The sequence below is a fragment of the Mangifera indica genome, chromosome 14, assembly GCF_011075055.1.
Source record: "Mangifera indica cultivar Alphonso chromosome 14, CATAS_Mindica_2.1, whole genome shotgun sequence".
In the NCBI taxonomy this organism is placed as follows: domain Eukaryota; kingdom Viridiplantae; phylum Streptophyta; class Magnoliopsida; order Sapindales; family Anacardiaceae; genus Mangifera; species Mangifera indica.
In genome coordinates this window covers 10,695,949-10,768,037 of record NC_058150.1, presented here as the reverse complement: position 1 = coordinate 10,768,037, position 72,089 = coordinate 10,695,949, and positions in this window count along the sequence as shown.

Genomic DNA, 72,089 nt, shown 5'->3' with positions numbered 1-72,089 from the left:
AATAAATACTTTAAATGCAGTAAAACTCTCTATTATTACAACCCAAATGTCTGAAAATAAGTGAACGTTTGTGTAGTGCATAATTTAGAAATCAATGTATGAATAACATAAAAACTCTAAAATAACAGTGTAGCCTTTCGCCATCATGTAATAGCTCAGCTAGACCACTGGCTTCCCCATATGCCTCGTTACTTGTCTCTACTTATAAAACAACAAAAAGGAATGCATGAGTGAAAATATTCAATAAATTGGTGACACCTTGATACTTTGCACAACGCATAAAACTAAAATCTTGGTGTTCCATCGTTAAATATCTATGTGGCTAAAGTAGATGTTTTTGGCTCACTATTTTATCCATTCATCCATTCTTGGCATTCTTGTGCCTTGTATATATAGGCAATCTCACACAAACTGCTAAGGCCTAAGCTAATCTCGGCATCTCTGATGACCTAATAAAAATAAATGACACCTTGATTGCCTACCCAACATCGTGCCTTGCACATGCACTATATGGTCTATTGAGATAACTAACTATGATACCTTACATAACACATAAAGCTAATAAACTTGGCATTTCATTCATGAATCTTATTGTGGTCATATCTTGGTCCTTTATGCCCTGACATAGGCCATTCACAAAGGTTGATTAGGCCTAAGCTAAAATTGGCATATTAAATGTCCCAGTGAAAGCATAAGACCCCTTGTATGTCACTATCGTGCCTTGTGCACATGCCATATAGCTTATTGGCCTAACTAACTAGGACACCCTGAGCACACAGGAAAATATCTGATAACAACTTCTTCTCTTATCACATAAGCTGATCAAAACTATTGATTTACCATTCAAAGATGACCCTCACCTCGGGTACATATATGGTGCATCTCACTGATAATATGAAGAATAACTAAAAGTTATATCCTTACCATGCATCCCTGAACTGAATAAGGTGGATAACCACTCACCAATATCAATGCAAACTTAAATTGAACCTTTAAAATTGAAAGCAACACACTGTTCCAAGAAAATAAGAAATTAAGCAAGTAAACAAAACTTGACTTAAGAATAATGAAAACCCAATTTAAAGCTGTAAGGAACAAGAAAAAAACATTAGCAACAACAAATGACTACTAAAGAACCAACTCCAGAACTTTGAACGATTCCACCAAACAGAATTTAAACACACACACACACACACACACACACACACATATATATATATATATATATATATATATATATATGTGTGTGTGTGTGTGTGTGTGTGTGTGTGTGTGTGTGTGTGTGTGTGTGTGTGTGTGTATGAGAATGTGGAAACAAGAATTCAACTCACAATCATAAGATTTAAATCAAGTTAGGAACTTTGGGGGCTGTGCCAATTGTATTCATGCATAATTTTTTTTTTTTTTTAAATAGATGCGGACACAAGGAAGATAAACACTAAGGGTTGCTTCGATGACTTCAAACCCTTTCAACACCAAACACACCAATTTGGCACTTAAAGAAAATTTAAGAATCAAAGAAAGCAATTGATCACACAAGGATAGAAATACCAAACCTTAAAGTTTGGCTCTGATACCAAACTGATACGAACATCACATATATCAAAAAGTAGAACCCAGTATCCAATGTTGATTCGTTACCTAAGATTGTTCAAAATAATGGTAAAAGTAATTGATGAAACTAAAACCTTTTGTTTATAAAGAAACAAGAACCTTAGTTATTAAAATATGTATGTCACACAATTTTAAAAATCAAGAATAAGCTTTGCAATTGATATGACAAGATAAGATTAGAAAACAATACAAGATCTTGTAAAGTTTTCAAAGAACAAAGTAAAAAAAAAAAAAATTTCTCTCCTTTGATTAAATTGTAAACTTGGATAACAAGACTAATACCGACCTTTCTAGGGCTACCGAATACACTTATTTATAGAGAAACAAAAAAACTTTCCAACAAGTATAAGACAACTAAAGCTTGGTGGAAAGGAAACAAAATAACTTCCTAAAAACACTCCTAATCTAATTTGGCAAATATAGATTATTTAGCTACCAATTAACTACTATTTAGGCAACACAAAAAGAAATATTCTCTTAACCCTATAAGGTAGGCAGAATTTAAGGAAAGATAACTAAAACAAATCCCAACTAAATAACCACTATTATAATTTCAGCCAACCAAGGAAGAAGTTTGAATGAGTCAATTCTTGAATCTTTAGAAATCTTTTCTTGAAATCTTCTAGGATCTTCTTGAATATTCTTTGGTCCCAAAAATCTTTCTTGAAATCTTCTAGGATCTTCTCGAATATTCTTCATTAACTCCAAAAATCTTTCTTGAAATCTTTTAGGATCTTCTTGAATATTCTTCATTAACTACAAAAAAAAAATAAACAAACAAACTAAGTAGCTTTAAAATAGGAAATTAAGCTAACTAGCTTGTAATCTTCAAAATGCATCTCCAAAGGACTAGAACGGTTTGAATCCACATGCTTGCTCATGATGTGAAGAACAAATGAACTCAAAGCTTGTTTGAACCTCTTCGCCCTTGCTCTTATCATTGGACCTTCGTAAAGCAATGGATCATTTGACTTGCTTGACACCTTGATTGCATCATTCCCCCCTTCCTTGAGATGACTCATCCTCAAATCAATACCTTTATGAAAATCAAAAGGAGACAAATAAGCAACATTAAAAGTAGTATTAACACCATACTCACCAGGCAAATCAATCTTGTAGGCATTGTCATTAATGTGTTCCAACATTTGGAAAGGCCCATCTCCACGAGGCAATAACTTAGGATGCCTTTGAGTTGGAAAATGTTCTTTGTGCAAACCTAATCACGAGGTTCAAATACAACATGCATACACCCTTTGTTAACTTGCCTTGTATATGTCTCATTCTTGTGTTCAAGATTGGCTCACACTTTTTCATGCATTGCCTTCACAAATTCTGCCTTCTTTTTGCCATCTAGATTCACTTGTTCACTCATAGGTAAAGGAATTAAATCTAGAAGACTCAATGGAATAAAACCATAAACAATTTTAAAAGGGCAGAAATTAGTAGAAGAATGTACACTACGATTATAAGCAAACTTAATATGTGGCAAGCAATATTCCCAAGACTTCAAATTACGCCTAACTATAGTTCTAAGTAATTGAGACAAAGTTCTATTAACTACTTCAGTTTGCCTATTAGTTTGTGGATGACAGGTGGTAGAAAACAAAAGTTTAGTACCCAATTTACCCTATAAGGTTTTCCAAAAGTAGCTTAAAAACTTAGCATCTCTATCACTCACAATTGTTTTAGGCATACCATGTAAACGCACAATTTCGTTAAAGAACAAGTTGGCAATATGTTGCGCATCATTAGTTTTATTACATGCTATAAAGTGAGCCATCTTAGAAAACCTATCCACAACAACATATATTAAATCATGCCCATGCCTAGTCCTAGGTAAACCAAGCACAAAATCCTTGGAAATATCAATCCAAGGTAAACTAAGTATGGGTAGACGATATACAAACCATGTGGTTTTAACTTAGACTTAGCTTGTCTACACACAATACACTTATCACAAATTCTTGCAACATCCTTTTTCATGTTAGCCCTATAAAAGTGATGATGTAAAACATCCAAAGTCTTAGTTACACCAAAGTGACCCATTAAGCCACCCTCATGTGCTTCACGTACAAGCAACTCACGCATGGAACAATTAGGCACACATAACCTATTTTCCTTAAATAAGTACCCATCATACTTAAAAAACTTTTCAAAAGCAACTTTCTTGCATGCATGATAAACACTACTAAAATCACTATCATTCTCATACAACTCTTTAAGGTATTCAAATCCTAGCAAGTAGAACATACCTCCGTGAAAGTGCGTCGACCACTATATTTTCTTTACTTTGCTTATATTTGATGACATAAGGAAATGACTCAATGAATTCACTCCACTTGGCATGTCGCTTGTTAAGCTTGTTTTTTCCTTTCAAATGCTTCAAAGATTCATGATCAGTGTGTATCACGAACTTTTTAAGCTATAAATAATGTTACCAAGTTTCCAAAGCTCGAACTAAAGTGTACATCTCCTTGTCATAAGTTGGATACTTCAAGCTTGCACCATTCAACTTCTCACTAAAATAAGCAATTGGTCATCCATCTTGCATTAAAATGGCTCCAATTCCCAAACCTGAAGCATCACATTCAATCTCAAAAGTTTTAGAGAAATTAGGGAGAGCATGTAAAGGAGCATAAATCAACTTATCCTTGAGCATATTAAATGCTCATTCTTGTACATCTCCCCATTTAAAGCCAATACTCTTCTTGATCACCTCTGTCAATGACACGACAATGGTACTAAAGTCCTTTACAAATTGCCTATAAAAGTTGGCAAGGCCATGAAAACTTTGACCATCACCAACACTCTTAGGCGTAGGCTACTTTTTGGTTGCCTTGACCTTTTCTTCATCTACCTCAATTCCTTTTGCACTAACAACAAAGCCTAAGAAAACAAGCTTATTTGTGCAAAAATTACACTTTTTGAGGTTAGCAAACAAACACTCTTTACGCAATACTTCCAAAACCATGCACACATGTTCTTCAAAAGTTTTGCTATAAATGAGTATATCATCAAAGTAGACAACCACAAACTTTCCAATAAAAGATGCAAAACGTGGTTCATTAATCTCATAAATGTGCTAGGTGCATTAGTTAAACCAAATGACATGACTAACCACTCATAGAAACCATATTTTGTCTTAAATGCAGTTTTCCACTCATCTCCCTCTTTCATGCGAATTTGATGATAACCACTTTTCAAATCAATTTTAGAGAATATAATAGCCCTATGCAACTTATCAAGCATATGATCTAACCTAAGAATAGGATTATGATACTTTACCGTTATCTTGTTGATGACACGACAATCAACATACATTTGCCAAGTGTTATCCTTTTTGGGTACAAGTAGAATGGGTACGACACATGGGCTCATGCTTTCTCTAATGTAACCTTCGCCCAAAAGTTCTTCAACTTGCTTTTGTAACTCTTTGGCTTCCTCAGGATTACACCTATATGCGGGTCTGTTTGAAATTTAGAGCCGGGTATGAGATCAATTTGATGTTCAATCCCTCTAATTGGTGGTAAACCACTAGGGATTTCTTTGGGAAACACATCTTGAAAATCTTGCAAAAGAGAAACAAAAGAACAAGGCAAAAAATGATCAAGGTCATTGGTGCTAAGATAAGATTCTTTATAAATAAGCACAAGAATAGATTTCTTTAAAAGCAAAGCTTTCCTCACATCTTTTCCTTTTGCATAAAAACTTGTTTTTCTCTCTTGCTTTTCCACTCTTGTTACACTCAACTCTCTTTTGCATGAACTTCACTCTTTTCTTCATTGCGCATCCTCTCGTTAAACTCTCTTTTTTCTTGATGTATTTTTGGCCACTTCTCCAACTCTAGCTTCCAAGTCTCTATCAAATCTCCATTTGGCTCAAGCCACCATTGAGAATGAAGAATTAGCTTTATACAAGCCCAAAGATTCATTGCCTTTTCCACCTTGGCCCACATTTGCTTATGGGTGCAATGCTATTACTTGGATCCAAAACTCTCATGATCTAATAGTCTTAAAGATCCAAGAAGTCCTCCTTTGAAGCCCAAGTGAAGTTACAACCATCCATCACTCCATTTTGAAGCCCAAAAAGGTGCTCAAAGCCCAATTGAGAAAGGTGGACGAAATTAGATGAAAGGAAAGCTTTAGTGGAGACAAGAGCCTACTTTTTATGGAATAATAGTGACATTTTGTCTTATTGCATTTATTTAGAGTATGGCATGACTTTTTTTGTGTGGTTTAGAGTGAATTAAGGGCTAGAGTGAATTATTTTATTGAAAACCTATGTACACATATTTTTTTGATTATGGCAGAGAGTTGTCGTATAATTATCATTTCTGCCACTGCATTCTACTTGTAACTTGGTTGCCTTACTATACACCAATTGTGTACGTCCATAGCTTGAAAGAAAGTTCATTGTGTTGTGATTATGATGAAATGAATTTGGTTGGTTAAATTGCAAGAACAAAAAAACTGCTCAAACCTCATAAACAGTGAAAATAGTTTTTGATTTTTGGTTTCTTATTGCATGTTTGGATGAATATGCACTATTTGGTATCAGAGCCTAGGGTGTTTGTGTGATTTGTTGACTGATTTCTACCTCCCAGAGCTATTGTTCACCATGAAATTTACTGTTCACTGCAAAGTTACTGTTTACAGAACCTTAATTTGCCTTGAACACAAACTTTCCTTAACCTAAACACTTACCAATACTCACCCCAACCCTTAAACACTTATATCCATTAGCCTTTACCCACTGGCCATTACCAAAAATGTCCCATAAAAGAACTTCATCCTCATCCTTGGGAATTTGCCCACATGTCACTAAAAGAAGAGGTCAAAAGAGAACTTAAGGCCATTAGAGACCAAATGAATCAAATGATGAGAGACTTAACCCTCACTCAAAGCCAAATACCCCCTCCTCCACCTCACCCAACCCAACCACATCACCCAAGAAGACATATTAGACCTTCCCCTCATTCTCCTAGACATACTTGGGAGGAATTGATAATTCACGATGACTCAAGTGAGGAAGAGCAAGAAAGGCCACCTAGGAAAAAAAAGGATGATGATAAGGGCTTAAAGATTGAATTTCTAGAATTTGAAAAGAGCATAAGTCTAGATGATTTTGTTGATTGGTTATATGCTATAGAGAGAGTTTTTTAATATAAGGGCTATTCGGATGAGAAGAAATGTAAGCTTACCATCTTAAAATTCAAGGATTATGCATCCTTGTGGTGGGAAAATCTTAAGAAGCAAGGAGAAAGGGATGGTAAAGAGAGAGTGAGATCTTGGGAGAAACTAAAGAAGCTTATGAAGAGAAGATTCCTCTCAAACAACCATAAACAAGATCTTTACCTCAAGCTACACACCTTTAAGCAAGGAAGTGATAGAGTAGAGCATTACATAAGGGAGTTTGAGAAGCTATTAATGAGGAGTAAGCTACCAAAAGTGAAAGAGCAAATCATTGCAAGATTTATTGGTGGCTTAAACCAAGACATTACTCATACGGTGGAGTTACAACCATATTGCACTTTTGAAGATGTTTGTAAGTTGGCTATTAAGGTGGAGAAGCAAAAAAAGGCCATGAAGTCTACAGTTGCTAAGCCATTTACCAAAGGGACTTCATTCTCCAAAAGTCCTCCTTTTGACAAGGGAACCATCTTTCAAAAAGGTTCCCCATCCAACTATAAGGTTACCGAAACCACTTCCAAGGAGAAAGGGAAAAAAAATGTGGTAGAACCTTGCAAGAACAAACCAAAGATGGGAAAGCTTGATCTCTCCAATAAAAAGTGCTTCAAATGCCAAGGCTATGGACACTTCCAAATCGAATGCCCAAATAGAAGAGCTTTGTCATTGATGGAGATTCAAGCTATTGAAAAATCTCTTTAAGAAGATGAAGAAAATGAAGATTATGGCCATGAAGATAGAGCTATCGAAGAAGAAGAAGAATAGGTCATAGAAAGGGTTGATAAAGGAGAGATATTAGTGATTAGAAGAGCATTGTATTCGAAGTCTTTTCCATATGAGCAACAAAGGCTCTAAATTTTCCAATCAAGATACACTGTTAGAGGCAATGTGTGTTCTTTGATTATAGATAGTGGAAGTTGTGCAAATGTGGCTTCATGTATATTAGTAGAGAAACTTGGATTATCAACCATACCTCATCCTCAACCATATAAGCTCTAATGGTTAAGCAATGGGACTAGCCTTCAAGTAACTAAAGAAGTACTTGTTTCCTTCTCCATTGGTAAACATTACCAAGATGAGATTGTATGTGATGTAGTTCCCATGAATGCATGCCATTTATTGCTAGGGAGAACTTGGCAATTTGATAGAGAAGTGACTCATAATGGTAAAAAGAACACTTATTCCTTCAAATTCAAAGGGAAGACCATTACTTTGTTACCTCTTAGTTCCCAAAGGGAAAAAAGCTAGAAGGGAGAGTATGTATATGAATGGGCAGCAAGTAGAAAATGCTCTTTTGAGTTTGCAACCTATCTTTGCATTACTTATACTTGAAGGGGAGATCAAACACGAGAAGAAAGAAGCCCATCCCTTAGTTCAACCTCTTTTGGCCGAATTCGAAGATATGTTCCCACTAAGCTTTCATCTGACCTCCCTCCTATAAGAGACATTGAACATCAAATTGATTTGGTTCTAGGTGCACCATTACCCAATAAACCAACCTATAGATGCAATCCCATGGTGACTAAAAAGTTGCAAAGGCAAGTGAAAGAATTGATTGAAAAGGGCTTTGTAAGGCCTAGCATGAGTCCATGTTCCGTTCTAGCCTTACTTGTTCCTAAGAAGGATGACTCATATAGGATATGTGTGGATAGTAAAGCCATTAACAATATAACCATCAAGAATAGGTATCTCATCCCTAGACTTGATGACATGCTTGATGAGTTATATGGTGTTTTTGTCTTCTCCAAAATTGATCTAAGGAGTGGCTACCATCAGATAAGGATAAAAGAAGGAGATGAATGGAAGACAACTTTCAAGACCAAAGGAGGCTTATATGAATGGTTGGTTATGCCCTTTGGCCTTTCAAATGCTCCAAGCACCTTCATGAGACTTATGAATGAGGTACTCAAACCTTTCATTGGTTCTTTTGTTGTTATGTATTTTGATGACATATTAGTGTATAGCAAAACTTGTGATGATCATGTCTTGCATTTGAGGAATGTCTTTGATATGTTGAAAAAGAATAAGTTGTATGCAAAGGAAGAGAAGTGTGAATTCTTTGTAGACCAAGTTGTGTTCCTTGGATATGTAATTTCCAAATATGGCATCCAAGTAGATCAATCCAAGGTATAAGCCATTAAAACTTGGCCCCAACCGAAGACTTTTACTGAAGCAAGGAGTTTCCATGGCCTTGCTTCTTTCTATAGGCATTTTGTGCCTAATTTTAGCACTCTCATGGCTTTCATCACTGAATGCATGAAGAGGAATGGGTTTGAATAGTCCACAACAACCTCTAAAGCATTTGAGGAGATTAAAAAGAGGTTATATGAAGCCCCCTTCTTAGCCTTACCTGACTTTGATAAAGTTTTTGAAGTAGAGTGGATTTGGCATTAGGATAGTCCTCACTTAAGGTAAAAGACCCATAACTTATTTTAGTGAGAAGCTTAATGATACAAAGAGAAGATATTCTACCTATGATAAAGAATTTTATGCTATTGTTAGGGCCTTAGATCATTGGAGCCATTACTTAAGGCCTAAACAATTTGTTCTCTATTCATATCATCAAGCTTTGAAGTTTCTCAGTAGCTAACAAAAGATAAGTGTAAGGAGCTTCTAATGTAGTTGTTGATGCACTCTCAAGGAGACATTATCTTATTATCCATAGTTGATGCATGGGTTATTGGGTTTCAGCTCATGAAAGATTATTATCATGAAGATGAAGAGCTTGGAGAGATCTTGAAGAAGTGCTCAATGGGTTCCTATGAAGACTACACTGTCCAAGATGGTTTCCTCTTCAAAGGAACCAAATTATGCATCCCTAAGGGTTCTTTTAGAGAGCTTCTCATTAGGGAGACACATGGTGGTGGGTTGGTAGGTCATTTTGGCATAAATAAAACCTTGGAAATGCTTAAGGAACATCTCTATTGGCCTAAGATGGTTGGTGATGTCCAAGCCATTATAGCAAGGTGTGGCACTTGTCAAAGGTCCAAATCTCATTTCAAAGCTGGTCTTTACATGCCTTTGTCAGTTCTAGAGCAACCTTGGGAAGATCTTAGCATGGATTTTATGGTAGCTCTTCCTAGAACTCAAAGAGGGAAGGATGCAATAATGGTGTGGTTGATAGGTTTTCCAAAATGGCTCACTTCCTACCATGCACCAAGATTGAAGATGCAAGCAAAGTGGCTGACTTATTCTTCAAAAAAGTGGTGAGACTTTATGAAATCCCTAGAACCATAATTTTGGATAGGGATACCAAATTCTTAAGCCATTTTTGGAGGACTTTGTAGAGTAAATTGGGCACTAAACTCATGTTTAGCACCTCTTATCACCCGTAAATGGATGGCCAAACTAAAGCAACCAATAGAACCTTGGGAGCCATTTTGAGAACCATAGTTAGCAAACACTTGAGAGATTGGGATTTGAAGCTTGGCCAAGCTAAATTTGCATATAATAGGAGTCTAAACACTACAACCGGCCACTCTACATTTGAGGTAGTGTATGGTCTCAATCATTTAACTCCTTTGGATCTAATTTCTTTGCCTTTTAATGTGCAAGTTCATAAGGAAGCCAAGGAGAAAGCTACTACCATGAAGAAACTCCATAAATCCATCAAATTTCAGTCATGAAGACCAATGATGCTCACAAGAAGAAGGTCAACAAGCATAGAAAGCCATCCATTTTCAAACCTGGTGACTTGGTTTAGGTGCATTTGAGAAAAGAGAGATTTCCACGTAAGAGGAGGAGTAAGCTAGCTCTAAGGGCTGATGGACCATTTAAAGTGCTTGAGAGGGTGAATGACAATGCATACAAGGTGAATCTTCCAAATGAAATGGGAGGAGTCTCGACCACTTTCAACATTGGAAATCTTTCACCATACATAGAGGATAGCCACCTTAAGGAATTGAGGGCAAGTTTTTCCCAACCCAAGCAGGATGATGTATTTTCGACCACTTCTCCAACTCTAGCTTCCAAGTCTCTATCAAATCTCCATTTGGCTTAAGCCACTATTGAGAATGAAGAATTAGCTCCATACAAGCCTAAAGATTCATTGTCTTTTCCACCTTGTCCCACCTTTGCTTATAGGTGCAATGCTATTACTTGGATCCAAAACTCTCAGGATCTAATAGGTCTTAAAGATCCAAGAAGTCCTCTTTGAAGCCCAAGTGAAGTTACAACCATCCATCACTCCATTTTGAAGCCCAAAAAGGTGCTCAAATCCCAATTAGGAGAGTTGAACGAAATTAGATGAAAGGAAAGCTTTGGTGGAGACAAAAGCCCACTTTTTATGGAATAATAGTGACATTTTGTCTTATTGCATTTATTTAGAGTATGGCATGGCTTATTTTGTGTGGTTTATAGTGAATTAAGGGCAAGAGTGAATTATTTTATTAAAAACCTATGTACACATATATTTTGCCGCCACTTACTCCTTATATAAAGTGGCCATGCTTTGTAAAAAGGGGTTTTTTTTCTTTTGAATGAAAATTTGAAGAAGCTTTGTTGGCTCTTTTTCTCATTTCCTTTATCCAATCATTCTTGGTGGAAGATTAGTGGTGGAAGAGCCCAAGGTTGGTGGAACGTTTCCTTTATGCTTTGGTTACATTTTATGTTTCCTTAGAGATCCAAATTAGAGTGTGTATATGTGTTAATTTTGATTATGGTAGAGAGTTGCAGTATAATTACCATTTCTACCATTGCATTCTACTTGTAACTTGATTGTCTTACTCTACACCAATTGTGTATGTCTATAGCTTGAAAGAAAGTTTATTGTGTTGTGATTATGATGAAATAAATTCGGTTGGATTTGGAATTGATGTGATTGGTTAAACTGCAAGAACAAAAAAACTGCTCTACCCCATGAACAGTGAAAACAATTTTTGATTTTTGGTTTCTTGTTGCATGTTTGGATGAATATGCACCATTTCCACTCTTGACTCATACCTCTTATTACTTTTCTCATAACTCTCCTTTTTCTTGTGTGCCTTTTCTTTTTCATGCACACTCTCTCTTTCTCTTTTTATTGCTTTTTCCCTTTCAAACTCTTCAATTCTTTGTCTAAGGACTTTTTGGTCCTCATACACTTCCTTGGGGGTTAAAGGTTTAAGGGTTATAGGGATATCATTAATTACAAAAGTGTATCTATTAGAAAACCCATTATAAAGAACCCTTCTATCATATTGCCAAGGTTACCCTAAAAGAATGTGACCTGCTTGCATAGACACTACATCACACAACACTTCATTTTCATACTTGCCTACAGAAAATGCCACCCTTACTTATTTATTTACCTTAACTTCTCCACAATCATTCAACCATTGTAACATGTATGGTCTAGGATGTTTTAAAGTAGATAAATGTAATTTTTCAACTAACATGGTACTAGCTACATTAGTGCAACTGCCCTCATCAGTAATTAAACAACATACCTTATCTTGCACTTTACATCTAGTGTAGAAGATGTTCTCACGTTGTACCTCATCCTTTATCTTGGCTTGTAAATTCATGACTAGCCTTGCAACTAGCAATTCTTTATGCATAAGACTTTGCAAAGTTTCATCTTCACTTGCATCCTCAAACTCGAGCATCTCCAAGTCATCATCATCCTCACTTTCACTAACCATTTCGCCACCTCTTATGGTCATAGTACGCTTGTTTGGACAATTTGAGGGGATATGTCCATAACCCAAACACTTAAAGCATTGTACTTCATGTGCTTTCTTGGTTTGATTTTCATTATTTTCCTTACCTTTGGCATTCCCCCCTTTCTTTGCACCTTTATTGTTTTCAAACTTTGGCTTGTTAAAGGTCTTTTCTCCACCCTTCCAATTTGACTTCCATGATGTGTTAGGAATAGTCGAATTACTCTTTGTACCTCTAGACTTCAATTGCCCTTCAATCTTGATGGCCATATCAACATATGTTCCATGTTGACATAGTGATGTAATTCCACTAAGTCGGCTATGTTCCTATTCAATCCATGCAAAAACCTTGCCATTGTTGCCTCACAGTCCTCTTAAATATTTGCTCTAATCATGGTAACCTCTATTGCTTGATAATATTCTTCAACACTCTTAGAGCCTTGTACAAGAAGTTTTTTGTACAATTCTCTATAGTAGTGTGTTGGAACAAAATGATTGCGCATGATGGTCTTCATCTTATCCCAAGTTTTGATTGGTTATTCACGGTTCCTCTTTCTACTAGTCATAATTGGTCCCACTAAACAAGTGCATAATCAGTGAACTCTATGGTGACTAACTTCACTTTCTTTTCTTTGGAGTAGTTATGACATTCAAAGATGAATTCCACCTTTTTCTCCCACTCCAAGTATGCCTTGGCGTCACTCTTGCCTTGGAAGCTTGGAATTTTCATCTTTATGCTTCCCAAGTTGCCATCTACCTTGGTACACCTATTCCTTCCCAAATTGGATGTTTGATCATCATCATCTTGTTCATGTCTCCCACGGGTTCTAAAAGTGTTTGTACTTTGCTCCCTATGATGGCTTGACTCCAACTTGTCAATTTGGTCCACCACATCTCCAATTTTGGATGCCACACAAGGATAGATATACCAAACCTTGAAGTTTGGCTCTGATACCAAACTGATACGAACCCTACCTATATCAAAAAGTAGAACCCAATATCCAATTTTGATTCATTGCCCAAGATCGTTCAAAGTAATGGTAAAAGTAATTGATGGAACTAAAACCCTTTATTTATAAAGAAACAAGAACCTTAGTTATTAAAAGATATATGTCACACAATTTTAAAGATCAAGAATAAGCTTTGGAATTGATATGACAAGATAGGATTAGAAAACAATACAAGATCTTGTAAAGTTTTCAAAGAACAAAGTAAAGAAAAAAAATTCCTCTTCTTTGATTAAATTGTAAACTCGGATAACAAGACTAATACCGATCTTTCTAAGGCTGTTGAATACACTTATTTATAAAGAAATAAAAACTCTTTCCAACAAGTATAAGGCAACTAAAGCTTGGTGGAAAGGAAACAAAATAACTTCTTAAAAACACTCCTAATCAAATTTGGCAAATATAAATTATTTAGTTACCAATTAACTACTAATTAGGCAACACAAAAAGAAATATTCTCCTAACCCTAAAGCTAGGCAGAATTTAAGGAAAGACAAATAAAACAAATCCTAATTAAATAAGGACTATTATAATTTCAGGCAACTAAGGAAGGAGTTTGAATGAGTTAATTCTTGAATCTTTAGAAATCTTTTCTTGAAATCTTCTAGGATCTTCTTGAATATTCTTCATTAACTCTAAAAAAAATGAATAAACAAACTAAGTAGATTTAAAATAGGAAATTAAGCTAACTAGCTTGTAATCTTCAAAATGCATCTCCAAAGGACTAGAGCAGTTTGAATCCACATGCTTGCTCATGATATAAAGAACAAATGAACTCAAAGCTTGTTTGAACCTTTTCGCCCTTGCTCTTGTCATTAAACCTTCATAAAGCAAAGGATCATTTGACTTGCTTGGCACCTTGATTGCATCATATAACTTACTTTAGTGAGAAACTCAATGATACAAAGAGAAGATATTCTACCTATGATAAGGAGTTTTATGCTATTGTTAGGGCCTTAGACCATTGGAGCCACTACTTGAGGCCTAAGTAATTTGTTCTACATTCAGACCATCAAGCATTGAAATTCCTTAGTAGTTAACACAAAATTAGCTCAAGACATGCTAAATGGGTGGATTTTCTTTAATCTTTCTCATTTATTTCTTCTTATAAGCAAGGCTCTTCTAATATGGTTGCTAATGCTCTTTCAAGGAGGCATTACTTATGAAAGAGTATTACCATGAAGATGATAAGTTTGGAGAGATCATGAAGAAGTGTTCCAAAGGCGTATATGAAGACTACACTGCCCAAGATGGTTTCCTCTTCAAAAGACCCAAATTATGCATCCTTAAGGGTTCTTTTAGGGAACTTATTAGGGAAACACATGGTGGTGGATTGGCAGGTCACTTTAGCATAAATAAGACTATAGACATGCCTAAGGAACATTTCTATTAGCCTAAGATGGTGAGTGACATCCAAGCCATTATTACAAGGTATGGCACTTGTCACAGGTCTAAGTCTTATTTCAAGGCTGGTCCTTACATGCCTTTACCAGTTTCGGAGTAGCCTTGGGAGGATGATAGAGGCATCGTAGGCACATCAAGCCATCAAAGAGATCCACTACATATTCGGGTTGGACTAATTACAAGGAGTAGAGCTAAGAAGATGCAACAAGCCTTAGTTGGACTTATGGAGGGCTTGGAGACTAAGATCAGCTCACTCAAGGACGATTGGATGCTTGAAGGAGCCAACAGAGAAGTCAACTTGATTTAGGCCCAAGCTTATGCGCGAACAGATTTTGAATGACCATAACTTTTGATCCAGGAGGAGTTACGGGGCCTTAAATATATCAACACGAAGCTCATTTCGAGCTCTATAACAATAACTAGCTTTGCCAATTGCACCCAATTTGGAAGCCTAAATAACATCATTTCAGTCCGTATTTCATAGTTTTTTGTTTACCCAAATTTAGGATTTTCAGTTTTATGATTTTGATCTTGTTTGTGATCAGGCTAGACTTTATTGAGCCCAAGTGACATATTTTCTTTTAATTTAATTAGTGCTTTGGGTAGTTACTTAGGTAATGGGTAGTTTAGAGTTAAGTTGGCATTGTACTATAAAAACAAAATATTTCATGATAAATGGAAATTTTGTTTTGGCCGACTTTCACAAATAGATTGCTTACTGCTGAGTTTATAATCTTTGAACTTATCAAGCTTGTCTTGTGGCGTTCACCATTCATAATACCAAGGTTCATTCAATTCCATATCGATTCAAGTCAAGGTTTAATTACATGATGAAACCGATTCAATCTTGGGAAAATATCTTCTTGAGTGTTGGGTCTTGCATCAAATCATCAAGGTTCGCATTAGAGGATCTTAGCATGGATTTTGTGGTGGCTCTTCCATAAACTCAAAGAGGGAAGGATGCTATCATAGTGGTAATAGATAGATTCTCCAAAATGGCACAGTTCATCCCTTGCTCCAAGACTAAAGATGCTATCAAGATGGTTGATTTGTTCTTCAAGGAAGTGGTGGCGCTATATCGGATCCCTAGAACTATAGTTTTAGATAGGGAAACTAAATTTCTAAGCCATTTTTCGAGAACCCTATAGACTAAGTTAGGAACAAAGCTCATGTTTAGCACCTCATACCACCCTCAAACTGATGGCCAAACTGAAGTCACCAATAGAACTTTGGAAGCATGATGCATATTTGACAACCTCTTCACTTTCGGCCTCCAGACCTACCCCAAGCCTACTTACCATACAAGAATCTAAGGAGCATGAATTTCCAACAATGCACCAGCCTAAGGATGTCAACCTTCTTCATTTTTGTCCCAAAACCACTTTTGGGTATAATCTCATTACATGCACCCAAGGTCTAAGTGAATAGTTTGCTCTAGTTGATCCAAAAGTGTAACTTTTGAAGCCCGCTATTGGCCAAAACGTCCAAGACTCCTTTTTGAAGTCCAAAGAACTCAAAGTATGCCTTTAGTTAGTTTTGAACTAAAAGAGAAGATGGTTGCCTTAGTTAGGAAACAAGTTTCCTACATTTAAGGAAAATGTGTACTATTTTGTCTTATATTCATTAATTTGGGTATGGGTTTAGTTTATGATGGATGGCTTGACATACATTAGGGACTTTAGTTGATTTTATATTAATTTTGTTGATCAAAGTGTAGCATTGCCATCCATGCCTTCTATATAAAGGAGTGATTTGTAATTTTTGGTTGACATTTGAATGAAACTTGAATTAAAACATTGAAGCTTTTTCCTCATTTTCCTTTATCCAATCATCTTGGTAGAAGATTAGTGGTGGAAGACCCTAAGGTTGGTGGATCTCTTTCCTTTATGCCTGTTTTCATTAGTGTGTTCCTTAGAATCCAAATTGCATGCATGTGAAGGGTTTTCAATCCTATGGCAGAGAGTTGCAACATAATTACCATTTCTACCACTGCATTCTACTTGTAATTTGATTGCCTTATTCTACACTGATTGTGTACGTCCATAGCTTGAAAGAAAGTTCATTGTGTTGTGATTATGATGAAATGAATTAGGTTGGGTTTAGAGTTGATTTGGTTGGTTAAACTGCAAGAACAAAAAAACTGCACATACCACATGAACAATGAAAACAGTTTTTAATTATTTGGTTTCTTGTTGCATGTTTGGATGAATATGTACCAGAGCACTTTTGAGAACCATGGTCAGCAAGCACTTGAGATTGGGATTTGAAGCTTGCCCAAGCTGAGTTTGCATCCAGTAGAAGTTCAAGCACAACAACCGGTCATTCACCATATGAGGTAGTGTATAGTCTAAATCCCTTAACTCCTTTAGATCTAACTTATTTGCCTCTTGATGTGCAAGTCCATAAAGATGTTAAGGAAAAAGCTATTCCCATGAAAAAGTTCCATGAAGCAATCAAATTTCAGATCATGAAGGCCAATGAAACTCATAAGAAGAGGATTAACAAGCATAAAAAGCCAACCATCTTCAAACCTGGTGACTTAGTTTGGGTGCATTTAAGAAATGAGAGATTTCCAAGCAAGAGAAAAAGTAAACTTGCTCCAAGGGCTGATGGACCCTTTGAAGTGCTTGAGAGGGTGAATGACAATACATATAAGATGATTCTTCCGAATGAGATGGGAAGAGTCTTGACCACTTTCAATGTTGGAGATCTTTCACCATACATAGTGGATGACCATCTTGAGGATTTGAGGGCAAATCCTTCTCAACTCGGGGGGGATGATGCATACATGGCTCCATCTTCATTTTTAGGTTCCAAGCCATCCTCAAGTCTCCATGCAACCTTTAAAGCCAAGAAAGATGAAGTTCTAGTAATTCCTAAGCCAAAGGAAGCCTTGCACCTTCAATTTTGGTCCAACTTCACTTTTGGGCATAGCCTCATTAGTTGAGCTTAAGAATCCCTTAAATAGTTTACTCTTTTGGCCTAAAATAGCTTCACGTGGTGCATTTCCAAGCCCAAACCACCTAAGCTTCTTTTGAAGCCCATTTTAACTCAAACTTGTACATTTAGTTGCCTTAGAACTAAATAGAAGCTTGGTTACAAAGCTAGGAGACATGACTCCTAGATTTAAGGAAATGACAACCCGTTTTTTGTCTTTAGCGACTAAGAGACATGACTTAGCTTAATTCAAGTGGTTTTGGTATGAAAAATTAATAGATTTTTTTTTTGTATTGGAAGTTCATTTTATCGTCAGCCCTATCATTATATAAAGGGTGGCCATACTTTTGTAAAAGGCTAGTTACTTGATTTCATGAAAATTTGAATCTAAAAGCTTGTTGACTTTTTTTCTTTTTCCATTTTCCTTTATCCAATTCATTCTTGGTGGAAGACCCTAAGGTTGGTGGAATTTCCTTTATGCCTTGGTTAATGTTTATGTTTTCCTTAAAAATCCAAATTGACTGCATGTGTATGTATTAACGTTGCATGATAGAGAGTTATGAGATATTTATCGTTTTGCCACTGAATTTGGTGCATTTCCATCAAGACAATGCAACAACACACAAACTCAATTTTGGAAGTTACTATTTATTTGGCACAACAACAATTTGTCTTCAGTTTTTATCCAATCAAATGACCTCCAAATCATGCAAATTATATATTATTGGAAAATACATCCAAAGAGCTTTCTAACGGTATATAATGTCAACCACAACTCAATCAACAAGACATTCAAAACTAGCTTTAAAGTTTACTGGCAAAAACTAGAAATTACAAAATCACACACTGTGAATAGTACCCGAGGCATACAACACACATTCAAATCTTCACACTTTGGATTTCAAGGATAACAAGAAAATTAACCAAGGCATAAAGGAAAGTTCCACTAACCTTAGGGTCTTCCACCACCAATCTTCCACCAAGAATGATTAGATAAAGGAAATGAGAAAAAAAAAACCAACAAGCTTTCTTCAAATTTTTATTCAAGAGCAAAACCAAACTTTTACAAATGAAGAATCCACCCCTTTAGATAGAAGGCATGAATGGCAATGATACAATATTTCCCACAAAATTCAACTAAAATGGCATGAATTAAGCTAAGCCATTCATTCTAAACCAAACCCATACATAGTAATTAACTAAAGACAAATGTTAGTTGTTTTTTCCTTAACTTTAGGAATGATGTTTCCTAACTAAAACTAAAACCCAATTTTGGGCTCTTTGGGCTTCTCAAAATGATGCTTAGACGTTTGGCCCATTGATGAACTTCAAAAATTGCACTTTTGGATCAATTGGAGCAAACTATTCACTTGGACCTTGGGTGCATGTAATGAGATTATACCCAAAAGTGGTTTTGGGCCAAAAATGAAGAAGGTTGACATCCTTAGGCTGGTGCATTGCTGGAAATTCATGCTCCTTAGCTTCTTGTGTGGTAAGTAGGCTTGGGGTAGGTTTGGAGGCCGAAAGTGAAGAGGTGGTCGAATATGCATCATAATTTGTCACACATTTTGATTGCTTTATCTGATGAGTTATGAATGTTGCCATAACTTGATAGAAAATTCTTTGAGTCCTCTTTGCATTGATATAATTTTGGTGTGATTCGAAGTTCATTTAAATTGTTAAATTTGAAGAAGAAAAAACTGCCTTACCATATGAATAGTGATTCCAAAATTTTGTGTTGTGTGATGTTGCATTAGTTTGATAAAAATGCACCAAGAAATATCTTTCATATGTAGGCTCTCTGACGCTTATCAAGTTACTATTATTTAGTGTTTAAATTTATTGGGCTTCTATCTTCTTGTTACCTTCAAAAGTGCTTAAAGATATTAATACTACTCTAAAAGTCTTCTTTTGGGCTAGTATTGATTTGAATAAAAGAAAGGCTTGGGTGGGTTAGGAGGAATTTTGCTCTCCAAGAATGGATGGTCGTCTTGGCCTCATGTGTAGTAAAGAGTGGAATAAGGTTGCCATGTCAAAACATATATGGGATATTTGCCAAAAATAAAGCTCATCACTTTGGGTAGATTGGATAAATACTTATTGGCTCAAAGGCAAAAGTTTGTGGGAGATGAAAGTCATTGGAATAGCTCTTGGAATTAGAGGAAAATTCTCAAAATGAAAGATTTCATGAAGAGTAAAATTAAATTCACTATAGGAAATGTGGAGAATATACTGCTTTGGAAGGAGAATTGACATCCCCTCAGGCCTTTGTTGGGAACCGTATTACTTATGATGCTAGTCTTTCTTTTTTGTTTTTGGTAAGTAAATATAAACAAAAAGAGCTGAAGCAAAAAACAACTTGAACAGAGGAACTTCAAGTTAGCAAATCTATACATAAGGGAAAGATAAACACAAGAGAACAAGCTCTCCCCATAGGATATCTCCCTAGGTGGATAGAATAAATAGAAATGAAAACTTTCAAAAAATCAAACCCTCTTGAAAATCTATTTAAAAACAAGTTAAGATAAGCTTCAAGAAAGCCAACTAAATACAAAGAATGCCAAAAGGATAACAAAAATCTAGTAAAAATAATCCCAATTGAATCATATAATAAAACACGCAACATAAGGAGGCCAATCACATAAGAGTCACAAGAAAAACCCCCACCACCACCACACAAAATTTTGTCGTATTCTAAAGCCACATTAATGCCATAAAACTATAGCTTTCTAAGGCAACAATAAATGAGTGCACTTTGAAAATTCAAGTTAGTGCCTTTACTCATGTCGTGAACCAAGAGAAACATGACAAGCAGTACCACGAAGGCATAAGAATAGAGATAGTAACGGCACCCTTCGGACTACACACAACTATACTCAGAAATGAACCACAACTCCTATATGAGATTAAAGCAAACACATTGTTCGACATCCTTATGAGGCAATAACACAAATACTTAATCTGAGTTAAAATGCAGCACATCTTTATTGCAAGATATAAGAGACAGCCAAGAGAACTCTACCACTAAAGCAAGAGAAGAGAATCCCTTAAAGACTCCACAAAATTGTTCAAGGCAAGGTTAGCACAAAAAATACAACCTGCAAAAAACGAGCCAAATAAAAACAATAAAGGTTAGCTTTCATGTCTCCCCTCCGTATTTTCATTTAGGCACACTTTTGAAAAGTAGACTTATCCGTTTCTTCAATGTGATGGTCTCTCATTGAAGAACTCTAAGTCTCACAATGATCTTAATCTTCATAATCAAGGTCGTAATATCTTTAGTTCTTTGGGAGAAATTCTATTATTTCTCTCTTTCCAAATAAAGTACACAATCACTACAAGGCTAAACTTAGCCATTCTATGTTTGAGCTTATCTGCCTTTCGTCTATGGCTAGCCTAAGTAATGAAATCTTTCCAACGCATAGCCATATTACTCTAGCTTACAACCTCACTTTAAATCCTCCTAGTTACAAGGCAAGAGAAGAAAAGATAATTCAAAGATTCTAAATGCCTACTACAAAAACCACAGTCTTGATCATTGGGCATGCTAAATCTCATAAGCTTATCATTAGTATACATCCTCTCCTTCATGACCATCAAAGGATAGTAGAATGCTTTGGAATATGGTGCTTAAACCTAACCAAGCTACTTCATAAAACCAAGAGACACCTAGTGATGCAGTTTTAGTTCAAGTTCAAAAAGTAGGTGAGTTATATTGGGATAATCAAGCAACCTCAATTCCAAACACAACTCTAAACTACCAAACTCAATAGAAAAAGAATAAGTTTCAGCCAAGTAGATTTCAAGAGAGATTTCGACCAAGAAAGAAAATGATAAGAAATGAGAGTAAGAACAAGCAAACAACAATTTAACCAATAAACCAAGGCCTAAAGGGAAACCCACCAGCCTTGAATCACCACCAACCCCTTGGTCAAGAGTTGGATAAAGAGGAATTGCAAAACACTTGCAAGGAAGACTTTCTTTAATATTCAAGCTGAGTAAAAAACGTACATCAACCAAGGAGCCTTTAAATAGGCTTCAAACTACATTTAAATGAAACCTAAATGAAGCTACATTATATTTCAAGCTCATTTTAAAGACATTTGGCTCTTATCTTCATGTTAATCCCAAAGAAGAATGTAAGGCAAAGGAAGGCCAAATTGTCATAGCTTGCCTTGCTAAAAGAAGCAACTCCTAGAGCCATGTGATATGTCCCAAAGAAGAATGTAAGGCAAGAGAAGGCTAAATTTTCATGAATTGCCTTGCCAAAAGAAGTAATTCCTAGAGCCATATGATATGTCAACTCTTGTCTCTTTCTTTGAGCTTCTTTGACTTGCTTAGCTTCACCCAAGGTAACTAACAAACTGAATTAAACATAGTTTAGCACAAACAACAAGTAAAGTGCATAATTAGACAATAAAATACCTATAGCTTTTTTTTTTGGTAAGTAATAAATTTATACCAAGAGAAAAGGATTTACAATGGCTTATCTAAGACAACATCCTTAGAAAGCCAAACACAAGCATACCTAGGACAAATCCCTAGGTTATGCCGAATCACACACCCAAATCCAACTTTGATACAAAGCACATGACATCAACTTAACCCTAAAACAAACATATTACAATACAAACACCACCAAAAACTATTCAAAAATTACATGAGGTATATCCCAATTGTTTGCAAGAAGTACATTTTCACTAGTCTTGTTAACCTTTTTCAAGCAAGAAACTCTAACTCAAACACAATCTTGGATAAGCATTTGAACTCTCTCCCTTGGTAATCCGCCTCTTCCAAAGCAAATGTCATTCCTAGCCTTCCAAATGTGGTATACGGCTGCCCCAAAGCAAATCTTACTCAAAATATTCTTGAAGCTATTCTCCTTCCATTTGTTAGCTAATTCCGCAATCAATGAATCCCATGAACTATACATGAGTTGTTGATGGCACAGATTAAGCATTCCATTCCAGATTTGGGAGCTAAAAACACAACTAAAAAATAGATAATCCATGCTTTCTGGATCCTCATTGCATAATGGGCATACATTGTCTTGCTAACTTATCCCTTGTCATTAGTTTACCTCTAATGCCCATCCATACAATGAAAGAGTGTCTTAGGAAATGCCTTTTAAACCATACAAGCTTGTGCCAACTAACCTTGTCTTTTCTACTCCTTATTACCTCCCATGCCGATTTGATAGAGAAAGTGCCATTAGTATTAGGGGACCATCTTAAAGAATCCTCCCCTCCCTTTGGGCAGCAAGGGAGAGCTTCCTTTATCTCCACAAGGTGGCAAGAATTTGCCGTTGGCCATTTCCACCCATGCTCATCAATAACTTCATTTAATAAAGCATTCTTAGGGATTCCCGAATCATAGATAACTCGGGCACCATACTTATCCAATAATGGTCCATAGGGGTGCCAATTATCAAGCCAAAGAAAAGTGTTTTCCCCATTGCCAATGATTTTCTTGAACTTAGTTTTCATTTGTTCCCTAAGGCCTAGAATCTTCCTCCAAACCCATGAACTCTCACTATTCGGTTTGATCTCCCTAAAACATTTACCTCTAAGCTTGTTTGCCTTAATCCATTCCACCCAGAGTGAATTCCCCTTATCAAGGAGGATCTTCCACATATTCTTGATGATGGCAGCCTTATTCCAAGCTTTGCACCTCATAATGCCAAGACCACCCTCCACTTTAGGAACACATACCTCATCCCAAGCTACTTTGGCCTTTTTTCCATCCATAGCAGCACCACTCCAAAGAAAATTCCTCAAAATTCCATCTATTTCCTTATGGACACTTGAAGGAAGAATAAATATAGAAGACCAATACACTTGAATGCTAAATAGGATAGCCTTGATAAGTAAAAGTCTTCCCGCATAAGATAAGAATTTGTTACGCCACGAATTAATTCTCCCAACAATCTTATGAATGAGCAGCTTGCAATCACTTCTTTTGAGCTTTGAAGAAGTTATTGGAACTCCTAGATACTTGAAAGGCAATTCTCCCACCTCCAAATTGGTGCATATCCATCAAGGTAATGCAACAAGTCACAAACTCAAAATTTGGAAATCATTGTTCATAACCCAGCAACACTTTGGCTTCCAATTTAACCAATCAAATGACTTCCAAAACATACAAATTATAGTTCATTGGAAAGGGCATTCAAAGAGCTTTCTAATGGTATATGATAGCAATCACAACTAAATCAACAAGGCATTCAAAACTTGTTTCAAAGTTTGATGGCAGAATCTGAAAATGGCAAAATTACATACTGTGAACAATATCCGGGCATATAACTGGTGCATATCCATTAAGGCAATGCAACAAGTCACAAACTGAAAATCTGGAATTTATTGTTCATATGGCACAGCAGCATTTTGTCTTCCAATTTGACCAATCAAATGACTTCCAAAACATACAAATTATGGTTCATTGGAAAGGGCATTCAAAGAGCTTTCTAATGATATATGATAGCAATCACAACTCAATCAACAAGGCATTCAAAACTAGTTTCAAAGTTGGATGGCAAAATCTGAAAATGGCAAAATTACATACTGTGAACAGTACCCGGGCATATAACACACATTCACACTTTGGATTTCAAGGGGTAACAAGAAAGTTAACCAAGGCATAAAGGAAATTTCCACCAACCTTGGGGTCTTCCACCACCAATTCTTCCTCCAAGATGAATTGGATAAAGGAAAGAGCAACTAAAGAAAAGCTACAAAGCTTTACTTGAATTTTTCATTAGCAAAGAAGTCTAGCTTACAAATGAAAATCCACTTTCATATATACAAGAGCAAGTGGCGGCAAAATGGAGCATTAATTTTGACATGGAAGTTTTTCCCTTCATTTAAGCTTAACCATTCATTCAATACTAAGGCCATACTATATTAATTCAAGAAAACAACAAAAAGGGACAACTTTTCCCTAATAGGTGGAACTATATCCACCAACTAAAGTTACTTGCTTCCCATTTAGTTGCAATCCAACTAAATGGGCTTCATGGCATCTTGGGCTTCAAGTGGGCTTGGAGTTGGCTTCTTGGACTCATTTAAGTTTCCATTTCATTAAGGCCTTGGATGCAAGTAATAAAATTGCACCCAAAAGTAAAGTTGGGCCAATGTGGAAAAAGCAATGAATCTTTGGGCTTGCATGGAGCTAATTCTTCATTCTCAATGGTGGCTTGAGGCAAATGGAGACTTGATAGAGAATTGGAAGCTAGGGTTGGAGAGGTAGCCGAAAATACATCAATAACACACATTCACACTTTGGATTTCAAGGGGTAACAAGAAAGTTAACCAAGGCATAAAGGAAATTTCCACCAACCTTGGGGTCTTCCACCACCAATTCTTCCTCCAAGATGAATTGGATAAAGGAAAGAGCAACTAAAGAAAAGCTACAAAGCTTTACTTGAATTTTTCATTAGCAAAAAAGTCTAACCTTTTTACAAGTGAAAATCTACTTCATATACAAGTGCATATGGCGGCAAAAATTGGGCAATTAATTTGACATGGAAGCTTTGCCCTTCATTTAAGCTCAACCATTCATTTAAACTAAGGCCATGCTACATTAATGAATAAACTAACAAAAGGGAACAACTTTTCCTTAAAAGGTGGAACTATGTCCACCAACTAAAGTTACTTTCTTCCCATTTAGTTGTAATCCAACTAAATGGGCTTCATGGCATCTTGGGCTCCATTTAAGTGATGGAGGGCTGCCTCATCTACTTGGGCTTCAAGTGGGCTTGTAGTTGGCTTCTTGGACTCATTTAAGTTGCTATTTCATTAAGGTCTTGGATGCAAGTAATGAGATTGCACCCAAAAGTAAAGTTGGGCCAATGTGGAAAAAACAATGAATCTTTGGGCTTGCATGGAGCTAATTCTTCATTCTCAATGGTGGCTTGAGCCAAATGGAAACTTGATAAAGACTTGGAAGCTAGGGTTGAAGAGGTAGCCGAAAATACATCATCCCCCCCGGGTTGGGAAGGACTTGCCCTCAAGTCCTCAAGGTGGCTATCCTTCATGTATAGTGAAAGATCTCCAATATTGAAGGTGGCCGAGACTCCTCCCATTTCATCCGGGAGATTCACCTTGTATGCATTGTCATTTACCCTCTCAAGCACTTCAAATGGTCCATCAGCCATTGGAGCTAGCTTACTCCTCCTTTTGCTTGGAAATCTCTCTTTTCTCAAATGCACCCAAACCAAGTCACCCGGCTTGAAAATGGATGGCTTCTTATGCTTGTTGATCTTCCTCTTGTGAGCTTCATTGGCCTTCATGATTTGAGATTTGATGGTTTCATGGAGCTTCTTCATGGCAGCAGCTTTCTCCTTGGCATCCTTGTGAACTTGCACATCAAGAGGTAAGGAAGTTAGATCCAAAGGAGTTAAGGGATTAAGGCCATAGACTACCTCAAATGGAGAGTGTCCGGTTGTTGCGCTTGGACTCCTATTGTAGGAAAATTCAGCTTGAGCAATCTTCAAGTCCCAATCCCTTAAGTGTTTGTTAACCAAAGTCCTCAAGATTGTTCCTAAAGTCCTATTAGTTACTTCGGTTTGACCATCAGTTTGAGGGTGATGAGAAGTGCTAAACATGAGCTTGGTTCCCATTTTGCTCCATAATGTCCTCCAAAAGTGGCTCGAGAACTTGGTGTCTCGATCCGAAACTATGGTTCTTGGAATTCCATGTAGCTTCACCACTTCCTTGAAGAACAATTCAGCCACCTTGTAGCATCTTCAGTCTTAGAACAAGGGATGAAGTGGGCTATTTTAGAGAATCTATCTACTACCACCATTATAGCATCCTTTCCCCTTTGAGTTCTTGGAAGAGCCACAATAAAATCCATGCTAAGATCCTCCCATGGCTGCTCCGGAATAGGTAAAGGCATGTAAGTACCAGGTTTGAAATGAGACTTGGACCTTTGACATGTGCCACACCTTGCAATAATGGCTTGGACGTCACTCACCATCTTAGGCCAATAGAAATGCTCTTTAAGTATGTCTAAGGTCTTATTTATGCCAAAATGACCTGCTAATCCACCACCATGTGTCTCCCTAATGAGAAGTTCCCTAAAAGAGCTCTTAGGGATGCATAATTTAGCTCCTTTGAAAAGAAAACCATCATGGACAGAATAGTCTTCATATGCCCCTCTAGAACACTTCTTCATGATCTCCCAAAGCTTATCATCTTCATTGTAATATTGTCTCATAAGCTGGAAACCTAGAACTCTTGCATCAAGAATGGATAACAAGTAATGCCTTCTTGAAAGAGCATCGGCAACTACATTGGAAGAGCCTTGTTTATATGCTGAGACAACGGAGAAAGACTGGAGGAATTCCACCCATTTAGCATGCCTTGAACTTATCTTATGTTGGCTACTAAGAAACTTCAAGGCTTGGTAATTGGAATGAAGCACAAATTGTTTAGGCCTTAGGTAATGACTCCAATGATCAAGGGCTCTAACAATTACATAGAATTCTTTGTCATAGGTGGAGTATCTTCTCTTGGACTCATTAAGCTTCTCACTAAAGTAAGCAATGGGCCTTTTAGCTTGAGTTAGGACTGCCCCAATGCCAACTCCACTTGCATCACATTCCACTTCAAATACCTTATCAAAATCAGGTAGAGCAAGTATGGGGGCTTCACATAACTTCTTTTTAACCTCTTCAAATGTTTTGGAGGCTGCCGTAGACCATTCAAACCTATTTTTCTTCATACATTCAGTGATGGGAGCCATGAGAGTGCTAAAATTAGGCACAAAACATCTATAAAAAGAAGCAAGTCCGTGGAAGCTCCTAACTTCAGTGAGAGTCTTTGGTTGGGGCCAAGTTTTAATGGCATCTACCTTGGATTGATCTACTTGAATACCATCCTTAGAAACTACATATCCAAGGAACACAACTTGGTCTACAAAGAATTCACACTTCTCTTCCTTTTAATGTAACTTATTTTTCCTCAACACATCAAAAACACTTCTCAAATGCAAGACATGATCATCAAGAGTTTTGCTATATACTAATATGTCATCAAAATAAACAACAACAAATGCACCAATGTAAGGTTTGAGTACCTCATTCATAAGCCTCATGAAAGTGCTTGGAGCATTTGAAAGGCCAAAGGGCATAACCAACCATTCATATAAGCCTTCTTTAGTCTTGAAGGTTGTCTTCCATTCATCTCCTTCTTTCATCCTTATTTGATGGTAGCCATTCCTTAGATCAATTTTGGAGAAGACACAAGCACCATGTAACTCATCAAGCATGTCATCAAGTCTAGGGATGGGATACCTATACTTGATGGTTATATTGTTAATGGCTCTACTATCCACACACATCCTATATGAGCCATCTTTCTTAGGAACAAGTAGGGCTGGAATGGAACATGGACTCATGCTAGGCTTCACAAAGCCTTTTTCAATCAATTCTTCCACTTGCCTTTGCAACTCTTTAGTCTCCATAGGATTGCATCTATAGGCTGGCTTATTAGGCAATGGTGCACCCAGAACCAAGTCAATTTGATGTTCAATGCCTCTTATAGGAGAGAGGCCGGATGGAAGCTTTAGTGGGAACACATCTTCAAATTCAGCCAAGAGAGATTGAACTAAGGGGTGGGCTTCTTTCTTCTCATGTTTGAGCTCCCCTTCAAGTATAAGTAATGCAAAGATAGGTTGCAAACTCAAAAGAGCCCTTTCTACTTGTTGCCCATTCATATACATACTCTCCCTTTTAGCTTCTTTCCCTTTGATAGCCTTGTTAGCTTCTTGGGGACTAAGAGGTAGCAAAGTAATGGCCTTCCCCTTGAATTTGAAGGAATAAGTGTTCTTTTTACCATTATGAGTTACTTCTCTATCAAATTGCCAAGGTCTCCCTAGCAACAAATGGCATGCATCCATGGGAACTACATCACACACAATCTCATCTTGGTAATGCTTACTAATGGAGAAGGAAACAAGTACTTATTTGGCTACTTGGAGGCTGGTCCCATTACTCAACCATTGGAGCTTATATGGTTGAGGATGAGGTATGGTAGACAATCCAAGTTTCTCCACTAATGTAGATGAAGCCACATTTGCACAACTTCCACTATCTATAATCAAATAACACACCTTGCCTCTAATGGTGCATCTTGATTGGAAAATTTGGAGCCTTTGTTCCTCATGTGGGAAGGACTTGGAATGCAATGCTCTTCTAATCACTAACATCTCTCCTTCATCAGCCCTTTGCATGACCTCCTCTTCTTCTTCTTCGGCAGCTCTATCTTCATGGCCATAATCTACATTTTCTTCATCTTCTTGAAGAGACTCTTCAATAGCTTGAATCTCCATCAATGACAAAGTTCTTCTATTTGGGCATTCGGCTTGGAAGTGTCCATAGCCTTGACATTTGAACCACTTTTTATTGGAGAGATCAAGTCTTCCCATAATTGGTTTGTTCTTGCTAGGTTCTACCACCTTTTCTTTCCCTTTCTCCTTGGAAGTGATTTCGGCAGCCTTATAGTTAGATGGGGAACCTTTTTGAAAGGTGGTTCCCTTGTGGAAAGAAGGGCTTTTGTAGAATGAAGTCCCCTTGGTAAATGGCTTGGCAACTGTAGACTTCATGGCCCTCTTTTGCTTCTCCACCTTAATAGCCAACTTACAAACATCTTCAAAGGTGCAATATGGTTGCAATTCTACCATATGAGCAATGTCTTGGTTTAAACCACCAATGAATCTTGCAATGGTTTGCTCTTTCACTTCCGGCAACTCACTTCTCATTAATAGCTTCTCAAATTCCCTTATGTAATGCTCTACTCCATCACTTCCTTGCTTAAGGGTGTGTAGCTTGAGGTAAAGATCTTGTTTATGGTTGTCCGAAAGAAATCTTCTCTTCATAAGCTTCTTTAGTTTCTCCCAAGATCTCACTCTCTCTTTACCATCCCTTTCCCTTTGCTTCTTAAGATTTTCCCACCACAAGGATGCATAATCCTTGAATTTCAAGATGGCAAGTTTACATTTCTTCTCATCCGAATAGCCCTTATATTCAAAAACTCTCTCTATGGCATGTAACTAATCAACAAAATCATCTGGACTCATGCTCCCTTCGAATTCTGAAATTTCAATTCTTAAACCCCTATCATCATCCTTTTCTCTCCTAGGTGGCCTCTCTTGTTCTTCCTCATTTGAATAATCATGAAGCATCAATTCCTCTCTATGATGTCTAGGAGGAGGAGGGGAAGGTCTAATATGTCTTCTTGGCTGATGTAGTTGGGTTGGGTGAGGTGGAGGAGGGGGTATTTGGCTTTGTGTTGAAGTTTGGGGTTGTGATAAGGGTGCCCTACTTTGAGTGAGTGTCAAGTCTCTCATCATTTGCATCATTTGATTCATTTGGTCCTTAATGGCCTTAAGTTCTCCTTTAACTTCTTTTAATGTCATGTGGGCAAATTCCCAAGGATGAGGAGGTAAGGAGGATGAGGATGAAGTTCTTTTATGGGACATTTGTGGTAATGGCTAGTAGGTAAAAGTTAATGGTTATAAGTATTTAAGGGTTGGGGTGAGTATTGGTAAGTGTTTAGGTTAAGGAAGGTTTATGTTTAAGGCAAATTAAGGTTCTGTGAACAGTAAATTTGTAGTGAACAGTAAATTCCGGTAGATAGAAATCAGTCAACAAATCACACAAACAACCTAGGCTTTGATACCAAATGGTGCATATCCATCAAGGCAATGCAACAAGTCACAAACTCAAAATCTGGAAATTATTGTTCATAACCCAGCAGCACTTTGGCTTCCAATTTAACCAATCAAATGACTTCCAAAACATACAAATTATAGTTCATTGGAAAGGGCATTCAAAGAGCTTTCTAATGGTATATGATAGCAATCACAACTCAATCAACAAGGCATTCAAAACTTGTTTCAAAGTTTGATGGCAGAATCTAAAAATGGCAAAATTACATACTGTGAACAATATCCGGGCATATAACACACATTCACACTTTGGATTTCAAGGGGTAACAAGAAAGTTAACCAAGGCATAAAGGAAATTTCCACCAACCTTGGGGTCTTCCACCACCAATTCTTCCTCCAAGATGAATTGGATAAAGGAAAGAGCAACTAAAGAAAAGCTACAAAGCTTTACTTGACTTTTTCATTAGCAAAAAAGTCTAACCTTTTTACAAGTGAAAATCTACTTCATATACAAGTGCATATGGCGGCAAAAATTGGGCAATTAATTTGACATGGAAGCTTTGCCCTTCATTTAAGCTCAACCATTCATTTAAACTAAGGCCATACTACATTAATGAATAAACTAACAAAAGGGAACAACTTTTCCTTAAAAGGTGGAACTATGTCCACCAACTAAAGTTACTTTCTTCCCATTTAGTTGTAATCCAACTAAATGGGCTTCATGGCATCTTGGGCTCCATTTAAGTGATGGAGGGCTGCCTCATCTACTTGGGCTTCAAGTGGGCTTGTAGTTGGCTTCTTGGACTCATTTAAGTTACTATTTCATTAAGGTCTTGGATGCAAGTAATGAGATTGCACCCAAAAGTAAAGTTGGGCCAATGTGGAAAAAACAATGAATCTTTGGGCTTGCATGGAGCTAATTCTTCATTCTCAATGGTGGCTTGAGCCAAATGGAGACTTGATAAAGACTTGGAAGCTAGGGTTAGAGAGGTAACCGAAAATACATCACAAATGGATAGAATCCGCAAGTTTGAGCTTCTCCTCTTGGGTTATCCCGGAAAGGTATATGTTGCTTTTGGTGTAATTCATTTGGAGTCCGGACCATTCATGAAAAAGGATTAAAGATCTTTTCATAAGAGTGATGGAATCCATATCTGCCCTACAAAACAACATAAGGTCATCGGCAAAGCACAAATGAGTTAAGTTGTTCTTCTTACACTTCCAATGATGACCAAAAGAAGGAATGTTCTTGAGTTCTCCAAGCATACGGGAAAGGATCTCCATTGCCATGGCAAATAGGTAAGGGGATAACGGGTCCCCTTGTCTAAGACCATGAGAGCTCTTGAAGAAACCCACCAATTCACCATTTATTCCCAAGGAGAAAGAAGGAGTTGTGATGCAACTTCTTATCTAGCCAATGAATTTTCCGTGAAAACCAATTGCTTCAAGAATAGCAAGGATGAAATCCCAATGAACCGTGTCATATGCCTTCAAGAGATTAATCTTCATAGCACACTTCTTGTCTTTGCTCATTTTATGGTAATTGTGCATTAGGTCTTGACACAACATTATGTTCTCTCCAATGCACCGTCCTCCCACAAATGCTCTTTGGGCTTTATCAATGAAATTCGAGAGAATGCCTTTGAGATGATTTGCAAGGATTTTAGAAATGCATTTGTAGATGGTATTACAGCAAGCTATTGGCCTATAATCTTTACACCTTGAAGAGTTAGCAACCTTAGGGACAAGAGCTAAAATAGTACAATTTACCTCTTTGAGTAGATGGCCCGAAGAGAAGAAGTGCTGGACAGCCTTAACCACATCATTCCCCACAATCTCCCAAGCAACTTTAAAGAAGAAAACACCATAACCATCCGGCCCCGGAGCTTTATTGTTGTCGATGGCAAAAATAATGGATTTGATTTCCTCTTCCTCCACTTCCTTGATCATGTTCTCTTTCTCTTGAAACTCTAGTTGGAATTTTAGCAGCCTTTGAATTTCCTCAACATTAGAATTGCATGAAACCATGGAATTGAGGACATTCTTGAAATAGCTTACAAACTCCTTCTTAACTTCCTCCATATTACTCACAAAAGTCCCATCATCTAGACACACACCATTAATAGAGTTCCTACTCCTTCGGGCTTTGATGCATTTGAAGAAAAATTTGGTATATTGATCTCCTTCTTGAAGCCATTGAACTTTAGCTTTTTGGCGAGCTAAAGATTCTTCAGCGTCACTAAGGCTTGTGTAGTTCTCCAACCTAACCTTTTCTTCCTTAGCTAATTCTTTATTTAGTGGGTTACTTTGGAGTCTATTTTGAACATCCTCCAACCTTTCTTTTGCTTCTTCCACCTTTTCTGAAATTCTCCAAAACCCCTCCCTATTTAGCCTCCTTAAAACTCCTTTTAATCTCTTAAGCTTGCTGATGAGATTATACATAGGGCTGCCTTCAATGTCCTCTTTCCAAGCCTCACTCACAATATTAAGGAAGCTATTATGAGTTGCCCACATGTTATAGAATTTAAAAGGGACCTTCCTTCTCTTTTCACAACCTCCACAAGTCACAATACAAGGGGAATGGTCTGAGATGGAAGGGTTGAGAAAAATGGCTAAAGAATCCTCAAAAGCATCTTTCCAATGTTCATTTACTAGGGCTCTATCCAACTTGCATGCTATCCTCCTATGTCCTTCACTACAATTACTCCAAGTGAGCTGATTTCCCATATACCGAAGATCATCTATGTTTGCTTCCCCACAACACTTGTTTAAGTCATCACAATAAGTATCTCCCCATGACACCCTTCCAATTTTCTCATTCGGACCCCTAATAGCATTAAAGTCACCCATAATTAGCCATGGTTTGTTCCCCATCTGAATGGATAGCCTATTTATTTCCTTCCATAGCCTTCTCCTTTCCAATGGCTGATTATACCCATAGACTATAGTTAAAGCTATGAGAGAGTTCTCCTTTACTAACCAAGCCTCCCCATGAATGAATTGAGGGTTTTTTTCAATAACATTTAATCTTATGGTTTCCTTATTCCATCCTACCCAAATTCTCCCATTAGGGTGACTATCATTATTATTCGCATACTCCCACTCCTTCCAAATATTACCCTTCACTCCACTTAAGCTATCATTCCCCACTTTAGTTTCCAACACAACCATTAATTCAATATTATTATACTTGATGAAGTGTCTTACCTCCCTTTGCTTTATAGGAGCATTGAGGCCCCTAATATTCCAGCTTGCAATCTTGGTCATTTGGATAAAGGTGGAGGGGAATTTGCTTTCTTGAGCTTTGCCAATTTTTTCCCCAAGTTCATAGTCTTCATGTCCACTTCCTTCTTCCTAAGATCCATCTCATCCACCTTTAGCTTTCCGCCAAATGGGACTATTGTTGGTGAGCCCTCATTTTCCAAGTCCTTTACACCATTTGTGACAGTTCCATCACCCTTCGAATCAATTCCATTTGCTGCTGTAGCTTGACTATTCTTGGATGTGCTAGCTACATTCAGATGTTCTTTTCCTGTCGAAATAATAACTTCATTGGTTTTCTCCGGGTTTACCTCTTCAACCATCATTTGACTCCTATTGGTTTGCTCATGGAACTCATAGTTGGCTAATGCTGAGTATCTATTGTTCTTATTTGTGTTTTCCACCGATTTATGAATCTCCACACCTTTACCTTTGGCCTTCTTGTCATTGCCTTTTGCCACATTCAGTATGTTATCTTTCCCAAGTAGTTTCTTAGATACTATCATTCTATCCCCATCCTTTAGACTTTTCCGAGAAGATGAGCTACCTTCAAATTTCGAAGCAAAAGAACAATTGGCAGTGGAGTGTCTAAAGCATTGGCACCCATTGCATTTTAGTGGTTTCTAGCTATACTCTACATTGATCACTAAACTTTCACCATTTGGTAGAGTTAAACTTATAGATTTCGGGCATTCCACGTCCACTTTGATCTCAATGCATATCCTTGCATAATCTAATCTTGTCCCTTCTTCCGTGACAGCATCCACATAAAGAGGATTCCCAATGGCGTTTACTATGTAGCTAAGTCCTTTTAGAGACCAAAAATCAAGTGGGATGCCATACAATCTAACCCATATAGCCACCTTCTTTACATCATTGATCATCATGGGAAGGTTTGTAGTCCATTTCCTAACAATAAAAGGTTGTCCACCAATAGTTAGTTGTCCTACTTCCACCGCTATAGAAACTCCATCCATATCTTGGAATTTAAGAATAAATGCTCCTTGGCCAGAGGTCATAACCTCACTAAGTCCATAGGAAGCCCATATTTTCTCAAGTGTTCTTTTAACAGTCAAGAATGGAGGTTTTTTGCCAAGGAAAAAACCCACCGCACATGTTCTCCATTTTGTAGCACCCTCTTCCGCAATTTCTAGTGGAGGAGCAACACACACACGCCCTTTTGCATCTCTTCCTTGAGGCTCATAATATTCCAGCTTAGTACATGACTCATTTGGGGAGAAGAGGGAGCTCCAAGAAGCCTTATTATCTTTTTCACCAACGGAACACAAAGAAGCTTCAATAGACTTTTCCTGACCAGAAGACGACATACTAAAAAAGGTAATGGACGAATGAGGAAAGAGGGAGGAAGGAAAAGAAAGATGATGAATGTCAAACCTGAAACTATGCAAGAAAACAGCCTGCAAAAAAAAGAGCAGACCAAAGGCACAACAGACTAAATTTTCCTGAAAAAGGAAAGGAGGAAACTGCCACGGAAAGAACAATTTAGTATGCACCAAAGAGGAAATAGCGCAAACCATAAGCAATAGTTTCAAAATTTGAATTTTAGGAGAGAGGGAAACCAGTAACACTAAACAAGCTACCAAGCTTAAAACGGAAAAGAAAGAACCACCGGAAATGAAAACAGAAAACCGGATACAGGATTGAGATAGACACCGGAATCCTTAGAAGAGACATGCTCTATAAACAGCACCTACAAAATAAGAATAAAAAGACTGCAAAGCAATCGCCATTAGAAGGAAAGAAAGAGAGTTCAAAACAGTAACCAAAAAAGGGAGAGGAGCCGGTGACCTTGGTCACCGGACCGAAAGATAGAACCTAAGAGATACCAATACAGCCGAGAAAGAAGGAACAAAAAACTAAATAGGAAAGGAAGAGGGGGAAGGTGGTTTTTTAGAGAGAAGGGAGAGCATCTTCATTTTAGAGAGATAAACCATTTTTAGCTTAACCTTGGGATCTTCCACCATCCCAAAAATACCTATAGCTTATTAAACACTCTATTAGGCTTATTAAACTTTTAATGGATCCAAGTGATAAACAAGTGACCAAAAGAGGGCTTGGGACCCCAAAATGAAGGAAGGGACAAAATGGGCTTGAACATACCTTCAGTTTGTGCTTGCCTCTCTTCAAAACAAGGTTTTAGGCTCCACACTTCATATAGGGCCGAATTTGTCAAGTGATGAGAATGGATTTGGTATTCTTCTATTGGTCTTGATTGGATTGCACTTGATAGAGTCTTAGATGGACTATGGACCAAGCATGGACCTTTCATTGGATTCGGGTTTGGATCATCCTCCCGCACTTGAAAAGGATTTGCCCTCAAATCCTCTAATGCCATGTCTTCAAGATATGGGGATAAATCTCCCACATTGAATGTAGCCGACACACCCCCAAATTCATCCTGTAGTGTAATTTTGTAATCACCTCAAAAGGACCATTGACTCTTGGTGCAAGCTTACTCTTCCGCTTGGATAGAAACCTCTCCTTCCTCAAATGCAGCCATACTAAGTCACCCGGTTGGAAAAGTGTTGGCCTTCTATGCTTGTTGGCTTTCTTTTTGTAGGCTTTATTTGCTTTCTCTATTTGCACCCTTATGCTTTCATGGAACTTCTTGTGCATCCTTATGAACTTGCAAATCAATAGGTAATGATGTTAGCTCAATAGAAGCAAAAGGGTTAAGACCATATACCACTTCAAATGGAGAATGCCCAGTTGTTACGCTTGACGCCCTATTGTAAGCAAATTCAGCATGAGGGAGCTTCAAATCCCAATCTCTTAGATGTCAGTTCATCATTGTTCTTACGAGAGTCCCCAATGTACGATTGGTCACTTCCATTTACCCATCGGTTTGATGGTGATGGGAGGTGCTAAACATGAGTTTTGTTCCTAGCATCCCCCAAAGTGTCTTCCAAAAGTAGCTAAGGAACTTGGTGTCCTGATCCGAAACAATGGTTCTTGGAACTCCATGAAGCCGAACCACCTCCTTGAAGAAAAGATCTGTTATTTTGCTTACATCATCGATTTTGTTGCATGGAATGAAGTGTGTCATTTTTGAGAACCTATCAACAACCACCATGATGGAGTCTCTCCCTCTTTATGTCCTCGGCAATGCTATAATAAAGTCTAAGCTCAAGTTTTCCCATGGGTGATTTGGAATAGGAAGAAGGGTGTAAGGCTCTGGTTTGAAGCAAGCCTTCGCTTTTTGACAAGCTCCACATCGAGAAATGATGGCTTGAACATCTCCTAACATCTATGGCCATTAAACGTGATCTTTGAGTAGCTCCAACGTCTTGTGGATGCCAAAGTGCCCAGCCAAGCCACCACTATGAGCTTCCCTAATTAAGAGCTCCTTGAAGTTGCCTTGTGGAATACATAGCTTACTCCCCTTGAAGAGGAACCCATCTTGTAAAACATAGTCACCATGAGTCCCTCTTGTGCATTCATTGATAATGTTGGACATTTCTTCATCTCCATCATAGTGGTCCTTCATTAATTGGAATCCAAGTATCCTAGCATCAAGGATGTAAAGTAACAAATGCCTTCTTGATGGAGGATCAGTAACCACATTAGTAACCCCGTTAGTAACCCCTTGTTTGTAAGAAGAAACAAATGAAAAAGATTGCAGAAATTCTATCGATTTAACATGTCTTGGACTGATTTTGTGCTGCCCATTTAGAAACTTCAAGGCTTGATGGTTTGAGTGCAACACAAATTGTTTAGGCCTCAAATAATGGCTCTAATGGTCAAGGGCCCTCACAATAGCATAGAATTCCTTATCATAGGTGGAATACCTCCTCCTTGTTTCATTAAGCGTCTCACTAAAATAGGCAATTGGTTTCTTTGATTGTGTTAATACAGCACCTATCCCAACCCCACTTGTATCACATTCAACCTCAAACAATTGATCAAAATTCAGTAAGGCCAAAATGGGTGCTTCACAAAGTCTTTGCTTGATCTTTTCAAATGCATCATCAACTGCCTTTGTCCACTAAAAACTCCCTTTCTTTATGTATTTGGTGATGGGTGCCATAATTGAGCTGAAGTTTGGAACAAAACGCCTATAAAAGGAGGCAAGGCCATGGAAGCTCCTAGCTTCGGTGATTGTCTTTGGTTACAGCCAGGTCTTGATGGCTTCTACCTTGGTTCGATCCACCATGACTCCCTCACTTGATATTACATAGCCAAGGAACACCACACTCTCTTTGAAGAACTCACACTTCTCAAGCTTAGCAAAGAGCTTTTGTTTTCTCAACACTTCAAAGACTGCCCTCAAGTGCTCCAAATGATCTTCATAATTTTTGCTATACACAAGGATGTCATCAAAATAAACAACCACAAATTTACTAAGAAAGGGTTTGAGTACCTCATTCATTAGTCTCATAAAAGTGTTTGGTGTATTAGAAAGTCCAAAAGGCATGACCATCCATTTGTAGAGTCCACTCTTGGTTTTAAATGTTGTCTTCCATTCATCTCCTTCCCTCATCCGAATTTGGTGATAACCACTTTGAAGATCAATCTTTGAAAAGGTTATGACACCATGGAGTTCATCAAGCATGCCATTTAATCTTGGGATGGGGTACCTATATTTGATGGTGATGTTGTTGATTGCCCTATTATCAACACACATTCTATATGTCCCGTCTTTTTTGGTACTAATAATGCTGGAACAGAACATGGACTCATACTTTCCCTTACAAACCCTCTAGCAATTAGTTCCTCCGCTTTCGTTTGAAGTTCTTTGGTCTCCATTGGGTTACACCTATAGGCAGCTCTATTAGGAAGTGGTACCCCTGGAATAAGGTCAATATGGTGTTCAATACCCCTAAGTGGTGGCAAACTAGGTGGAAGATCATTAGGGAAGGAAAATAGTATGGTTGATTCAGCTTTGGGAAAAGCGACAGAATCTTCTCCTTGCTTGCTGAAACATGTGGAGGTGGAAGGAGGGATGGAGAAGAGGGTTTCATGGAACTCTTTCTTCACTCCTAAGAAGTCTAATGTGAAGTTGGAATTTTTTGAACCTAAAGGGAAAGACTCTAAAGGGCGGATTTGTGTGGCTCCTCCTCAAGAAGTAGCTGAACAAGGTGCAATAAGATGGAACACATGTGCTGTAGGTTTCTTCCTTGGCAAAAGACCACCTTTCTTGATGGTCAAAAGAGCACTGGAGAAGGTATAGACTGCTTATGGCCTCATAGACGTTATGATTTCGGGACAAGGTGTTTTTATTTTAAAGTTTCAAGATATGGAGGGAACTTCAAGAGCTGTGGAAGAGGGGCAACTTACTATACAAGGACAGCCATTTCTAGTTCGGAAATGGACTACTAATCTCCCCATGGTGATTAATGATGTAAAGAAGGTGGCTATATGGATTAGAATGTATGGAATACCCCTTGAGTTTTAGACTCCGAAAGGGCTTAGCTACATAGCGAGTGCAATAGGAATTCCTCTATATATGGATTCCGTGACTGAAGAAAGGATAAGATTGGAGTTTGCTAGAGTATGCATTGAGATAGAGGTGGATTCGGAATGCCCCAAATCTATAAGCCTAACTTTGCCAAATGGAGAATCTTTGGTAATCAATGTGGAGTATGCTTGGAAACCTATAAAGTGCAAGGGATGTCAATGCTTTGGTCATTCCACAGCAAGTTGCTCACTAGCATCTAAACAAGGTGATAACACAACTTCACGAAGTACATTGAAAGAAGGGGCTGGATTTGTGTTACCTAAGAAGCTACATGGGAAAGACAAAATGGTGCTACCATCGAAAGTTTATGACAAGAAACCCAAAGGCAAATTGGTGGAAATGCAAAAAAATATGGGAATTAACGTGCTAACGCAAAAGAGTAATAGGTTTTCTGCCTTGGTTATTAAGGAGCATCAAGAGATGGAAAAGGATAAAATTGAGCCGAATCAAGAAGCAAAACATGGGACAAACCTAGATAAAGCCAATAAGGAAGGAGGAAAGCATGGAAGTGAAGCTAGCACATCAAAAGAGCCTTGTTCTCCCTCGGTAGCAAGTGTGAGTGGACGGGAGAGTGAAGTAGGCTCCATAAACACAATTCAGAATCTTAGTAGTACGGAGGACATGGATCATGAAGCCTCTCCTACAATGGTTCCTTTTGGAGGAAAACTTAAGGTGGATGAGATGGACTTTAGGAAAGAGGATGCTGATATGAAGAGTAGAAACTTGGGGAAGAAATTGGCAAAGCAAAGGAAAGCAAATTCCCCAACCCACCCATCCAAATGACCAAAGTTGCATGCTGGAATGTTAGGGGCCTTAATGCTCCTATCAAACAAAGGGAGGTTAGAGAACTTATTCTTCATAATAAAGTTGATTTCATGGTTATGTTAGAAACTAAAGTAGGATCTCACAATCTTGCTAGAGTGACTAGTAATGTTTGGAGAGAATGGGAGTTTGATAATAATAATGGGGTATGCCAAAATGGGAGAATTTGGGTAGGATGGAATAAGGAAGCTATTAGAATAGATATTAAAGAAAAGGCCCCTCAATTCATTCACTGTGAAGCTTGGTTAGTGGAGGAGGAAACCCAAGTGGCTATATCAATAGTATATGGGCTTAATCAACCTTTGGAGAGGAAAAGCCTTTGGAGGGAAATTATTAAACTATCAAATCAGATGAGAAGTAAACCTTGGCTAATCATGGGTGATTTTAATGCAATTAGGGGACCAAATGAAAAGATAGGAGGGGCGGTGTGGGGAGATACTTATTGTGATGATCTAAACAATTGTTGTAGAGAGGCAAACTTAGATGATTTGAGGTATATGGGGAACCATCTAACTTGGAGTAATTCTAGTGAAGGGCAAAGGAGGATAGCATGCAAATTGGATAGAGCTCTTGTTATTGAATCTTGGTGTGATGTATTTCCGAATGCTTTTGCAAATTTTCTCAATCCTTCAATTTCAGATCATTCACCTTGTGTAGTGACTTGTGGGGGTGAGGAGGAGAGGAGAAAGGTTCCATTCAAGTTCTACAATATATGGGCGAATCATGAATGTTTCATTGATATTGTAAGGGAGGCTTGGAAAGAGGATTATGAGGGCAGCCCTATGTTCAATCTTGTCAACAAACTCAAAGGATTAAAAGGTGCCTTAAGGAAGTTGAATAAGAATGGATATTGGAACATCTCTGAAAAGATGATAGAAGCAAAACACAACCTGGAAAGTGCTCAAAATAGGCTCCAAAGCAACCCATTTGATGAAGATTTAGCTAAGGAAGAAAAAACTTGGCTGGATAACTATAGGAGACTTAGTGAAGCTGAAGAATCTTTGGCATGTCAAAAAGCAAAAGTACATTGGCTTCAAGAAGGAGATCAAAATACCAAATACTTCTTCAAATGTATTAAAGCACGAAGAAGTAGGAATTCAATAAAAGGAGTGTGCCTTGATGATGGAACTTTTGTGAGTGATAAGGGAGAAGTCAAAAAGGAGTTTGTGAACTACTTCAAGAAGGTTCTAAACTCCACGGATACTAGCAATTTAAACATTAAAGAATTGCAAAGGCTGGTTACATTCCAATTGGAACACCAAGATAAGGAGATGATGACCAAGGAAGTGGAGGAGGATAAGATCAAAGCTACCATTTTTGCCATGGACAACAATAAAGCTCCGGGGCCGGATGGTTATGGTGCTTTCTTCTTCAAGGCAGCTTGGGAGATTGTTGGAAGTGATGTGATCAAGGCAATCAAGCATTTCTTCTCCTCGGGTCATCTCTTTAAAGAGGTAAATTGTACTATACTTGCTCTTGTTCCTAAGGTGGCTAACTCTTCTATGTGCAAGGATTATAGGCCTATAGCTTGCTGCAACACCATATACAAATGCATCTCCAAGATCCTAGCAAATTGTCTTAAAGGTTTCCTCCCAAACTTCATTGATAAAGCTCAAGGTGCCTTTGTGGGTGGACGGAATATTGGAGAAAATATCATGTTGTGTCAAGACCTAATGCACAATTTTCACAAATTGGGCAAAGATAAGAAGTGTGCTATGAAGATTGATCTATTGAAGGCTTATGATACGATTCGTTGGGATTTCATTCTTGCAATTCTTGGTACTATTAGCATTCCGGGGAAATTTATAGGCTGGATTGAGAGTTGCATTACAACTCCTTCTTTCTCCTTGGGAATCAATGGTGAATTAGTTGGTTTCTTCAAGAGCTCTCATGGTTTAAGACAAGGGGACCCTATATCCCCTTACCTCTTTGTAATAGCAATGGAGATTCTTTCCCGTATGCTTGGGGAACTTAAGAACCAACCTTCTTTTGGCCATTAGTGGAAATGCAAGGAAAACAATATTACTCATCTTTGTTTTGCCGATGACCTTATTTTATTTTGTAGGGCGGATTGTGATTCCATCTCCCTCATGGAGAATTCTCTTAGCCTATTCCATAAATGGTCTAGGCTTAAAATGAACTGCTCTAAAAGTAATATTTATCTTTCCGGAGTTTCTCAAGAGGAAAAGAGTCATCTTTCGGCTATGATCAAAATGGAGGTGGGAGAGTTGCCTTTTAAGTACTTAGGAGTGCCTATAACTTCTTCAAAGCTCAAAAGTTGTGAATGCAAGCTACTGATTCAAAAGATTGTGGGGCGAATCACCTCTTGGCGTAGCAAATTTCTTTCTTATGCGGGTAGGCTCATTCTTATGAGGGCTGTCCTTTTTAGTATTCAAATATATTGGTCTTCAATATTTATACTCCCTTCAAGTGTCCATAAAGAGATTGATGGAATATTAAGGAATTTCCTTTGGAGTGGTGCTTCCATGGAGGGTAAGAAGGCCAAAGTTGCTTGGGAGGAGGTATGTGTTCCTAAAAAGGAGGGTGGTCTAGGAATCATGAGGAGCAAAGCTTGGAACAAAGTTGCCATAATAAAAAACATGTGGAAGATTCTTAATGACAAGCGGAATTCTCGTTGGGTGGAATGGATTAAAACCAACAAGCTAAGAGGTAAATGTTTTTGGGAAATAAAGCCTAATGGTGAGAGTTCTTGGGCTTGGAGGAAGATCCTTGGCCTAAGGGAACAAATGAAGTCCAAGTTCAAGAAGATCATCGGCAATGGGGAGAAAACATTTCTATGGCATGACAATTGGCACCCCTATGGTCCTTTGGCGGATAAATATGGACCTAGGATTATTTATGATTCGGGTATCCCTAAGAATGCTCTAGTAAAGGTAATAATTGAGAAGCATAGGTGGAAATGGCCAGTGGCAAATTCATGTCACCTTTTGGAGATAAAGGATGCCCTCCCTTGCTGCCCTTTAAGTGGAGAGGACTCCTTAATTTGGTCTCCTAATTCTAATGGAAAATTTTCCATCAAAGCGGTTTGGGAAGCAATCCGAGATAGGAAGGAAAAGGTTACTTGGCACAAGCTTGTTTGGTTCAAACGAAACTTTCTAAGACACTCCTTCATTGTGTGGTTGGGTATTAGAGGAAAACTTATGACAAGGGATAAATTAGTTAGAATTGGCCTTATCTCCCACAATGTTTGCCCTTTGTGTAATGAAGAACCGGAATGCATGGATCACCTCTTCTTTAGGTGTGCATTTAGCCTCCAAATCTGGAATGAAGTGATTAACCTAAGTCAACAGCAAATCAACCTCATGTCGTGGACCTCCTTGATTGTGGAATTGAGTAATGAATGGAAGGAGGACAATTTCAAAAATATCTTGAGTAAGGTGTGTTTTGGTGCAACCGTCTACCACATATGGAAGGTTAGGAATGATATTTGCTTTGGAAGAAGTGGATTATCAAAGGAAAGAGTCACAATTCTTATTAAAGATTGTGTTAGAGTAAGGGTAAATTGTTTGAAGAAAGTGAAGAAGTCTAGTGAAAATGTGTCCATTGCAAACAATTGGAGCATTTCTCATGCTATATTTGAGTAGTCATAGGTTGATGTTCCCTTAGAGTTTTGTCTTGTGATGTATCTTTGGGTTACTAGGCTTAATTGTTTGAGTTTATGTGCTTTCTTGTTAGATTCGGCATAACATAGGGGCTTGTCCTAGGTATGCTTTTGTTAAGCTTAATCTAGGGTTTTATCCTAGATTTGCTCTTGTACATCCCTTACTTGGTATAAAATTATTATTACTTACCAAAAAAAAAAAGATCATTAGGGAAGACATCCTTAAATTCGTCTAATAAGGGTTTCACCTTAGGACTTGGTTCACTCACCCATTTTTCTTCTCTCCTTTCAACCATCAATAAGGCTAGCATTGGTTTTTGAATGGCCAAGGCTCTCTCAATTCTATTTCTATTCAAAAACAAGTTATCTTTCTTCTTCTCATGTTCAAGTGGTATGGAAGCTAGTTGGCTAGGCTTAAGAGGTGTCAAGGTAATGAGTTTGTTCTGAAATTTAAAAGAATAGGTATTCTTCCTACCATCATGTCTAACACTTCTATCATATTGTCATGGCCTCCCCAAAAGTAAATGACATGCATCCATAGGAATAACATCACAAAACACCTCATCAATATAATGGTTGCCAATTAAAAAGGAAATAAGCACTTGTCTAGTAACTTAAAGGTTGGTCCCATTGCTCAACCATTGCAACTTGTAAGGTTGAGGATGTGGTGTGGAAGATAACTTGAGTTTGTCCACCAACGTAGTTAAGGCAACATTGGTGCAACTCCCACTATCAATTATCAAAGAACAAACTCTCCCACTAATGGTACACCTTGTTTGGAAAATGTTGAGTTTTTGGTCTTCATAGGGCAGGTTCTTGGCATGTAGAGCTCTCCTAATGACCAACAAGTTCCCCTCATCGGCATCTTGAATGATCTCTTCCTCTTCTTCATTTTCGGCCTCATCATTTCCATGGCAAAGGACTTGGTGCATATCCATCAAGGCAATGCAACAATTCACAAACTCAAATCTGGAAATTAATGTTCATATGGCACAGCAGCACGTTGTCTTCCAATTTAACCAATCAAATGACCTCCAAAACATACAAAGTATAGATCATTGGAAAGGGTATTCAAAGAGCTTTCTAATGGTATATTATAGCAATCACAACTCAACCAACAAGGCATTCAAAACTTGTTTCAAAGTTTGATGAAAAAATCTGAAAATGGCAAAATCACACACTGTGAACAGTATCCAGGCATACAACACACATTCACACTTTGGATTTCAAGGGTAACAAGAAAGTTAACCAAGGCATAAAAGAAATTTCCACCAACCTTGGGGTCTTCCACCACCAATTCTTCCTCCAAGATGAATTGGATAAAGGAAAAAGCAACTAAAGAAAAGCTATAAAGCTTTACTTGAATATTTCATTATCAAAGAAGTCTAGCCCTTTACAAGTGAAAATCCACTTTCATATACAAGAGCAAGTGGCGGCAAAAATTGGGCATTAATTTGACATGGAAGCTTTTCCCTTCATTTAAGCTTAACCATTTATTCAATACTAAGACCATACCATATTAATTGAAGAAAACAATAAAAGGGAACAACTTTTCCCTAAAAGGTGGAACTATGTCCACCAACTAAAGTTACTTGCCTCCCTTTTAGTTGCAATCCAACTAAATGGGCTTTATGGCATCTTGGGCTCCATTTAAGTGATGGAGGGCTGCCTCATCTACTTGGGCTTCAAGTGGGCTTGTAGTTGGCTTCTTGGACTCATTTAAGTTTCCATTTCATTAAGGCCTTGGATGCAAGTAATGAGATTGCATCCAAAAGTAAAGTTGGGCCAAGGTGGAAAAAGCAATGAATCTTTGGGCTTGCATGAAGGTAATTCTTCATCCTCAATGGTGGCTTGAGCCAAATGGAGATTTGATAGAGACTTGGAAGCTAGGGTTGGAGAGGTAGCCGAAAATACATCAGACTTCTTCTTGTTCCTTTTCTTCTTGGTCTTGGATAGCTTCTTCAATGGCTTGAATCTCCTTAAGAGTCATAACCCTTCTATTAGGGCAATTTGCTTGGAAGTGACCATAACCATAGCATTTGAAACATTTCTTCTCCATTTGTGCATTCTTTCCCGGTAATGGTTTGTCTCTAGTTAATTCATTCACCTTTTCCTTGTCGTTATCCTTGTAAGTGGGCACGGGTTTGGTGAAAGAAGGAGAACCTTTGGTAAATGAGGTTCCCTTGTTGAATGGCTTGGTGGATAGGGGTTTCATGTTCTTTCTTTGCCTTTCCACCTTGATGGCTAATTTACATACATCCTCAAATGAGTAATATGGCTAGAGATCAACCATGTTGGTTATATCTTGTCCTAGGCCTCCAAGGAACCTAGCAATAGTTTGCTCCTTAAGTACGGGAAGTTCACTTCTCATCATGAGTTTCTCAAACTCCCTAATGTATACTTTTACACTATTGTCTCCTTGTTTGAGTGTATGAAGTTTGAGGTAGAGATCTTGCTTGTGGTTTTCCGACAAAAATCTTTTTTTGAGGAGCTTCTTTAATTTCTGGCATGTCCTCACTCTACTCTTACCCTCCCGATCTCTTTGTTTTCTCAAATTTTCCTACCAAAGAGATGCATAATCCTTAAACTTTAAAATAGCTACCTTGCACATCTTCTCTTCAGAATTCCCTTTCTAATCAAATACCCTCTTAATAGCATGTAACCAATCTATCAAGTCATCTGGGCTAAGGCTACTTTCAAACTTCGATATGTCTATTTTAAGTCCTTAGTCATCATCCAAGTTTCTTTTACAGGCTGTAAATCGCTCCCTTTCACTAGAGTCACTATCAATTATCAACTCTTCTCCATGGTGTATAGGTGGAGGGGGTTGTCTTAAGTGTCTTCGTGGTGGGGGTTGTGGGATGGCTGGAGGTGTGGGTGTTGGTTTTGGGTAACAGTAAGGTTGCTAAAGATTTGCGTCAATTGGGTCATTTGATCTTTAAGCTCTTGGATCTCCCCTTTAAGTTTTTGGTGCCCAAATACCCATGGGTGAGGTGGTGAGGATGAGCCACTATCTTTAGACATGACGAAATGGTGCAAAGAGTGTTAGTTATTTAGTGTGCGGTGTTTGGATGAAGCTTGTGTTTAGTGTTTGGATTTTGGAGTAGTGTTTAAGGTGTAAACTAAGTGTGAGGTTTCGTTTTGGGTGCTGGAAGTTTATAAAGGCAAGAAATATAGGAGAAGTTTGGATTTTAGAGTAGTGTTTAAGGTGTAAACTAAGTGTAAGGTTTTGTTTTGAGTGTTGGAAGTTTGTAAAGGCAAGAAATATAGGAGAAGAGCCTTAATCACACAAAGAGTTCAACAACAACCACCAACCTTTGCATCCGGGAACAACCAAGTAAAAGAAAACTCACCTTGCTCCAACCTGGTGCTCTGATACCAAATGATATGGTTTTAGTTCAAGTTCAAATAGTATGTGAGTTATATTGGGATAATCAAGCAAGCTAATTTCCAAACACAACTCTAAACTACCAAACTCAATAGAAAAAGAATAAGTTTCAGCCAAGTAGATTTCAAGAGAGATTTCAGCCAAGGAAGAAAATGATAAGAAATGAGAGTAAGAATAAGCAAACAACAATTTAACTGATAAACTAAGGCCTAAAGGGAAACCCACTAGCCTTGAATCACCACCAACCCTTTAGTCAAGAGTTGGATAAAGAGGAACTGCAAAACACTTGCAAGGAAGACTTTCTTTAATATTCAAGCTGAGCAAAAAATGTACATCAGCCAAGGAGCCTTTAAATAGGCTTCAAACTACATTTAAATGAAACCTAAATGAAGCTACATTATATTTCAAGCTCATTTCAAAGACATTTGGCTCTAATCTTCATGTTAATCCCAAAGAAGAATGTAAGGCAAGGGTGATGTGGTTTTAGTTCAAGTTCAACTAATAGATGAGTTATATTAGGATGATCAAGCAAGTTCAATCCCAAACACAACTTTAAACTACCAAACTCAATAGAAAAAGAATAAGTTCCAGCCAAATAGAATTCAAGAGAGATTTCAGCCAAGGAAGAAAATGATAATAAGTGAGATTAAGAACAAACAAACAATAATCTAACCAATAAACCAAGGCCTAAAGGGAAACCCACCAGCCTTGAATCACCACCAACCCCTTGGTCAAGAGTTGGATAAAGAGAGATTGCAACAATTGCAAGAAAGACTTTCTTTAATATTCAAGCTAAGTAAAAAACGTACATCAGCCAAGGATAGTTTAAATAGGCTTCAAACTACAATTACATGAAACCTAAATGAAGCTACATTACATTCCAAGCTCATTTCAAAGACATTTGGCTCTAATCTTCATGTTAATCCCAAAGAAGAATGTAAGGCAAGGGAAGGCCAAATTGTCATGAATTGTCTTTCCAAAAGAAGTAATTCCTAGAGCCATGTGATATGTCAACTCTTGCCTCTTTCTTTGAGCTTCTTTGACTTGCTTAGCTCCACCCAAGGCAACTAACAAACTGAATTAAACATAATCTAGCACAAACAATAAGTAAAGTGCATAATTAGACAATAAAATATTTAGAGCAAATTAAGCACTCCATTGGGTTTGTTGGACTTTTAATGGATCCAAGTGATAAATGAGTGACAAAAGGAGGGCTTGGGACCCCAAAATGAAGGAAGGGACGAAATGGGCTTGAACATAGGTTGGTTTTGTGCTTGCCTCTCTTCAAGACAAGGTTTTGGGCTCCACACTTCATGTAGGGCCAAATTTAACAAGTGATAAGGTTGAACTTGGTATTCTTCTATTGGTTTTGATTGGATTGCACTTGATGGAGTCTTGGATGGACTATGGACCAAGCATGGACCTTCCATTGGATTCGGGTTTGGATCAAAGGGAAGGCCAAATTGCCATAGCTTGCCTTGCCAAAAGAAGCAACTCCTAGAGTCATGTGATATGTCCCAAAGAAGAATGTAAGGCAAGGGAAGGCCAAATTGTCATGAATTGCCTTGCCAAAAGAAGTAATTCCTAGAGCCATGTGATATGTAAACTCTTGTCTCTTTCTTTGAGCTTCTTTGACTTGCTTAGCTTCACCCAAGGCAACTAACAAATTGAATTAAACATAGTTTAACACAAACAACAAGTAAAGTGCATAATTAGACAATAAAATACCTATAGCTAATTAAACACTCTATTGGGCTTGTTGGACTTTTAATGGATCCAAGGGATAAAAGAGTGACCAAAGGAGGGCTTGGAACCCCAAAATGAAGGAAAGGATGAAATAGGCTTGAACATAGCTTGGGTTTGTGCTTGCCTCTCTTCAAAACAAGGTTTTGGGCTCCACACTTCATGTAGGGCTGAATTTGTCAAGTGATGAGATTGGATTTGGTATTCTTCTATTGGTCTTGATTGGATTGCACTTGATGGAGTCTTGGATGGACTATGGACCGAGCATGGACCTTCCATTTGATTCAGGTTTGGATCACCTAGTTTTAATTTCTTCCCAAGCTAAATGTGTATTAAAGTGGTGCATATTCATCCAAACATGCAACAATAAACCAAAAATCAAAAACTGTTTTCACTATTCATAGGGTTTGAGTAGTTTCTTTGTTCTTATAGTTTAGCCAACCAAATAAACTCCAAATCCAACCGAATTCATTTCATCATAATCACAACATAATGAAATTTCTTTCAAGCTATGGACGTACATAATTGGTGTAAAGTAAGACAATCAAGTTACAAGTAGAATGTAGTGGCAAAAATGGTAATTATGTTGTAACTCTCTGCCATAATCAAAATTAACACATATACACATACTCTAATTTGGATTTCTAAGGAAACATAAAATGTAACTAAGGTATAAAGGAAAGTTCCACCAACCTTGGGGTCTTCCACCAAGAATGATTGGATAAAGGAAATGAGAAAACGAGCCAACAAAGCTTCTTCAAGTTTTCATTCAAAAGAAAAAAAAAAACCCCTTTTTACAAAGCATGACCACTTTATATAGGGAGTAAGTGGTGGCAAAATATGTGTACATAGGTTTTTAATAAAATAATTCACTCTAGCCCTTAATTCACTCTAAACCACACAAAATAAGCCATTCCATACTCTAAATAAATGCAATAAGACAAAATTTCACTATTATTCCATAAAAATGGCTCTTATCTCCACCAAAGCTTTCCTTTCATCTAATTTCGTTCAACTCTCCCAATTAGGCTTTGAGCACCTTTTTGGGCTTCAAAATGGAGTGATAGATGGTTGTAACTTCAATTGGGCTTTAAAGGAGGACTTCTTGGATCTTTAAGACCTATTAGATCATAAGAGTTTTAGATCCAAGTAATAGCATTGCACCCATAAGCAAAGGTGGGCCAAGGTGGAAAAGGCAATGAATCTTTGGGCTTGTATGGAGCTAATTCTTCATTCTCAATGGTGGCTTGAGCCAAATGGAGATTTGATAGAGACTTGGAAGCTAGAGTTGGAGAAGTGGCTGAAAATACATCATAAAGCATTCAAAACTTGTTGGATTCCATCACACCTCATCACTCCCTCCCTTAGGTAAGAAAGTAGTTTATCTCTTAATCTCCATCAATTACCAAGAGGTAGCATGCCAACACCAATTTCTATTCCTAATGATAGCTTCAACCTTAGCTGTTTTACTTATTCTAGTGTCATAGATCTAATGCTCACCATATTTATCCACAAAAGTGCCAAAGGGATGCCACTTATCCTAGCACTATCAACAACAATATAGTCGATACAATCCTTGGCAGCATTCCTAAGCTTAAAGTTGCTTCCTAAACTAGTCTTGATTTAAATTGCAAGGTCAAAAGTGTCTTAGATGGCACCAACTGGAGATGGCCTTTGGCAAACACCATCCATCTTATGGAAATGAAAAGCATGGTTAATTTTAGACCTGCAAGAGGAGATTATAAGGTAGTGTGGCTTCCTAATCAAAATGGCGTCTTCACCATCAACTTAGCATAGAATGAAATCAGAAGAATAAGGGGAGAAGTTAAATGGAACAAACTGGTATGGCATAAAAACTATATCCCAAGGCATGTTTTTATCCTTTGGATGGCTTTGAAGAGGAGGCTTCCAGCTAAGGATAAACTTTTCAGGCATGGTATCATTCAAGTCACCATTTATGTTCTTTGTATTGAGAGGGAGGAAGACTAAGATCATTTTTTTTTCTAGTGTACCTTTTTTAAGTTTATTTTAGAGGGTGTCTTGAATTTGTGTGGAAAGAGATATAGTGACCAACTTTGGGATGATTATGTGAATGAAATTGCCATTGAGTGGAATGCTATCAATTTAAAAAACTTAATTAGTAAGATGGCTCTTGGTGTTGCCACCTATGCAATATGGAGAGAAATAAATAATAGAAGCTTCTCCAAGAATGCTCTTTCCAAAGAAATAATCTTGAGAAGAATCCACTAAACATGTAGAGATAAGGGAGCTTTCTTTTTTGGAATCAATCCTTCAAAGGAGAGTGGAAGAACTACCAAGGTGTGAGACCTTTCTAACTATATCTTTAAGCCTAAGTTGAAGGGATGAATCCCAAGATGCTGAGGAAAATAGGAGGGGTGTTTTTATCTAAGGTTTTGTTATGTTTTACAAGAATAGCTTAAAGGAAACCATAGTTGGCATGTTGGAAAAGCATAACTGGAAGGTTAAAGCACGGTTGGCAAGCATAATATGCACGACTAAACTTTGATTAACATAGTTGGACTGATTGTTTGGCATTATTGGCTTGAACATTGGCACGACTAGTAGACTGTGATCACAATTGGACATTGATTTGCACGACTAGCAAGTTGATTGACTTTGATTAGCACGGTTGGAAGGTTATTAGCATGATTAGATTGTTTTTACTTGCCACAACTGAAAGGTATGAGCTTAGCATGGTTTTTTTTTTTGGTAAGTAATAATTTTATACCAAATAGAAAGAATGTACAAATAGCTTATCTAGGACAAAGCCCCTAGATTAAGCCTAAAACAAGCATACCTAGGACAAACCCCTAGGTTATGCCAAAACACCAAGTACACACTAGAAATACCCAAATAATGGTACATAGAGAACCAAAACAACACCACAAATACAAACCAACTAATAAGAATACAAACTCAAGTGGACCAAACACCACAAAATGCCTACTCAAAGATTGAATGAGGGATACCCCAATTGTTTGTGATGGACTCATTTTCACTAGACTTGTTTACTTTTTTCAAGCAAGTCATCCAAACTCTAACACATTCTTTTATAAGCATAGATATACTCTCCTTGGGTAGTCCACCTCGTCCAAAGCAAATGTCGTTCCTAACCTTCCAAATGTGGTAGACGGTTGCACCAAAGCATAACTTACACATAATGTTCTTAAAGTTGTCTTCCTTCCATTTTTTAGCCAAGTCCTCAATCAAAGAGACCCAAGGTTAGACTATAGAAAAACACCACTAGCAAGTTTATGGTGCACAATTGAAAGGTTGGAAAGCACAGCTTGTGTGAAAGTGTTTAGCATAAGTGGTGAAGTGAAAAGCATGGCTGGAATGAAAGTAACTAGCATGGCCAGCAGAGTGAGCAACATGGCTGGAATGAAAATAATTAGCAAGCCAACAAAGTGAGTAGCACAATTGAAAAATTGCTCTTAACATAGCTAGAAGGATGATCTATGTTTGGTTGTTCTTTGAGGCTTTGTTTATTGAAAGCCTTCGGTTGGTGTTTTCCTTATGTATATTTTTTGTGTTGTCTTACTTAGTTTGGCTCTTATTATCTATCGATTTAAAAGGATCAATAGATTTTATAGATAAGGAGCGCTAATTTGATCTTGATGTTATGCTTTCTTTGTTATCTAGCCCATGATCTGGGGAATGTCCTAGGGGTGGGTTTTGTGTTTTTCTTTGCTTTTGTTTTGAGTTGTTTTGTTAGCAGTTTTGGTGTAGGCCATCGAGCTTAGGTTGTTTTTGCCTTTTTGCGTTGTTTTTGCTCTTAGTATATACTTAGTAAGAAATAAATAAAATAAAATAAAATGAATCCAAATGCATTTTGGCTTATTATTCTCACCATATTTCTAGAAAAAATGAGAGAGTATTAGAAAGCCAAGGAAGGATTGAAGCCAAGTTGATGTATTTTCGGCTATCTCTCCAACCCTAGCTTCCAATTCTCTATCAAGTCTCCATTTGGCTCAAGCCACCATTGAGAATGAAGAATTAGCTCCATGCAAGCCCAAAGATTCATTGCTTTTTCCACATTGGCCCAACTTTACTTTTGGGTGCAATTTCATTACTTGCATCCAAGGCCTTAATGAAATGGAAACTTAAATGAGTCCAAGAAGCCAACTCCAAGCCCACTTGAAGCCCAAGATGCCATGAAGCCCATTTAGTTGGATTGCAACTAAATGGGAAGCAAGTAACTTTAGTTGGTGGACATAGTTCCACCTTTTAGGGAAAAGTTGTCCCTTTTTGTTGTTTTCTTGAATTAATATAGTATGGCCTTAGTATTGAATGAATGGTTAAGCTTAAATGAAGGGAAAAGCTTCCATGTCAAAATTAATGCTCCATTTTGCTGCCACTTGCTCTTGTATATATGAAAGTGGATTTTCATTTGTAAGCTAGACTTCTTTGCTAATGAAAAATTCAAGTAAAGCTTTGTAGCTTTTCTTTAGTTGCTCTTTCCTTTATCCAATTCATCTTGGAGGAAGAATTGGTGGTGGAAGACCCCAAGGTTGGTGGAAATTTCCTTTATGCCTTGGTTAACTTACTTGTTACCCCTTGAAATCCAAAGTGTGAATGTGTGTTATATGCCCGGATACTGTTCACAGTATGTAATTTTGCCATTTTCAGATTTTGCCATCCAACTTTGAAACTAGTTTTGAATGCCTTGTTGATTGAGTTGTGATTGCTATCATATATCATTAGAAAGCTCTTTGAATGCCCTTTCCAATGAACCATAATTTGTATGTTTTGGAAGTCATTTGATTGGTCAAATTGGAAGACAAAGCGCTGCTGGGTTATGAACAATAATTTCCAGATTTTGAGTTTGTAATTTGTTGCATTGCCTTGATGGATATGCACCACAAGTGAAGCCATTGGAGGTTCATTGGGTAAAGTTCTTGCCACACAAAGACTTCTTACTATGATCGGAAGGAAAGTAAGTAGGCAATTCTTTCTACTGATGATTGCACTTGCTGCTTTGTAAAAGAATTGTTAAGTCTATAGGCATAGAGTATGTATTTGTTATGTTTAATGTTTTGTGGATAAATGATTATGGATTAATGAACAAATATGATGATTATCTATTATAGGATGATGATTTGCTTGATTAAATTATGTATATCTACATGGTTAGAGATGAATGTTTGTTAGTATTGTAGTGGCTAGAAAACTAATTAATGTTCATTAATAAAAAGGATAATGATGCTTTTGAATGCTTGTTTGTGATGGTTGTGTTGTTTAAAGGGCTAGAATTAGATGCGTATGATCTTGCATGCACTGTTATCTATTTGATGTTATGATACTCAAGGATTTTGGGAATTATGTTAGCTTGATTAGTGATTGAGAACATATTCAAATAACTAGAAGTGTTGTAGTATATTCTGAAGTTTTTAGGTTATGATAGAGAATTGGAAAATGTATGAGAGGTTCAATATGAAATCTAGAAAGTTTACGCGACACACCCATGTGTCACTAGACAGACGCCCCGTGCTATGTTATAGTTGCGGATGTGTTAATTTAGAAATGGGTACATGCCTGTGTAGTATAAGACACACAATTGTGTATGCCACCCTAGATTAGACCCTTGTGCGCGATAGATGGATACCCATGGGTGTACATTTTTGGAAACCCATATAACCCCTTGTATGGAGGATACACCTCCGTGATAATAAGGGAAAATGAAAAAGAGGTATTAGAAGGTTAGCAATGATTATGAATGATAAAGGTAATGACTATTTCTAGTGCATTTCTCATCAACAAGTAGCAATAATCCAAAACCATAAAACTGTTTTTATTATTTATTTGGTATGTGCAATTTTTTTGTTTTTATAATTTAGTCAAACAAATCAACTCTAAATTCAATTGAATTCATTTTATCATAATCACAACAAAATAAACTTTCTTTCAAGCTATGGATGTACACAATTGGTATAAAATAAGACAATCAAAATACAAGTAAAATGCAATGTTAGAAATAGTAATTATGTTGCAACCCTCTATCATAGGATTGAAAACCCTTCACATGCAGGCAATTTGGATTCTAAAGAACACACTAATGAAAACCAAGGCATAAAGGAAAGAGATCCACCGACTTTCTAGTCTTCCACCACCAATCCACCAATGATGATTGGATAAAGGAAAGATAAGTGAAAGCTTCAAAGCACTTCACAAAGATTTCATTATCTTTTTAAAAAAACAAACTAAAGCTTTTACAAATAAAGGCTTACCCTTTATATAGAAGAGTATGGCTACAAGATCCAATAAAAGTTGACAAAATTCAACTAAATTGCATGAATTAAACTAAGCCCTTCATTCTAAATTAAGCCCATACCTATTAATTAGCGAAAGACAAAAAGGTTAGTTGTTTTCTCCTTAACTTTAGGAATTATATTTCCTAACTAAAACAACCAATCTCTCATCTTGTTACAAGTCAACTAATCACACAAAATGGGCTCTTTGGGCTTCAAAATGATGCTTAGATGGCTAGCCCTTGATAAATCTCCTCATGAAGCTTTCTTTTAGGGCAATCAGACCAAGTTATTCACTTAGACCTTAGGTATATGCAATAATACTATACCCAAAAGTGGATTTGGGCCAAAAGTGAAGAAATTTGATGTCCTTGAGTTGGTGCACTGTTGGACATTCATTCTCCTTAGCTTCTTGGGCAGTAAGAAGGCTTGGAAGCCGGAATTGGATAGGTGGCCAAATATACATCAATTTTACCCCTAGGTAGGATGAATAAGAGATGGACAAAGGATAAGACCCTAACGAAGGTTGTATGTGATGAAAGTTAATATGGGCATGCCTGACTAAGTGGATATGGTACAAACCTCGACCAAAGCAGTTTCAAGTAAAAAACACTAACTTTGTATTATGTGAATTTTACCATTAAGCTGTGTACAGAATAGGTGTTCCACCAAGCTTAGTATAACATGGAATTTCCACTAAGATGTGTGTAATATGACTTATTGTTGAGCTTTATGCAGAGTGATCAGGCCATTAAGTTGTGCGCACTATGATTGTTAAAGCAACAGAGTTAGTCTATATGAACTTAACTCAAAGCCCGGCTAGTATGTGCACAAGGTACACTATATAGATGACATTGGGGATGTCATACGCTTTCACTAGATGCTTGAGATCTCATTATACATTGTTTGGTATGAGTCATCAGGGATGATGTAGATATTGGAGAATTGGCACAAGGTGCCAAGATACACGAATAGGCATCTGGGATGCTAGGAAAACATTTGAAATGCTACAATAGGATAGTATATGGAACATTGGGAATTATAATATTGTTATTCTACTATATGCTTACCTACTTACTCAGTGTGTTTTACTTATCATATTCCTTTGTGATTTTATAGGTGGGATCTTCAAGCAACGGGACGACGACAAAGACACTAAGTTAACTCCAAATGTTACATAAGGCGAGGGGTAGTTCAATCATTTGCATTTATTAATTTTATTTATGTTCATCCATGTATTGATTTTTGGATTTGGACTATTACACATTTGGGTTTTGTGAACATAGTTTTTAGACATATTGATTTGACCAAATTATTTACTGATGTTTGATTAGTGCACTTTAGGGGATTGTAGGCTTTTAATTATTTAATATACCATGTGATTACTTTATTGTTGCAAATGTTTTAAGATAACATGTCTCTTCAAGTACATATTCTAGTTAGGGATATGTATTTGGAAAGGGGTGTTGCACTTTGCTCCTCACTTGTGATCCCAAGTGTCTAACAAGTTTCAAAATTGACTCTTTGCCCCTACCTCATGATCCTATGAATCTATCACTATTTAAAAACTTCCAAAAACCTTGTCGTCATCAACTAATTTCACCTTGTGATCTATAAGTTGAGATAATAGCTCGTGAGGTCAGATTTCTCATTTCAACAACAATCAAATCTACACTTATTCTAGCACAAAAGGCCTAACAAAATCAATCCAAAACACAAAAGATTTGACTCATATAATCAATTGTTCAAAATTGAAAACCTTGACCCAAAATCTTCATCCAGTTGCTTAAATCTCAACACCAAAATGAATAAAATGTGACAAAGAATCATGGACTAACCTCTTTTTTTTTTTGGTAATTGATAATAATTTTATACCAAGAAAAGGATATACAAGAGCAAACTAGGACAAACCCCTAGTTTGAGCTAAGCACAAGCATACCTAGGACAAGCCCCTAGGTTATGCCGAATACCAAGCCAACACATAAAGTCAAAATCAACTTAGACCGAAGATACTTCATACAACAAACCCTATGTAGTACATCACTCTATGACTACTCAAATATAGCATGAGAGATACTCCAATTGTTTGCAATTGACACATTTTCACTTGACTTTTCCACCTTCTTCAAGCAATTTACCCTTACTCTAACACACTCTTTAATAAGCATAGTGACTCTCTCCTTTGGTAATCCATTTCTTCCAAAGCAAATGTCATTCCTAACCTTCCAAATGTGGTAGACGGTAGCACCGAAGCACACCTTACTCAAGATGTTCTTGAAATTGTCCTTCTTCCATTCCTTAGCCAATTCCGTAATCAAGGAGGTCCACGGCATAAGATTGGTTTGTTGGTGACATAGGTTAATCACTTCATTCCATATTTGGAGACTAAATGCACACCTAAAGAAGAGATGATCCATGCATTCCGGTTCCATATTACACAAAGAGCAAACATTGTGGGAGATAAGGCCAATCCGGACCAATTTATCCTTTGTCATAAGTTTTCCTCTAATACCCAACCAAACAATGAATGAATGTCTTAGAAAGTGTCTTTTGAACCAAATAAGCTTGTACCAAGTTACCTTCTCCTTCCTAGCTCGGATGACTTCCCAAACCGATTTGATAGAGAATTCTCCATTAGAATTTGGGGACCATATTAAGGAGTCTTCTCCACTCAAAGGGCAGCAAGGAAGTGCATCCTTTATCTCCAAAAGGTGACATGAGTTTGCCACCGGCCATTTCCACCTATGCTCCAAAATGACTTCTTTAACAAGAGCATTCTTTGGGATACCCGAATCAGACTAACCTCTTTTACCATTTTCATCAATGAAAAACTTAAAAAATCGCCAGAGAAAAGAGTTGAACATCAGCTCATGGTTGTGTCTCATGCTTTCATGAGTGTGCATAGTGTATTCACAGGAGAAATGAGTTGGGTGAAGTTGTTAAGATCTGTTTATATATAAGGGTATTTTTGTCAATTCATAACAATTGGGTATACTGGTTTTGTGTTAAAAGAGTTGGATAAATTTGTTTTTCATACAATCAATTTGAATATTTAATTTAATTACCCTTAATTTCTATTTACAATCATATTAAATTTTTTTCATTAAAAGAGATATTAAAAAGGAGAAATAAATCATTTTTTTCATTTGATAGGCCACATAATATTAATCCCATTACCTATTTTTCACTTTAAATCTATTTATTGTTTTGACAAGTTTACCTTTAGGCTAAAAGACTTATTCCCACCCAAGTTTGGTGATCCCAAGGGTTGACCTAAGTGGTGAAGGGCTAAAGGTCATTCGCAAACAACCAAGGTTCGAGTGCCTTGAGCTTATTAGCCAACAACAAAAATGGCTTATTAGCAAACAACTAGGGTTTGAATCTTGCGTTTATTAGTTGGAGACTCTAACATGATGTAACATGACAAAGCCTACCCCTAACTTGCCCTGATGTATTTTCGGCCACTTTTCCAACTTTAGCTTCCAAGTCTCTATCAAATCTCTATTTGGCTCAAACCACCATTGAGAATGAAGAATTAGCTCCATGCAAGCCCAAAGATTCATTTCTTTTTCCACTTTGGCCCACCTTTGCTTATGGGTGTAATGCTATTACTTGGATCCAAAACTCTCATGATCTAATAGGTCTTAAATATCCAAGAAGTCCTCCTTTAAAGCCCAAGTGAAGTTACAACCATCCATCACTCCATTTTGAAGCCCAAAAAGGTGCTCAAAGCCCAATTAGGAGAGTTGGACAAAATTGGATGAAAGGAAAGCTTTGGTGGAGACAATAGCCTACTTTTTATGGAATAATAGTGACATTTTGTCTTATTACATTTATTTAAAGTATGACATGACTTATTTTGTATGGTTTAGAGTGAATTAAGGCTAGAGTGAATTATTTTATTAAAAACCTATGTACACATATATCTTGCCGTCACTTGCTCCCTATATAAAGTGGTCATGCTTTGTAAAAAAGGGTTTTTTTCTTTGGAATGAAAACTTGAAGAAGCTTTGTTAGCTCTCTTTCTTATTTCCTTTATCCAATCATTCTTGGTGGAAGATTGGTGGTGGAAGGCCCCAAGGTTGGTGGAACTTTCCTTTATGCCTTGGTTACATTTTATGTTTCCTTAGAAATCCAAATTAGAGTGTGTATGTGTGTTAATTTTGATTATGACAGAGAGTTGCAACATAATTACCATTTCTGCCACTACATTCTACTTGTAATTTGATTGTCTTACTCTACACCAATTGTGTACGTTCATAGCTTGAAAGAAATTTCTTTGTGTCGTGATTATGATGAAATGAATTCGGTTGGATTTGGAGTTGATTTGGTTGGTTAAACTACAAGAACAAAAAAACTGCTCATACCACATGAATAGTGAAAACAGTTTTTGATTTTTGGTTTCTTGTTGCATGTTTGGATGAATATGCACCATTTGGTATCAGAGTCTAGGTTGTTTTTGTGATTTGTTGACTGATTTCTACCTCCCGGAGCTACTGTTCACCATCAAAATTACTGTTCACTATAAATTACTATTCACAGAACCTTAATTTGCCTAAAACACAAACCTTCCTTAACCTAAACACTTACCAATACTCCCCCTAACCCTTAAACACTTATAACCATTACCTTTTACCTACTAGCCATTACCAAAAATGTTTCATAAAAGAACTTCATCCTCATCCTCCTCACCTCCTGATCCTTGGGAATTTTCCCACATGGCACTAAAAGAAGAGGTCAAAAGAGAACTTAAGGCCATTAAGGACCAAATGAATCAAATGATGCAAATGATGAGAGACTTGACCCTCACTCAAAGTTGGGCACCCTATCAGAACCCCAAACTTCAACACAAAGCCAAATACCCCCTCCTCCACCTCACCCAACCCAACTGCATCAACCAAGAAAACATATTAGACCTTCCCCTCCTCCTTCTAGACATCATAGGGAGGGATTGATACTTCATGATTATTCAAGTAAGGAAGAACAAGAGAGGCCACCTAGGAGAGAAAAGGATGATGATAGGGGTTTAAGGATTGAAATTTTGAAATTTGAAAGGAGTATGAGTCCGAATGATTTTGTTGATTGGTTACATGTTATAGAAAAAGTTTTTGAATATAAGGGCTATTCGGATGAGAAGAAATGTAAACTTTCCATCTTAAAATTCAAGGATTATGCATCCTTGTGGTGGGAAAATCTTAAGAAGCAAAGGGAAAGGAATGGTAAAGAGAGAGTGAGATCTTAGGAGAAACAAAAGAAGCTTATAAAGAGAAGATTCCTCCCAGATAACCATAAACAAGATCTTTACCTCAAGCTACACACCCTTAAGCAAGGAATTAATGGAGTAGAGCATTACATAAGGGAGTTTGAGAAGCTATTAATGAAAAGTGAGCTGCTGGATGTGAAAGAGCAAACCATTGCAATGTTCATTGGTGGCTTAAATCAAGACATTGATCATATGGCGGAGTTGTAACCATATTGCACTTTTGAAGATGTTTGTAAGTTGGCTATTAAGGTGGAGAAGCAAAAGAAGGCCATGAAGTCTACAGTTGCGAAGCCATTTACCAAGGGGACTTTATTCTCCAAAAGTCCTCCTTTTAACAAGGGAACCACCTTTCAAAAGGCTTCCCTATCCAACTATAAGGTTGTCGAAACCACTTCCAAGGAGAAAAGGAAAGAAAAGGTGGTAGAACTTAGCAAGAACAAACCAAAGATGGGAAAACTTGATCTCTCCAATAAAAAATGCTTCAAATGCCAAGGCTATGGACACTTCCAAGCCGAATGCCCAAATAGAAAAGCTTTGTCATTGATGGAGATTCAAGCTATTGAATAATCTCTTCAAGAAGATGAAGAAAATAAAGATTATGCCCATGATGATGAAGCTACCAAAGAAGAAGAAGAGGAGATCATGTAAAAGGCTGATGAAAGAGAGATGTTAGTGATTAGAAGAGCATTGCATTCCAAGTCCTTTTCACATGAGGAACAAAGGCTCCAAATTTTCCAAGCAAGATGCATCATTAGAGGCAAGGTGTGTTATTTGATTATAGATAGTGGAAGTTGTGCAAATGTGACTTCATCTATATTAGTGGAGAAACTTGGATTGTCTACCATACCTCATCCTTAACCATATAAGCTCCAATGGTTGAGTAATGAGACCAGCTTTCAAGTAGCTAAACAAGTACTTATTTCCTTCTCTATTGGCAAACATTACCAAGATGAGATTGTGTGTGATGTAGTTCCCATGGATGCATGCCATTTGTTGTCAGGGAGACCTTGGCAATTTGATAGAGAAGCAACTCATAATAGTAAAAAGAACACTTATTCCTTCAAATTCAAGGGGAAGACCATTACTTTGCTACCTCTTAGTCCCCAAGAAGCTAATAAGGTTATCAATGGGAAAGAAGCTAGAAGGGAGAGTATGTATATGAATGGGTAGCAAGTAGAAAAGGCTCTTTTGAGTTTGCAACCTGTCTTTGCATTACTTATACTTGAAGGGGAGATCAAACACAAGAAGAAAGAAACCCACCCTTAGTTCAATCTCTCTTGGCCAAATTTGAAGATGTGTTCCCACTAGAGCTTTCATCCGGCCTCCCTCCTATAAGAGGCATTGAACATCAAATTGACTTGGTTCTAGGTGCACCATTGCCTAATAAGCCAACCTATAGATGCAATCCCATGGAGACTAAAGAGTTGCAAAGGCAAGTGGAAGAATTGATTAAAAAGGGCTTTGTAAGGCCTAGCATGAGTCCATGTTCCGTTCTAGCCCTACTTGTTCCTAAGAAAGATGGCTCATATAGGATGTGTGTGGATAGTAGAGCCATTAACAATATAACCATCAAGTATAGGTATCCCATCCCTAGGCTTGATGACATGCTTGATGAGTTATATGGTGCTTATGTCTTCTCCAAAATTGATCTAAAGAGTGGCTACCATCAAATAAGGATGAAAGAAAGAGATGAATGAAAGATAACTTTCAAGACTAAAGGAGGCTTATATGAGTGGTTGGTTATACCCTTTGGCCTTTCAAATGCTCTAAGCACCTTCATGAGACTTATGAATGAGGTACTTAAACCTTTCATTGGCTCTTTTGTTGTTGTGTATTTTGATGATATATTAGTGTATAACAAAACTTGTGATAATCATGTCTTACACTTGAGGAGTGTCTTTGATGTGTTGAGAAAGAATAAGTTGTATGCAAAGGAGGTGGAGTGTAATGCTAGTGGAGTTGGCATTGGGGCAGTCCTCACTCAAGCTAAAAGACCCATAGCTTATTTTAGTGAGAAGCTTAATGATACAAAGAGGAGATGTTCTATCTATGATAAAGAATTTTATGCTATTGTTAGGGCCTTAGATCATTGGAGTCATTACTTAAGGCCTAAGCAATTTGTTTTTCATTTAGATCATCAAACTTTGAAGTTTCTTAGTAGCCAACAAAAGATAAGTGCAAGGCATGCTAAATGGGTAGAATTCCTTCAATCTTTTTCTTTTGTTTCTTCTTATAAGCAAGGAGCTTCTAATGTATTTACTAATGCACTCTCAAGGAGACATTATCTATTATCCATACTTGATGCACGGGTCCTTGGGTTTTAGCTCATGAAAGATTATTATCATGAAGATGAAGAACTTGGAGAGATCTTGAAGAAGTGTTCAATGGGTGCCTATGAAAACTACATTGTCCAAGATGGTTTCCTCTTCAAAGGAACCAAATTATGTATACCTAAAGGTTCTTTTACAGAGCTTCTCATTAGGGAGACACATGGTGGTGGGTTGATAGGTCATTTTGGCATAAATAAAACCTTGGAGATGTTTAAGGAACATTTCTATTGGCCTAAGATGGTTGGTGACATCCAAGCCATTGTAGCAAGGTGTGGCACTTGTCAAAGATCCAAATCTCATTTCAAAGCTAGTCCTTACATGCCTTTATTGATTCTGAAGCAACCTTGGGAAGATCTAAGCATGGATTTTCTTATAGCTCTTCCTATAACTCAAAGAGGGAAGGATGCCATAATGGTGGAGGTTGATAGTTTTCCAAAATGGCTCACTTCCTACCATGCACCAAGACTAAAAATGCAAGCAAAGTGGTTGACTTATTCTTCAAAGAAGTGGTGAGACTTCATGGAATCCCTAGAACCATAGTTTCAAATAGGGATACCAAATTCTTAAGCCATTTTTAGAGGACTTTGTGGAGTAAATTGGGCATTAAACTGATGTTTAGCACCTCCCATCACCCACAAATGGATGGCTAAACTGAAGCAACCAATAGAACCTTGGGAGCCATTTGAGAACCATGGTCAGTAAACACTTGAGAGATTGGGATTTGAAGCTTGCCCAAGCTGAATTTGCATACAATAGGAGTTCAAGCATTACAACCGGACACTCTCCATTTGAGGTAGTGTATGGTCTCAATCCTTTAACTCCTTTGGATCTAACTTCTTTGCCTCTTGATGTACAAATTCATAAGGAAGCTAAAGAGAAAGCTACTACCATGAAGAAACCCCATGAATCCATCAAATTTCAGATCATGAAGACCAATGAAGCTCACAAGAAGAAGGTCAACAAGCATAGGAGGCCATCCATTTTCAAACTTGGTGATTAGGTTTGGGTGCATTTGAGAAAACAAAGATTTTTAAGCAAGAAGAGGAGTAAGCTAGCTCCAAGGGCTGATAGACCATTTGAAGTGCTTAAGAGAGTGAATGACAATGCATACAAGGTGAATCTTCCGGATGAAATAGGAGGAGTCTCAGCCACCTTCAACATTGGAGATCTTTCACCATACATAGAGGATAACCACCTTGAGGACTTGAAGGCAAGTCCTTCCCAACCGAGGAGGGATGATGTATTTTCAGCCACTTTTCCAACTCTAGCTTCCAAGTCTCTATCAAATCTCCATTTGGCTCAAGCCACCATTGAGAATGAAGAATTAGCTTCATGCAAGCCCAAAGATTCATTGCTTTTTCCACCTTGGACCACCTTTGCTTATGGGTGTAATGCTATTACTTGGATCCAAAACTCTCATGATCTAATAGGTCTTAAAGATCCAAGAAGTCCTCCTTTAAAGCCCAAGTGAAGTTACAACCATCCATCACTCCATTTTGAAGCTCAAAAAGGTGCTCAAAGCCCAATTAGGAGAGTTGGACAAAATTGGATGAAAGGAAAGCTTTGGTGGAGACAATAGCCTACTTTTTATGGAATAATAGTGACATTTTGTCTTATTGCATTTATTTAAAGTATGACATGACTTATTTTGTGTGGTTTAGAGTGAATTAAGGCTAGAGTGAATTATTTTATTAAAAACATATGTACACATATATCTTGTCGCCACTTACTCCCTATATAAAGTGGTCATGCTTTGTAAAAAGGGGTTTTTTTCTTTGGAATGAAAACTTGAAGAAGCTTTGTTGGCTCTCTTTCTTATTTCCTTTATCCAATCATTCTTGGTGGAAGATTGGTGGTGGAAGGCCCCAAGGTTGGTGGAACTTTCCTTTATGCCTTGATTTCATTTTATGTTTCCTTAGAAATCCAAATTAGAGTGTATATGTGTGTTAATTTTGATTATGGCAGAGAGTTGTAGCATAATTACCATTTTTGCCACTATATTCTACTTGTAATTTGATTGTCTTACTTTACACCAATTGTGTACGTCCATAGCTTGAAAGAAATTTCTTTGTGTCATGATTATGATGAAATGAATTCAGTTTGATTTGGTTGGTTAAACTACAAGAACAAAAAAACTGCTCATACCACATGAACAGTGAAAACAATTTTTGATTTTTGGTTTCTTGTTGCATATTTGGATGAATATGCATTGTGCCTAGTCCATAGTTATGAGTCTAGGTGGCTACGAGCCTTCAAGGTTTACTGCAAGGGTTCCTCTAGTTAACAAAAAAAATTCCAAACTTTTATCCATTAACTTTCAAAAGCCCAAATATCCTCCATTTTGTTAAAATTCATTGTTAGGGTTAACAGTAAAAATATCAATCAACTAAAAATATTAAAAAAACTAAACATTTATCACATTTCTCCCCTTAGTTGAAAAAAATCTAACAATTTCCTTTATCCAAAGTTTGAAAAGTAACCATTTCCCCTAGATTTTTTTTTCTTGTTTGTCTAAGATGAAGACGAAATCTTGGTTGGCTAAGCTAAGCCTAGGTGTTACAATCTACCTTCTTTTGGAGAAAAAGAAATAATAGGATTTTCTCTCAAAACGCTAGAGACACTTAATCTCTAATCATGGAGATTAGATCCATGGTGAAGGTGATGTATATGCGACTCCATTGTCATTTTTGGGTTCCAAGCCATCCTCAAGTCTCCATGCAGCCTTTGAAGCCAAGAAGAATAAAGTTCTAGCAAATCCCAAGCCAAAGGAAGCATTGCACATTCAATTTTGGCCCAAAACCACTTTTGGGTATATTCTCACTGTATGCACCCAAGGTCCAAGTGAATAGCTTGCTCCAATTGATCCAAAAGTGTGATTTTGGAAGTCCATCAATGGCCCAAACGTCCAAGCATCATTTTGAGAAGCCCAAAGAGCCCAAAATTGGTTTTTAGTTACATTATATCTAAATTAGAATTTGGTTGTTTTGGTTAGGAAACATCATTCCTAAAGTTAAGGAAAAAACAACTAACTTTTGTCTTTAGTTAATTACTATGTATGGGCTTGGTTTAGAATGAATGGCTTAGCTTAATTCATGCCATTTTAAGTTGACTTTTGTGGGAAATATTTTATCATTGTCATACATGCCTCTTATATAAAAGGGTGGATCTTCATTTGTAATAGATAGGTTTTTGCATTTTTAAATGAAAATTTAAAGAAAGCTTTGTTGACTTTTATCTCATTTCCTTTATCCAATCATTCTTGGTGGAAGATTGGTGGTGGAAGACCCCAAGGTTGGTGGAACTTTCCTTTATGCCTTGGTTAATTTTCTTGTTACCCTTGAAATCTAAAGTGTGAAGACTTGAATGCCTTTATGACTTGAATGATATATAATTTTCCAAGACACATGAGGCTCACAAATGTCAATGCATGGGTTTATCTATTTTTCCACACAGAGTTGATAAAGAACCTGCTAAGCAATCTGCCCTAGGAACCCTTGAATCAATTCGTTATGCACAACCCAGAAAAGCTAGAAAACAAATTTGATCAATCATATTAGAACCCTAAGGAAACTAAGTCCTTAAAACCGCAATCTTAAGACGCCATAAAGGTTGATCACTCCTTTGATAAGTTAAGAAAACGTATTCTTCCAAGAACACAAGGAAACAAAGAAAAATTTGCTGAAAAAATACCTCAAAATTATTAATGATATGTCTATTTTCGTTTTTCATAGTTGTAGCCTTTATATAGGCATGTAATCATCATAATCCTAAGCATAAAAGTCAAAGTAAAAACCCTAGCTAATATATCAAGACATGGGCCAACCTACAAGCCCAAATAAACCCAAGAAGTTAAGTCTTTTACATGTATATTTAGCCTTAACTTAAAATCTAACAACCCAAAACACCTAATCATTTGATGGAGATCAAGTGCAATAAAACAAGTATTCCCAAGATCCTTTGCAAGAAATCGGTGGTCCAATGATTAGAGCAAGGACAAAGAAGATGAAAGAGGCCTTACAAGGCTTAATCATGGAGATGCATGACAAAGATGCTGTTCTAAAAGTTTCCAATTCTACACCAAGGATAATCACTTATCTTTATGTGCAAGATAATGGCCAAGACTTAGAACTTGAAGAATAAAGCTTGGAGTCCATGATATAATTCTGGGCCGCATAGCCCAAGCTAAAAAAAGGCTTAAATAAAATGATTAGTTGTTTTGGGTTATTAGATTTTAAGTTAAGGCTAAATATACATGTAAAAGACTTAACTTCTTGGGTTTATTTGGGCTTGTAAGTTAGCCCATGTCTTAATATATTAGCTAGGGTTTTTACTTTGACTTTTATGCCTAGGATTATGATGATTACACGCCTATATAAAGGCTACAACTATGAAAAACGAAAATGGACATATCATTAATAATTTTGAGGTATTTTCAGCAAACTTTGCTTTGTTTCCTTGTGTTCTTGGAAGAATGCATCATCTTGACTTCTCAAAAGAGTGATCAACCTTTATAGCGTCTTAAGATTGGGGTTTTAAGGACTTAGTTTCCTTAGGGTTCTAATCTGATTGATCCAACTTATTTTTAGCTTTTCTGAGGTGTGCTTAATGGATTGATTCAAGGGTTCCTAGGGCAGGTTGCCTAGCGGGTTCTTTATCATTATTTTATTTAAGCCTTCCTTTAGCTTGGGCCATTCGGCCTAGAATTATATCATGCACTCCAAGCTTTATTCTTCAAGTTCTAAGCCTTGTCCATTATCTTGCACATAAAGATAAGTGATTATCCTTGGTGTAGCATTGGAAACTTCTGGAACAGCCGTTTTGTCATGCATCTCCATGATTAAGCCTTGTCTAGCCTCTTTCATCTTCTTTGTCCTTGCTCTAGTCATTGGACCACCAATTCCTTGCAAAGGATCGTGCGAATACTTGTTTTGTTACACTTGATCAGCACCTTGATCTCCATCATTCGCCCTCTTCTCAAAAGGATTCGTCCTCGAATCACCTCCTAGAAAATGCATTGGCAACAATGTTTTCCTTTCCATGTTTGTACTTGATCACATAAGGAAATGTTTTGATGAACTCCAGCCACTTAGCATGTCTTTTATTAAGCTTACCTTGGGATTTCAAGAACTTTAAGCTCTCATGATTAGAATGAATGATGAATTCCCTTGGCCACAAATAATGTTGCCATGTTTGAAGAGTTCTTACCAATGCATAAAGTTCCTTGTCATAAGTGGGATAATTCAAGGCTGCCCCACTTAGCTTTTCACTAAAGTAAGCAATTAGTTTGGAATCTTGCATCAAAACAACCCTTATTCCTATTCCAGATGTGTCACATTCTACCTCAAAAATTTTATCAAAGTTAAGTAAACATAACAAAAGTGCATTAGTAAGCTTTTCTTTCAAGGTATTGAAAGCCCAATCATGCACATCTTCCCACTTAAAAACAACATTCTTTTAAACAAGTTCATTCAAAGGTGTAGCAATAGAACTAAAATTCTTAACAAACCTTCGATAAAAACTTGCTAAACCATGAAAACTTCTTACCTCGTTCGCGTTCTTAAGTGTAGGCCAGTCCCTTCTCACCTTTACCTTCTCTTTATCCACACTAATACCTTGCGAACTAATAACATAGCCAAGAAATACAATGGATTCTGATGCATATTCGACCACCTCTTCACTTTCGGCCTCTAAACCTACCCCAAGCCTACTTACCACACAAGAAGCTAAGAAACATGAATTTCCAGCAATGCACCAGTGTAAGGATGTCAACCTTCTTCATTTTTTACCCAAAACCACTTTTCGGTATAATCTTATTACATGCACCAAAGGTCCAAGTGAATAGTTTATTCTAATTGATCCAAAAGTGTAACTTTTGAAGTCCATCAACGGCCCAAAAGTCCAAGCATCATTTTGAGAAGCCTAAAGAGCCCAAAATTGGGTTTTAGTTACATTAGAACTAAGTTAGAATTTAGTTGTTTTAGTTAGGAAACATCATTTCTAAAGTTAAGGAAAAAGCAACTAACTTTTGTCTTTAGTTAATTGCTATGTATGGGCTTAGTCCTGGCCACGGTTCATGAACCGACGGTTTCGATTCGAAACCATCGATTCACGGTTCGAAAAATTAAGGACCCTAAACCGAAACAGTAATAGGACGGTTCGTTCACGGTTCGGAACTGACGGTTCCAGTTCATGACCCTGATTCGGAACAGACGGTTTTAATTTGAAACCGACATTGAATAGTCAATTCTAATACATGATCTTGATTTAATTTTGAAATTATTAATTACAATAATTGAAAATTAAAAGAAATGTTTGGACTTAATTTTTAAATTAAGCTTCCTACGTATCTTCTTGGGGTTTAGAAAAATCAAAGTCTACGTAGTTTTCTTACCTTTAATATATGTGAATATTGATATTTGATTTTCATTCACATTTGATATATGTAAATATTGACCAAATCTCCTATTACCGAAAGAATTTCTACTACTTGCCATTTTTTGATAATCAATAAAATTAATTATATAATTAATTATGAAAGATAATAAATAAATAATAAATAAAATTACTTATATAATTAATTATGAAAGATAATAAATAAATAATAAATAAAATTAATTATAGAAATAAATTTTATAATTAATTATGAATTTTATAATAAAAATAGAAATTGGAATTAATAAAAAATTAAGAAAGAATTTAATTAAATTTAAGAGAATTTGATTGAATTGAAAGATTGAAAGAGTATTAAGAGTTGAAAGAATGAGAATGAGATTTTGAAGGATTGAGTAAGAGAGTGGAAAGATTGAAATTTGAATGCATATATATATAGGAAAAAAAATATTTGAAAAAAATTAAAAAATAGAGGGGTGAAATGTGATTTTAAAAATTGCAGGGGAGAGATCAAAAAATTACAGGGTGAAAATTGCAGGGCTTTTCAGAGCCAACGGTTCCCTCTCTTTAATAAATTAAAAAAATAAAAACAATTCAAAAAATTCAAAATTTTTCGATTCAGTACAATAAACCGCCAGTTTACATGTTGGTTCATAAACTGGGTGTGAACCGGTGGTTTCACGGTTCAAAATTAAGCAAACCAAAACCGAATCGCTAAATTCTGGTTCAGTCTGGTTCCGATTTTGGTTTCATCCAGGCCAGTTTCGATCTGGTTCACAGGCCAAACCGGCCTGTGGCCAGGTCTATATGGGCTTGGTTTAGAATGAATGGCTTAGCTTAATTCATGTCATTTTAGTTGACTTTTGTGAGAAATATTGTATCACTGCCATTCATGCCTTCTATATAAAGGGGTGGATCTTCATTTGTAAAAAGTTTTGGTTTTGCTCTTGAATGAAAATTTGAAGAAAGCTTGTTGGCTTTTTTTTTCTCATTTCCTTTATCCAATCATTCTTGGTGGAAGATTGGTGGTGGAAGACCCCAAGGTTAGTAGAACTTTCCTTTATGCCTTGGTTAATTTTCTTGTTACCCTTGAAATCCAAAGTGTGAAGATTTGAATGTGTGTTGTATGCCTCGGGTACTATTCACAGTATGTGATTTTACAATTTCCAGTTTTTGCTAGCAAATTTTGAAGCTAGTTTTGAATGTCTTGTTGATTGAGTTATGGTTGACATTATATACCGTTAGAAAGCTCTTTGAATGTTTTTTTCAATGATATATAATTTGCATGATTTGAAGGTCATTTGATTGGATAAAAATTGAAGACAAATTGTTGTTGTGCTAAATGAATAGTAACTTTCATAATTGAGTTTGTGTGTTGTTGCATTGTCTTAATGGAAATGCACTAGGTTCCATGCAAAAATGTACACTTTTTGAGATTAGCATACAATCGGTTCTCTCTTAACACACCAAAAACAACATGAAAGTATTTCACATGTTCACCCAAATTCTTGCTAGAAACTAAAATATCATCAAAATAAACTACTACAAATTTACCTATGAAAGCACACAAGACATGATTCATTAACCTCATGAATGTACTAGGTGCATTAGTTAAACCAAAAGACATTACTAACCACTCATACAATCTATATTTAGTTTTAAATGCGGTCTTCGATTCATCTCCCTCTTTCATGTGAATTTGATAGTAGCCACTCTTTAAATCAATTTTTGAAAACACACACGAACCATGCAACTTATCAAACATATCATCTAATCTAGGGATAGGATGTCTATATTTTACGGTGATCTTATTGATGGCTCGACAATCCACACACATGTGTTATGTTCCATCTTTTTTTGGGACTAGAATGACAGGAACCGAGCATAGGCTAAGACTCTCTCTAACAAATCTCTTTTCCACCAACTTATCCACTTGCCTTTGTATCAAGATTAGTTCTATAGGCAGGTCGATTTAGTATGGCAGCCCTAGGTATGAAGTCGATTTGGTGCTCAATGCCTCTTAAAGGAGGTAATCCATAGGCAATCTCTTTAGGAAACATGATGCGAATGATCAAGAAATAACTTCACCAAATTCACACATGGGGAAGCATAACATTGGAGGTTCGAATTCTACTTCAACAAACATGAGAAATTTGGATCCATTGAGCTATGATAGAGGCCCAATTACATGAGCAAGAGCCAAGAAGATGAAAGCGGCAATCATTGGGCTAGTTTAAAGTCATTTGGAGCTTATGGGGAAAAGTCTGAGCGAAGTTAAAGGTTAACTCATGGGCAACGGCATGACAAGCATGGAGTTTAGTTGAAGACTTGTGCATTTAATTCAATTTGAAGAATTAAAAGAGCTTACTTTAACACAAAGAGTCCAAATACATGAATTGGTCTAAAGGCAACAAGGAGCACGTGTTGGTCATCATTCCTAAGGCCAAATTTCATACTTAGCTGAATATACATATGGAAGCCCAAGTCACATCAATTTGGCTAGCCCTTTTGTGATTAGTTATTATCTAGTTGGTATCCTAGTTTAATTAGGAAAACTTGTTTAGTTATTATCTAATTGTTATCCTAGTTTAATTAGGAAGGATATTTAATTGTTATCCTAATTTAATTAGGAGAGTATTTAGTTGTCATGAGTTGTTATTATCCTTTTTTTTTAAAGGATTTGTTTATTTTTTTTAAGGTTAGAAGCAACATATATATATGTATTAAACTCAAGATTATGGGTAGCCTTGATTCTAATAAAAATTTTCAAATTTCTCCAAAGTTTTTGTGAGAGTTTTCTTTGAATTCACTTCTTGAGAAAGTTGTGAATTCTTTCTTTGATAATTAGACTTCCTTGTTGTTAGATAACAAGAGGGTTTTAATTCTTTTGGTTTATGCTAGATAGATCTTTGGGCAAGATTCCAATAGATTGTTATAGTTCTTGTTAGATCGATCCACAAGGGTTATATTAGTTTGGTATCAAAGAATTAGGTCTAGTATAAGCTACGTAGCCTTTAATTTTGTGTTCGTGCATCAATATAAAAAGAAAAATTTGCATAATTCATC